General features: G+C 37.4%; 1 protein-coding gene, 1 long non-coding RNA gene and 1 other non-coding gene across 10 annotated transcripts; 1 reads left to right on the forward strand and 2 right to left on the reverse strand.

Moving 5' to 3' along the window:
* Positions 1–12699: 12699 nt before the first annotated feature.
* LOC136210204 (small nucleolar RNA Z279/snoR105/snoR108) lies at positions 12700–12803 on the reverse strand. Its single transcript, XR_010677914.1, has one exon. It is a non-coding gene; the product is annotated as a small nucleolar RNA Z279/snoR105/snoR108 (small nucleolar RNA).
* Positions 12804–27612: 14809 nt separating this feature from the next.
* Positions 27613–30497, forward strand: LOC136209053 (uncharacterized). Its single transcript, XM_066000404.1, has 5 exons — positions 27613–27867; positions 28867–29277; positions 29358–29447; positions 30162–30232; positions 30306–30497. The coding sequence occupies exons 1-5, from the start codon at positions 27658–27660 to the stop codon at positions 30427–30429; spliced, it is 906 nt and encodes a 301-aa protein (XP_065856476.1). The 5' UTR covers positions 27613–27657; the 3' UTR covers positions 30430–30497.
* A 4664-nt stretch (positions 30498–35161) lies between these two features.
* On the reverse strand, positions 35162–38102 carry LOC136209671 (uncharacterized). 8 transcript variants are annotated; one of them, XR_010677635.1, is made up of 5 exons: positions 37854–38102; positions 36440–37072; positions 36097–36225; positions 35552–35614; positions 35162–35481 (listed from the first exon to the last, which is right to left on the reverse strand). It is a non-coding gene; the product is annotated as an uncharacterized lncRNA (long non-coding RNA). The 8 variants fall into 8 exon arrangements; XR_010677634.1 differs by having other exon boundaries at positions 36097–36744; positions 36950–37067; positions 37854–38099; XR_010677633.1 differs by having other exon boundaries at positions 36097–36744; positions 36950–37072; positions 37854–38099.
* Positions 38103–72089: the final 33987 nt, after the last annotated feature.

A 72089-nucleotide genomic window follows, 5' to 3' on the forward strand; every position in this document is an offset into this window, starting at 1 on the left:
GGTCGGGTCGTTGGACCCTATCACAGTCTCTGCATGGCCCATTCCCGTTTGAATTTACTGTGAAATCAAAGAAAAATGAAATAATATTAAGGGAAAAGCCACTTGCTTTATGTAATTCTCTGTTTTTAAAACAAACTAAACTATTGAATTTTTCAATTTTAATAAAACTATTTATTTAACTGTTTTATCCATAAATTATATATAAATAATAAATTTATCCTTATATTATTTATTAATTTATAAAAATATTCTTGTTAAACTTTATATTTTTTTTAATTATATTCAAGCAAATATAAAAGTAATATTAGTAATAAAAAAATATTATTAGTTAATATATAAAATAGATAATTTATAGTTTTTATATAATACTTATTTTATACCGTGTTTATAATTTGTATACTAATACATTAAATTAATATATTAAAAAAATTAATTCTTATATGTTACATTAAAATATCAATAATTTAACATTTAACTATTTTTTACTAATCCAATTAAGATTGGTTTGAATCTATTAGTGTGAGTCAATTAAACTAGAGATGTCGAGTTCGAGTCTTAGGTGTTGTTTGATAAAACTGAAAATTAAGTGCTGAAAAAATAAGTACTGAATTTTAAGTGCTGAATATTATAAGTGCCGAAAATATTGAGTGATATAATTATTATAAAAATATTAGTTAATAATGTTGAACTTAAAATATTAAGTTAAAATATTTTAACTTACCAAAATAAGTGTTTTTTAACTTAATTTACTAATTTAAGTGGTGGCGAAATAATTGTTATCAGACGCACTTAAATTAAATAAGAGTTTAATATTTTAATTTAAGTCATTAAGTGGGTTATCAAACAAGGTCTTAGTTTACACAAAAAGTTAATTCAGAGATGATTTACCTAAAGCATGGTATGACGAGCTTTGAACTGAACAATTAGATAAATTATATAAAAAAATTATGTTTCATTTAATCGATGATCAATTAATAAATTAAAATTTTAATAACAAACACCGCATTAGCGTTTGGTTCACACGGGGTAAGGGAAAAGGAATCAAGAAAGGGAAACTAAAGGAAAGGAAAGGAATAACCATTAATTCCCCTATGTGTTTGGATATGTTTAGGAAAGGGAATGGGGTAAAGGGAATCCAATTCCCTAGAGGGCATGGAGTAATGGCTTAACCTAAAGTGGGGTAATGGCTTAACCTAAAGTGGGTAAAGGGAATGGGGTTTTTTTTTTTTGTAAACAAACAAGAACAAAGGGAATGAAACTCTCTCATTCACATTCTCATTCCCATTCCTAAAGGGAATGGGTTTTTTTTTTGTAAACAAACAATAACAAAAGGAATGAAACCCTCTCATTCCCATTCACATTCCCATTCCTAAAGTGGGTAAAGGGAATGGGTTTTTTTTTTTTAAACAAACAAGAACAAATGGTAAATTTAATTGTCCATTTTTAATTAAAAATATTATAGAAAAGATGTATTTATTATTTTAAATTAAACTAATAAGTTATTGTAAATTTAATTGTCCATTTTTAATTAAAAATATACTTAATAATAATATAATTTTATTATTATTTTTCATGTTTATAGTGATATAATAAAAAAATTTATATAAAAACTTATATATATATATATATATATTAAAATTAACTAATAATAGAAGTATAAACTTATCATTTTATATAAAATTTGTGCATGGAGAGATTAAGTCGGACTTTATAATGTACTTCTAAAAACACAGAGAATTTCTAATATAACAAGCATAAACTTATAAACTAATAAATTATTTAGCTACATATTTATTATGTTATTAACATATATAATTACAAATAACATGTTTAAATGTATGATATTGTTTCAATTTATCAATAAACTTACTTATCAATAACACCTAACCAATGTATTCAAAAAATTTCTTAGATTAGAGTAGAAGTGCTCTTACTTAGAAATGTTCGGATAAAACTTTTGATGTGGGTATCTGTGACACGAGACCCAGAGTCAGGGCAAGAGTTGGAGTGAAAGGAGATCCAGGGAGAAATTTCCCTCACACGGCGTGTCAGTCAAGTCACATGACGTATGAGACTGTTGCTGGAGTTGGTGAAAAACGGATTTCGTGTGACGACGGGCATAACACTAGCCATACGTCATGCCACTTTCTCACTCGACGTCTCACTTGACTCACACTCCGCGTGGGTTAATTGACTCGGCGTTTGAGCTGCTTTCTAGCACTCCGAATTTTGAGACAACGCGCCAATTTGCTGTCTTTTTTTCTGATTTTACTATTTTACCATTCCTGTAATTGTTGTTTTGCCATTTAGGTTTAATTAGCTAAATGACATTTATCCTCCACCTTATCTCTTTACCCTTATTACTTGTTTTATAAGTTGTAACCCTGGTTGAGATCTAGGTCTTTCTATTAAGTTAGGAGATGTATATAAACCTCGTCTTTTATATTGAAAGAAAACTATTTATGAAATTAATAAAATAACCTAGCCTCCATTGGAGGTTTTATCGAACACACCAAAATGATGAAGTTTCAGCGTGTTGGAGGCTAAAGTATTTTGCCCAATTTTAACGAGCTTAACTTTGAAAAACTACTCCCAACAGTAAATTAAAATCAGCCCCTCTCAAGTATGGATTTTCGGCTTCGCCACTCAAAGAAGATACATCTGTTATAATCTGTTATAGGGCAGAATGATAGAATTTTCAACATTAGTTAGTTGATTTAATAGCGCTGAAGTAAAACAAAATTGTCAATGGTTTACTCTATTTATAAACACAGGTGCGTGATTTAAAATTTTGTAAATAGAGGTTGGTATATTTTGCTAACAAATCACATGTTTAAATTACACTTTTAAGTATGATGATGCGTAAAATTGAATAAGAGCATATTTAAAAATAACATATACAAATCAGCAAATTTTTTTTATCCAAATACATTTTCAACCTAAACTATGTCGTCTTTATCAAGCGTGAGAATCCATACTGTGTATCCCCTCAGCAAGTCTTGAAAACCCATGTAACATTCATTTCACCTAAAACAATAGGCATTCGACTCATAAATTTAATTCCATAATAATATGAACCGGTATTCCCAATATTATAACTCTCCACAGATTTGTGTTTGCAATAAAACATATCACAGATCTCTATTTGTAAACTTTAATTCTGTTTGCGAATAATACAAACCACAAACTATTACAGTAAAACCTTCATAAATTAATACTCGATAAATTAATAACTTCTTTAAAATAATAATTTCGTATGGTCTCGATTTGGACCGGTTCACTAAATTAATACTCGATAAATTAATATCTCTATAAATTAATAAAATTTCATAGTTCTAATATTATTAATTTATAGAAATTTACTGTAAATTACCCTTTAATTAAATAGTTACAGCTTTCCCTTAAAATAAATCTTTTACAATATGTAAAAACTTAGACTAGTGAAAGAAATAGAAAATTGATTTTGGCAACTAAATGGAGAGCAACAATGCATATAATAAATAAGGTAGTACATACGGTTGCAACAGAGGAAGGATTAGAATGACAACATATTAACGGAAAATAATAATATCTTCGAATAAATGATAAAAGGTCAATTTTTATTAATTAGCTTCCACATTTGGTATGCAAGATTCATTAGATGTCGAGATTATATTTTTCCAATTTTATTATATTATTGCTTAATACATAATGAGATAACATCCAAATTTTGTTCCTATTTTTTTAGGAAAGTTCATATTAATCCACAATGTATTATATAAATTTAATTCTAAAAGGTAATATCAATTTTATATTTATACAATAAATAATTTAGATGGATTGATTTCATTGTTATCTAACTGTCATATTAGACTTTCCAAAAAAAATCAATTAATTATGTTTAAAATATTTTTTATGTTACTAATACAATAACTTTAGAGTGGAGATTAAAATGATCATACTAGTCACTAATTATATGAAAACCACTTATAAAATATCAAAATAAAATATGAAATGATTATAATTTCCGATCTAATATTGTTGGATATGGCTCATAATATCAAAGGGGCTTATCCCGGAGTGGAGCGAGAGGAGCGGAGTGCATCGAGCGGAACGGGGCACATTAAGATGAACTGCCCGATGATGAAGAATCAGGCTGATGATCAGAACATCAATTCATCTAAGTCTGTAAACATGGCAAAGAATAACAGTTCAGATGGTGACGACGGTGATATGCTTTCAATTGTGACAACTCAGATGTCAGAGGCATGGATTCTCGATTCAGGTTGTTCCTATCATATTACTCCTAACAAGGATTGGTTTACCACATACAGGTCAGTTAATTCTGGTTGTGTCTATTTGGGTGATGATAAATGTTGTAATATTGTTGGTATTGGTGATGTCAGAATTAGGATGCATGATGGTATTGTTAGGAATTTAATTGATGTTAGGCATATTCCTGATGTGAAGAAGAATCTGATTTCCGTGGGTACTTTACATAAGAATGGTTTTATTCCTAAGGCTGATGAGGATAGAGAAACCATTAAAATTGTAAAAGGGTCATTGGTTGTTATGAAGGGTAAATTGACTGCTGGAAATATATATAAACTGTTAGGGAGTACAATTGTAGGTGGAGTTCAATCTGTTGAGTCTAATGATGATGATACAAAACTATGGCATATGCGTCTTGGTCATCTTAGTGAGTCTGGTATGGTTGAGTTGCATAAAAGAAAACTGTTGCATGGTGTTAAAAGTTGTAAGTTAGATTTTTGTAAGTTTTGTGTTCTTGGGAAGTAGACAAATGTCAGTTTTAAGACATGAAAGCACACAAAAGAAGGAATTCTTGATTATGTGCATTCTGATGTATGGGGTCCTGTCAAAGAGTCTTCATTGGTCGGGTCTCTGTATTATGTTACTTTTACTGATGATTTTTCTAGGAAAGTTTGGGTATATTTCTTGAAACAGAAATCTGAAGTCTTTGCCAAGTTTAAGCTGTGGAAAGAGGAGGTGGAGAATCAAACATGAAGAAAAATCAAGTATTTGAGGACTGACAATGGCACAGAATACACAGATTCGGGTTTCATCCAGTTCTGTGAGGAGCATGGAATTCAGAGGCACTTCACAGTGCGTAAAACTCCACAGCAGAATTGTGTTGCTGAAAGGATGAATCGGACTTTGATTGAAAGGGCTCGTTGTTTGAGACTGAATGCGGGGCTTCCTAAGCGCTTCTGGGAAGAGGCAGTGAGTATGGCTTGTTATCTCATCAACGCATCACCAAGAGCATCTTTAGGAGAAAAAACTGCAGAAGATGTATGGACTAATAAAGATATTGATTTTGGTCACTTACGTATTTTTGGTTGTCCTGCTTTTGTGCATGTACCTAGAGATGAGAGGTCGAAATTGGATGCAAAATCAAAGCAATGCATCTTTTTGGGTTACAAGAAAGGTGTCAAGGGCTACAAATTTTGGGATCCAGTTGCCAAGAAGATGGTGATTAGCAGAGATGCTGTTTTTGATGAAAAATCCACGCTGTCGCAGAATAAAGAGATGGATCAGATTGAGCCAGATCAGAGTCCAACAGAAACATTTGAGATAGGTGAAAGCTCGGATTCAGCTTCAGGTGGTTCCAACACCACTGATTTGCAGGACTATAAGTTGGCGAGAGATAGGAAGAGGTGCACAAATGTTAAGGCTCCAGCCAGATTCGAGTTTGAAGACATAGTCTCTTATACACTTCATATAGGTAGTGATGATCCAGTCACTTTTCAAGAAGCAATCACTAGCCGGGAGAAAGAAGGATGGATGGGTGCAATGGTAGAGGAGATGAAGTCCTTACAGAAGAATCAGACTTGAGAGTTGGCTCGACTTCCAGAAGGAAATAAAGCTCTTTAGTGTATGTGGGTTCTCAAGAAAAAGCCACCAATATCAGAAAAAGATGGGGAGAAGTTCAAGGCTCGATTGGTAGCCAAAGGTTTTACACAGAAGAAAGGAGTGGATTATGATGAAATCTTTTCTCCTGTGGTTCGACACACTTCAATCAGGTCAGTAATTGCTCTTGTTGCCACGCAGGATTTGCATTTAGAGCAGATGGATGTCAAAACTACCTTCTTGCATGGTTATTTGGAGGAGGAGATTTATATGCATCAGCCTGAAGGTTTCGTTCAGCCCGGCCAGGAGCATTTGGTTTGCAAGTTGAAGAGATCTTTGTATGGACTCAAGCAGTCCCCAAGGCAGTGGTATAAACGGTTTGACTCCTACATGATTCAGATTGGCTATAAGCGATGTGAGTATGATTGTTGTATGTATGTTAAGAGTCTTACTGATGGTTCTTCTATTTTTCTGCTACTGTATGTTGATCATATGTTGATTGCTGCCAAGAATATGGATGATGTTGTTGGTTTGAAAGCTTTGTTGAGCCAGGACTTTGATATGAAGGACTTAGGGGCTACTAAGAAAATTCTTGGAATGGAGATTCGTAGAGATAGAAGCTCTAGGAAACTGTGGTTATCTCAGCAAGGTTATGTTGAGAAGGTGTTAGACAGATTCGCTATGAGCAATGCAAAGATTGTAAGCACTCCATTAGCAAATCACTTCCAACTTTCTGAAGAACAGTGCCCTGAGACAGATGAGGAGATTGAAGATATGGCTAAGGTTCCTTATGCTAGTGCAGTTGGGTGCTTGATGTACGCTATGGTATACACTCGTCCTGATTTAGCTCATGTTGTTAGTCAAGTTTGCAAATACATGTCTAAACCAGGAAGGCGATATTGGGAGGCAGTCAAATGGATCTTCAAGTATTTGAAAGGTACCGTTGGGTAATTAGAAAGTCTACTTTTGTACTTTACACTCTTTAAGAGTATCTTGTATCCATATTTAGAAAATTTTAAAGCAAAGGCACGCGTACAAATACGTGAAATTAGAAAGTCTACTTTTGTACTTTACACTCTTTAGTTTAATGAAAATTAAGATTTGGGAACTCTATATTGTAAATTATTTATATGTAAATTTGAATTATAGAAATTGGGATGAAAAAGGTTAAAAGACATGGAATGAACAATGGATATTATAACTAATTGTTGTTATTTATTGTCACAAAGTGCATCTGAATTAGCTTCCTTGGAGAAATGACGCTTTTGTTCCATAAGTTGGACTGTAGTAGATCTGTTCTGGTCCGTCCATACCCGTATCTCCTGACTCGGGTTTGGATATGAAAATTTATCTTTAAGTTCAGATTCGTAAAGTCCATTTCTTTTTTTTGACGGGTTTGAGATTTATAAAAATAGCACGGGCCGGTCCAGCCCGGCATGTCTATTAATATTAATTTATATATTTATATATTAACATTTATTTTTAAGTATAAATTTAATTTTTTATTATTAAAAATTATACATATATATTTAGGTGGGTTTAGGATTTGATTTTTGAGTTCGAACCTGTCTAAATTAACTGCGGGCTGAGTTTGAACTGAATATTTTTAGAAAAAAGCTCACTAAATCCGACTTTTGAACAGGTCTGGACTAAAGAGAGTTTCTCGGACTGGGATTCTTTTGATGTGTGTAAATAATTCAAGTAAGCTGATCTAGCCAAGATCCATTTTCTTTGTCCAAATACATTGGTAAACTTCAACAATGGTTCAATTGTATCATTAAACTTGTGATTTGGTTAATAAGGAGCTAAGAAGTAGAGCATTCTAAATGGCAAGAAATGGTTTGCATTTATCATGTTAAATGCTCTTTCTCCCAAAGATTGAGAGCATATGCTTGCTTACGTTTATCTCAGTTAGAGCATATTTTGCATCTCGTGAGCCAAGACATTTAAGAAGTCGCACTGAAATCCCCTCTTATGCATCAAGGTAAAGCGAGTTGACCTCAAATAAAGAAATAAAAGAAGTAGTAAAAACGATCATATATATAAAGTAGGTAATTTTATTATTACTCCTGCTTTAGAACTGACATACAGAGTAAGTTATTACTAATAAACACAAAAAGCATATAGCTGCTTCAGAATGAGTTCAATTAAGTGCACTTGTATCCAGTGGGAACCTTTTTGCCACAGGCGCCGAGCAAGGCGGATAAAGTAAGATCAGCGTCGAGGACAATGCCAAAGAGATTAAGTTTAATGGCAGTGCAAAGGCAAACAGCAGCTTCAGCATCGACAAGAGGTGCAAGAAGTTGGCAGTATAAACTGTTTAGTGAATTAAGTTTCTTGTAATCAATGCTGCAAGTTTGAGCACTCACCATGCTGAAGAACACAAGGTTCAGGCATAGGAGGAAGGCAATGCTGGCTTGGCTTCTTGATGCCATTTCTTATTTCTCTTCTCTCAGTTGTTTGTTATATGTCTGAGTGAGAATTGTGGATTGAGTTTGAAGGGTATTTATAGATGGGAATTGAGTTCAAGTTGGGGTTTGAAAATGTGCAAGTTGAGTTGAGGCATTAATTGGCGTGAACGTTGGCTCGTATTGCGCCATTGTCGACGATGGAATCTGCAGTGGCCAAAGCAAGCATTGTAATAGATTATTTCAAGTGGAAATTTCATTATGAATTTCAGAAATTGGGATAAGCATTAAGCAAGTATATCTCGTGCTTCTTTTTGAGATCTTACAAATATTAGTATAGTAATTATTTATTAATCCAGCCAGCCTCAAACGTTATCATTCTATTGGTTAACCATTCTAACTCCTGGGCTGGCCAACTTCCTCCTGTTACGGGAAAAACAACTACTTTCATGAACACTTATTGTTTAGAAGGATAATTATTTATTGCCTTATTGGCCACTATATATATATTATTCTTTACCGTTATTACAATCTGTTGTCAACATTGTCAATATTGTCACGTGTGGTTTGGATGCAGACATGTCAGAGGAGTTAATTCTCAATTAATGTGGACGGTTAATTTTATGAATTATGCACATCAAAACTTGAAATCTAATCGAAGCGATTGACAAGAGACGCAATGATTGAAAAAGTTCCTTTTGGATTTCTAGACCTGTTATAAAAACTTTACGATATTATTTAAAGTTGTTGCAGATTAAACTATTGCAAATAGGTAAAGAAAATATAAATGTAAAATTAACACGAGATTTAATGTAAATATAGTCTTTATTGATGTAAAAACGGTATGGATACAGATGATCAAACGAAGGAAAATTATTACAATTGAGTTGATTTCTATATCAACATATAACTAAACCAATTGTAAAAATAAATGTAAACAAATCAACAATATAAATAGAAAATGAATTGCATAATTACAATAAAAATAATGAAACCAAAATTGGTAATTGAAATGACAAACTTGGAACCAATAATTGGATGTCTCAAAGAGGTTTTAAGTTGCAGTCCGCTTCAAATCCACGAAGACGACGAGCGATCGGTGAAGAACGGAGTTGACCACATTTGCAAGTTTCTGATTTGAATAGATCGGGAATTGAGTGGGTAACCTAATTGGGACAGAATTGGGTCCAACTTAGATGGCTCGTAAACGAGTTTTTGGATACGGATATATGTGAAACGAAAGCTTAAAATGAAATTTAGGATGTTGGGAACGAATGTGTATCAAAATAAGGGCAAGAAATGAACTTTAAGGGTTTAGAACGTAAAAAAATATCGTTGGGCATAATGTATAATTAAATTGTGTAAACGATTTGGGGTCCGAACAAGGGCTTGTAAAATAAGTTTCAGGACATGAAATGAGGCGAAACAAAAGCCTAAAGTGAAGTTCAAGATATTAGGAACAAGTGTATGAAAAAATTGAGAACAGAAATAGGATGTAAGAAGTCAGAAATGTAAAACGAACTTGTTAGAAAGAAACTATAGTAAAGGGAAGAATGTGTAAACTGAATTGAGGCGCAAAGAATAGCTTGTAAAGTGAGTTTTCGAACACAAACTGAGGCGAAATGAAGGCCTAAAATCAAATTCAAACGTTAGAAACAATTTTGTATAACATTTGACGACAGAAATGGGATGCAAGGGATCGTAAAGGTAAAAACGAATTTGTTCGGTATAATGTATAAAACTGTACAAAAAATTGATTTTGGACTCGGGATTGATAGTCGAACAATAAAAACTTGAAACACGGGTTGCTAAAAAGTAAATTGAGTCTAAGAATGAGTTTTTGGAATAAAATTAGAGCTAAAAACTTAGGAAAATAAAGAAACATGTCTAGAGTAGTTTTAGTGTTTTTGTTTAGTTGGTTGGAGTTTGGAAATGATGTTTTGGTTATTATTTATATATTTTTCCACAATATGGTAGTTGTACATATTTCTCACTCTTCCTTAATTCACTCTCATCTTCTTCTCATAATTTGATTCATCTCACTCTTACTAATTTCACTCTCATTCTTTGCCAGTTCATTCCACTTTTAATTGGATTCTTAGGTTCATAGATTATGTGACACTGTAGCAGAATTACAAAAAAACCTAATACATAAATAACCCTCTGAACTTGTTTAAACGTTGCAATTGCCCCCTTCAACTTTCAATTGTAACAACTTACTTCTTAAACTTGTCCAATTGTAAAACATAACTCTAAATTGGGAATTTTTTTACCCCGTACTTGAAGCAACTGTAAAAACGTTTTTTCGGATTCGTATCATGTCAAAGATCTAATTATCATACTCCACAAGCGTTGCAGTTTTTGTATTTTACGTGTTTCTTCAATTGCAGTCCATGTCGGCAATTTGAGGTTACGTTTTACAATTGGACAAGTTTGAGTTATATTTTACAATTAGACAAATTTAAAGGGTAAGTTGTTACAATTGAAAATTCGGGAAGCAGTTATAATATTTGGACAAGTTTAGAGGATTATTCGTATAGTATAGTAGGCCTAAAAAAACCAAATTATATAAACAAAACTGAATTAGTTTCATTGAAATAATTGTTATTGAACCCGGTCCACCACAAGATACCTGGTTTTAAAGTTAATAGGTAATAAATTACTCATTTTAACATTATCACCATTAAACTTCAATTCTTAACAGTATGGTCATTGAACTTTACATTTTCGAATACCGATGGCCACTCAACTTTAAATAATTCATTAAAATTACCGTTAACGATCTCAAAATGAAAATATTCAAGAATTAAAGTTGTTCATAACGATATTTACCATGAAACCACATTTTTTATTTTCCAAAATCGCATTTTTTAGAGCTCTTTGTCTGTAAAAATTCACTCACTCTCATAACCAAACAACACCTAAATGACCTCAAAACGAAAATTTTTGAGAATTAAAGTTCCTTAAAATATCATTAACTATTCGAATTTTTTATTTTGGGGCGTTAACAGTCGTTGTGATGCGTTGAGCGGCTACCAGTGTTAAAAAGTATAAAATTCAGCGGCCCCATTAAAAGTCATTTTGATTTTAATGCGTTGAGTGACCACCGGTGTTAAAAAATTGTAAAATTCAGTGATAAAAAAAATTGTAATGTTCAGTGATCATACTGTTAAGAATTGAAGTTCAATGAGCATACTGTTAAGAATTGAAGTTCAATGAGTAGATTTAGTGGTCGTGGGTATAATTTACCATAGGTAATTTGAATCTAACCCGAATTTTAAAGGGTGTTGTTATATTCAGCCCTAATTTCCCACCCACAGCCCCGTGAAAGGATGAAAATGCCCTTTCATGGGTTTTGGGTGGAAAAAGCCTATTTTTTTACCTTTCCGACATGTGGACGTGTGGCTATCACGCCCCACCGTGTGGTCGGACGTGACAGCCACACGTCTCACCGTGTGGTCGGGCGTGACAGCCTAACGCCCGACCACAAGGTGAGGCGTGTGGCTATCACGCCGACCACACGGTGGGGCGTGATAGCCACACACCCGACCGCACGTTGGGGCGTGATAGCCAAACACCCGCGTGTTGGGAAGGCAAAAAAATTGGACTGTTATGCAATTAAACTCGTAAATATCTGTAAACACTACACAATTTTAATTAAAACCTGTAAATACCATACAATTTTAATTAAAACCCGTAACAATAATATAAATTCTTGAATAACAATTATTTTTTCCCAATTTTACATTTTAATTATTATTATTCTAAACAATTATAATTATTCTAAAAACAATATACAACATAAAAATTAACAAAATTAAATTAAACAAAATAAAATTTACAACAACTAAATTTAACTATAATTAACAAAGATAAAAAAATAATAATCAAATTAATAAAATAATAATAATAATAATAATAATAACTAAATTAAATTAAAAAAAAATTTAATTTTACCCACACGGGCGTGAGGCCATCACGCCCTCACATAGGTGAGGGCTGAGACTATCACGCCCTAGCACAGGAGACGGCGTATGAATATCACGCCACACCATAGGTGGAGACGTCGTCTCTTGTGGTGGGGCGTGATTCTATCACGCCTCCACCTATGGTGCGGCGTGATATTCATACGCCGCACCAGATGTGGAGGCGTGATAGCCTCACGCCCTACCTCACGAATCCGAATTCCCCAAAAATCCAAATTTGAATAAACAAAACGTCCAAAAATCAACAAAATCAAACAGAATTTCGTAACATTAATCCTTTTCCTTTGCCATCTTTCTTCCGATCCATATTTTCGTTGATAAATTAAAAAGGTATTTTCGTCCGGCTAGGATAGAAATTTGAGGCTGGATATATAGTAATTCACATTTTAAACCCTGGACCCAAATTAAAAACAAAAGAAAATACAGACAATAAGACAATTTTAGTAAAGTGGTTAATTGGGATCAGATGGTAAAAGCGAGGGTGCCCAGTTTGTCGTAACTGGCAAGGGGCGGACACCCATCTCGCATAGCTTTTGCAAGCATTGACCACTCATCACATCCCGTTTACTGCCACGAAGGATCATGCTTTCAAACCTCTTCTTTCCTCCCTTTTTATATTGACCACGTCGACCCGCTCTTTCCTTGTTTGTCGATGTGGGATGCGCTCATACAGGAAACCTAACCGCTCATAAATACCAACTTAATGAGAGTGTGCAATCACTCCTTTTTTTAATGAAAATGATTATATCAGTACCACAAAGGCTCCATATGAGCATGAATCTATGATTCTGTTATTTTTTGGGATAATAACATTTCAAGGTACCTCAAAGGTGATCAGTGTGAGATTGCAGTCGTGACTTTGAGACCTTACAAATGAAAGGTGGAGAATCAGTACAAGATTTTCTCACGAGGGTCTCAACATTCGTTAATCAAATGCGATCCTTCAGTAAGGAAGTTACTGATGAAACAAATTGTTGCAAAAATTCTTAGAAGTTTAACTTCTAAATTTGATCATGTCTTAGCTGTTAATAAGAAAACATCTCAATGTGGCATAACTATTGATAATTGAGCACCCAATCAGACTCAAATATATCCCTTTCCTTGTTGACGTAAGGGCATCCCCACAACAATCCTCGCTAGCAACACTAGCTTGTGAAAGTCAACCGAAAGGCGAGAGGTCAATATCTTTTCCGATAGAGGAATAATAAGAGGTTCATTATGTTACTTTCATGGAGTTGCAATTGGTAATGATTTGTCCCTCACTTTCATGGAGTTGCAATTGGTAATGATTTGTCCCTTAAGTTTGGGGACGGGGCTCCATATGATTTAGGCCATAAATAAATTAATAAAGCCATTATTTTTGGGTTGGATTGAAATAGGTTAAGGCAACCGCGTTGTTTGATTTTTGAACAGCCCTATCATCTTATGTGGAAAAAAGGAAGGACAATAAAAAAAGGGTAAATTACAAAATTGGGTCAAATGGGAGGCTCATTTACATTTTAAGACTCATTATCAACCAACTTACATATATAGACTATGCCCTTAAAACTTTCCGGAAATGCCCTTCATATATATATTAGAACTTTTGCATTTCATCCCTAAACCATTCGCGAAACTTGAACGACGAACACCAAAAATCTCGAACGACGAACATCTTCAACACCTCCAATCTTTACATTTCTTCTTCCAGCGACTTCCAACCGATTCCAATGGCATGTGATTTCCGATTAGGTTTTAACGCTTCTATTCCTATACTACGGTGATTTTACTTCTCATGCGATTTAGAAGTAGGGTTTGCAAATTTATTGTGTTTTTTCGTTGGTTCATAGCTTCATTTTGTTAATAATGATACTTAGAAATAGTTAAAATCAGTTGGGGGGACCAAATTTTACAGAATCGACCAGTTCGTGAATATGAGTTTACTTCACGAAGAGCAAAATCTGCGAAGTAAACTCATGTCCACGAAGCAGTCGATGCATATGCTATTGTTCCGCATATGCGAAGTCGCGAATGCGCTTGTCAGTTCGCGAATGTCATATTCGCGAAGTGAGTATTTACTTGACTAATTTGATATACTTTATGATTTGGAAGGGTGATCATTCTAAGTCTAATTCCAAAAAGAGGAAGAGGACATCAAAGACACTTAAGAAGAGTATCAAAGACACGTTTAGGTACCCCTACGCCTATGATACGAGAGCTACTATCACAGTTCGTTCTGATGCTGAGGTGATGAAGAAAGTGAAACAAAGATTATCCACAATGCAGTTGCCCATGTTCAGGAAAACATGTTTTGGGCATTTGGTGGACTTCGAAGTGTATTCATTGTCCTCTCATCTATGCCATGGGGTTCTTACAATGAAGATCAATCCGAAAGAGGGTAAATCCGGAGAAATGTGGTTCCAAATCAATGGTGTTGAAGTGAAATTCGGTCAGCGTGAATTCGCACTCGTAACCGGATTGAGACTAGGTGATCTGTTACCAATTTTTAAACGGATGAGAAATTATAAAAGGGAAAACAGATTGAGGAATCTCTATTTTGGAGGTAGAGAGAGCATAAATCACAAAGATACATTCAATACCTTCTTAGAGACTAATTGGGAAAAAAAAATAACGATGATGCGGTGGCAATGGCAATGTTGTTCGTTATACACAGGTTCCTACTCACAACTGATGCAGTGAAAAAGGTTGATGACAATATCATCAACCTAACTGATTTCCCGACTGTATTTAACTCGTTTCCATGGGGTGTGCCTGCTTGGAATGAGTTGTACAAGACGATGGGACGTGGGATCCCAGGAAGGAAGAAGGCATTTGACGCGTACAATGCGGAAGAAGGAAAGAAGAAGGCCGTCCCATATCAGCTTCATGGATTAGCACAAGCGTTCCATGTATGTTTCCTATATTCATATGATTTACTTAATGTTAGATTTCAACTGTAATGATTTTTATTTAATACTTTGTAGGCTTGGATACTAGAGATATTGCGTGCACCCCCTAAATACTATTTGAGGAGACCAAAGAACGTGTACCCTCGTATATGTCGGTGGATAAGTGCAAAGAATATAACTTTCTTAGAAGCTGAAGAAATATTTAAGGTAAGTACATATGTCTTGTGTACAGAATTAATGTGTGCTTTGGATGTAAGTAACATGTGCTTATGGAGTTGGGTTTGATTTTTCATGTTTTCAGTCAGCTGATGTGCAAGCATCTGAACTTGTTATCGAGGAAGACGAGGCAAAGTGCGATTGGTATGCTCCAATGAAGGATTATTTTGATGGGAAAGCTGTAGACCTTGACCTTGATGTGTTATTCGCACCTTATAAGGGGTCTGAGCTAAGTCAAGAAGAGGAGAACAATGAGGAAGAGAATGAGGTACATAATGAGGAAGAGAATGCTGTAGAGAGTGAGGAAGAGAATGCTGTAGGTAATCAGGGCGAAGAGGATGTTGGAAATGAGGAGGAAGAGTATGTTTATATAGATGAGGAGGACAGAATTAGAAACGAGAAGAGGTAGTATGCCAGCCACTCGTTTCCCCGCTTGCCTATGATGTGGTAACATTTGATCCCTAGAACATGTGTGGTTGTCCATTGTATCCATTCTTCGGAGCCTAAACATACTTGAATTGGATATCGCAATTCCTCTAGCACGCCATTTACATACATCCGAATGTCTACATCTAACCTCAAACATGAACTTGTTAGACTTGTACACTTTCCATTCGAACCTGTTATTCACTGCGTATTTACCTAGTGCATCCTGCAATTCTCGTTTGTTGGAGAACATGTCGTGTACCTTTAAACCGACGACCCCTTTCGATGAACTATCTTCAATAGTAAACTTGGGTGCATCATGGATCTCAGGTAGCCATCGAAATGGATCACTCCTCTTTCTTATTGTTTCTACATTCTCTGCCAATACCCTGCTTTGGGGAACAGCTTCGCAATGCGATTGTCTTGGAGGGGTAGGTTGTCCATCATTTACTGTTTTCTCTGTGTCATCATGACCCCAAATGTCATCATCGTACATCTGGTCCTCCCGATGATAAATCGGATTCGAGCTAATATCATCTAAACCAGGAGTGTGGGATGCAATATTGTACTCAGTGATTGGTTCTTTTCCTGGCCTATGAGGGGGGCGTTCAACAGTTGTGTTGTTTACTTCAGGATTTATTTCAAATACAACTGTTGCATTGGCATCACAACTTGAATGAATAACATTATCTACCTTCGTGACTCGCAGTTGGATTGTTCGTGACTCAAAATTAGCATATAGTGGGGTAACAGCGTCAATTTTCATCCGACAATAATCTAAAAAACACTCAACATCACTTGAATCAACAATCGGAACTACTGCCCCAGGTAGTTGCTTTCGTCCGATAGTTAACTGCATAGTCATAAGCAGATCAAATGACATTGGATCAACATGAGTAGTAGTGTATACTATCTCTTGCAGCCTTTCCAAGCTCAATCCCGGAGACAGCTTCAGCAATTTCTTCTCGCCCCCCTCGTATGTCATGGTCTTACCAACTATCATAAACCATTAGATCCTATTAATGAAATATGACAATTGTAAAGTTTTTTTTTGTTATATACTAATCATTTCCCAATAAATTCAATTACACCAGATCGACCATAAAACCTCTTTAAGTTAGTTGTGTTTCCATGCTTCTTCTACCAGTTTTTATTGCCCTTTCTCATTATGAATGAACCAATTCAACCAAAAGGTTAAGTGTATTTTAATTTTTTACTACTTGGTATTAGATTGTCTGATACCATATCAGGAGATCAATTGAATCAAAAAGTTTAAGTTGATAGTTAAGACATAATAATAGTTTTTACCTGCATGTAAATGTCCCCTATAGTTGAAGCATATACAACACACACTCGTCTTAAAATGTATTGAAAAGTTGTCATGTATTTCACTATCGAACAATCAGACATCTTAGAGTTCAACACAAGCTTGTCTATAATCTGATAAGGTTTTGGCTCATATGAGTTTAAGGTTTGTCTACTCTTTCCAAATATTCACGTAATGATATTCCTATGTCTATTGTTTTATGTGTCCATCTAGGTTCTGACCGTTGTTCATCTTATAGAATAATAAAAGATCTATGATTGGGCCTTAACTATCAGTTTAAGCTTTTAGTTGAAACGGTTCCATGACATGGTATCAGAGCCGCTTGGACTAAACGGTCAAGGGTTCGAGTCTTTACGGCCTCATTAATTTGTGGAATTAAAAACAAATGGCAGAATTAAAATACTATGAGCTCGAGCTTTTAGTTCAAACGGTTCCATGATAGTCGACACTTCATTCAGCTATTTGGACTGAGAACTCTAGGTTGTTCTTGCAAAATTCAAAATATTATGATATGTCATAGTAATCATGATATGCCCTGTTATGCATCGTCCAAAAGCTTTTGAAAATAGGGTAGGAGATTTACTTTTGATTTTAAGTGTTATCACTTCGTTGAAGGCGTGAGACAAAATTTTGGGTTTTTTTTTTGTTGACGCATATCTTCTGAGTTTGAGAGAGAGAAATTTTTCTTTCAATTATTTCATAATGCTGATAGGAAAAATTTGGTAGGCTTTCATCTTTCGATTTGCTGGTTTTATTTCTCCATTTTTAATTAGGATGTAGTTTAATTAGTTTTTGATAGAATTACTTATCATATGTACCTTCTTTCCCAATTAGGTGCTTGTTGGAAATATGAAGTAACAGAGCAAGAACCGATAGATATTGACAGCAGAAATATTGCAATTAATCTGATGTGTTTATTCCATAAGAAGCAATGCCATTATATAGGTTTACAATCAAAACTGAATTGCTAAAAAAGCTGAACTAAAATCAGATATTGTGAAACTATATCAATTAACTAATAATGAGAAAAATTAGGAATATCAAAAACAGATTTTTAACAGCGTACAAGACCAAGTCCAAAAGACTTTGAATCAATATTCAACATCCCCCCCTTATTTCAAAGTCGCACACACCAAGCCTTGTTCTGAAGTAAACATGTTTGTGACATGGGAGAGCTTTTGTAAATATATCCGCAAGTTGTTCATCAGTGCTACAGTACTCTAGGCTAATCTCTTCTTTGGCAACCAAGTCACGAATGAAATGAAACCTGAGGTCAATATGTTTAGTTCTTCCATGAAAGTTAGGATTTCTTGTCATTGCAATTGTGGCCTTATTATCACAGAAAATTGTAGTTTTCTCATTTTGCACCTCATTGAAATCTGCAAGTAACCTTCTCAACCATATTGCCTGACATGCCCCTGAAGTAGCAGCAATATACTCTGTCTCTGATGTTAAGAGAGCTGTTGTTGCTTGCTTTTTTGAGCTCCATGTAATATCTCTAGACCCCAAATTGAATATATTTACAGAGGTGCTCCTTTTATCGTCTAAGGAACTTGCCCAGTCGTTGTCAGTGAAGTCAACTAACTTGAAATCCTTCAATTTTGAATCTCTGTTATACCAAATTCCATATTTCAAAGTTCCAGCTATGTATCGTAGAATCCTTTTTGCTGCTCCATAGTGATGCCTTGTTGGATTGCTCATAAATCTTGAAACCATACCAATAGAGAATGAAATATTGGTCTAGTATGACTCAAATAAATCAATCCTCCAACTAAACTTCTGAAACTTTCTGCATCAGTTTTATCGGTTCCGTCTTCCGGCTGTAATTTTTCATTCATATTCATAGGTGTGGCTGCAATGTTACAATTCGACATGTTGAATATTTTGAGAAGATCAACTGCATATTTTCTTTGTGAAATAAACACTCCATCTTCTACTTGTTTCACCTTAAGACCAAGAAAAAAATACAGCAGGCCCAAATCAGACATTTCAAAGCTTGTCATCATGCTGCTTCTGAATTCATTGACAATAGAATGAGAGGAACCCATATAGATAATGTCATCAACATAAAGACAGACAACAAGAAATTCATTGTTACCTCCCTTTTTCAAGTAAATTGTAGGTTCATTCTCACTTCTTTTGAATCCATTTTCCAAAAAATATGAGTCTATCTTGTTGTACCATGCGCGTGGAGCCTGCTTTAACCCGTAGAGGGCCTTTCGCAGCTTGTACACTTTTTCTTATTTGCCTTCAACAACGAACCCTTCAGGCCGAGCAACGTACACCTCTTCCTCTAGTTCTCCATTTAGGAAGGTTGATTTGACATCAAATTGGTACACAGGCCATCCTGAATGTGCAGCTATAGCCAAGAAAAGTCACACCGTTTCAAAGTGAGCAACAGGAGAAAACATTTCGTCAAAGTCGATACCCTGTTGTTGCGAGTATCCTTTTGCCACCAATCGAGCTTTGTATTTTTAGATGCTTCCATCAGCGTGGTACTTGGTTCTAAACACCCACTTCAAGCCGATTACATTCTTATCGTCTGGTATATTCACCAGCTCCCACGTCTCATTTTTTTGAATGGCCCTGAGTTTATCTTCCATTGCATCTCTCCACTCCTCCTTTTCTACTGCTTCTTTATATGTTCTGGGATCTGCAGCAACTAAGGCAAATGCACAAGTTTCATAAATTTCATTTAAGGATATAAATTTTCTTGGAGGTGTCTCAGAGGAGGATTCACTTGATGATGATTCACTTGATGATAGTGAACTGCTGCTACTTGAAGTTCTCGAAGTGAGACTTGTGGAGCTACTGTAGTTTAAATCTGAGGATTCTTCTAGATTTGTTGGCTCCAAATTTGAACCTTCATCTCTCAAGACTTCAAGATTAATTTCATTACAGCTACTGCTACTCCATTTCCACTTCCCCTCTTCATTAAACCAGTGTTCTAAAAATCGGCCAAGGCGGCCGCCTAGGCGGGGATTTTTAGAACACCGTCCCGATTTTCACTAATCAGGTGGTATAAATTGGTTGACCGATTTTTGACCGCCTAGGCGGTCTCAGGCGGGTCTAGGCAGCTCCTAGGCGGTCCCAGGCGGCTTCCAGGCGGTCCTAGGCGACTCCCAGGCGGCCTTTTTGAAAAAATTGGTCCTTAAATTTTATGTCAACTTTTTAATTTTTTTAAAAAAAATATTAAATAACAAAAAAATAAAAAAAAAACCTTGATGTAGTAGATTCTGAGGGTGAGTGCATTTGGTCGAGGTTCGATTCGTATCTTAGTCTGCAAACACTCCTGAAAATTAGAGGAGTTAAAATTAGTAGCAAGGAGGAAGACAGAGATAGTCACTGTTGGTCTTTGACTAATAATGGGGCTTATTCGTGTAAGTCCGCTTTTGAGGCCTTCAATCAAAATTTGGAGACTCCACACCCTGAAGTTTGGAAAATTATTTGGGCCTTGAAAGTTCTGTACCGTATTAAGAGTTTCCTGTGGCTTGGGGTCAAAAATAGGTTGCTGACTAATATGGATAGAAAAAGACGTCATTTGGTGGGTTCTGGAGCTTGTAGTAGATGCAGAGGTCATGATGAAACTATTTGCCATGCTCTTAGAGATTATGCTAAGGGTAAAGAAGTGTGGAGGAAAGTTCTCCCTAACCAGCTGATGTCTGCTTTCTTGTCCCATTCTGATCTTGACTGGTTTTTAGATGGTGTTAGTGGAAAGCTGTTGGCGGGTCTTGAGCATGGTAATATCATTTTTTCGGTTGTCTGTCACCAGATTTGGAAGTGGAGGAATGAGGAGATTTTTGGAGGAGAAACTGTGGTTATGCCTAATTTATTGGATTTCTTCGCTAAAAATATTTGCTCCATTGTTGATAGCTTCAAAGGGGATTCTTTAGATAGGGCTATCCAGAAGAAGGCTATTCATCTCATTGGCTAGAGTAGGCCTATGGAAGGGGTTGTGAAGTTAAACACTAATGGCTCTTGTCTGATGGATGGTACAATTGCTGCTGGAGGGGTTCTGAGAGACGCTGGTGGCGGTTGGGTGTCTGGGTTTGCTCAGAATCTGGGTATGGGCTCTTCCTTCTCTGTTGAGCTTTGGGGGATCTTTTCCGGCCTCAAGCTTGCTAAGAATCTGGGCATGAAGAATTTAATTGTGGAATCTGATAATATCGAAGCTATCAAAATGATCTATGAGAAGAGTGCTATTTGTTTGAAAAGCCATAATTTAGTCAAAGGGATTAGAAGGGTTTGCTCTTCCTTTGATTCCATCTGCTTCTGCCACGTTTTCAGAGAGCAGAATAAGGTGGCAGACCGTCTTGCGGCTGAGGGCCATGGTAGGATCTTGGGTGTCTCAACTTTCTCTTCTCCTCCTGAGTTCCTGACTTCTCTCCTCTTGGATGATGTGGTGGGGGTTAGCTTCCCTAGGCTAATCCCGGGTTAGGTCTTTTTGTTGTTGTTTTTTTCCTTTTGTCTTTTCTTTCCTTTCCTACCAAAAATAAATAAATTTATTTTTAAGAATATTTATTTTATTTTATTTTGACACATTTTGTTATAAATATTATTTTATTGATCTATTTGTTATTTTTTTTAAGGACATTAATATAAATAATATTAAAATATGTATGTTTTTCTATCCTAAATATTTTATATTATTATTTTTACATAGTTTAATTCATATATTAATGGTATTTATATAATACTTTATTTAATAAAAAATAAATAAATATAAAAAATACAAATCCGATTAATCCCGATTAATCACCGATTAATCAGTAAGGGCCCTCTCCGCCCGACTAGCGCATAACGTCTTTTAAAACCTTGCATTAAACACAACATTCCTGCTAATTATTACCTTGCCACTAAGAGGGTTATATAGCCGATGTGTTTGGACTGAGAACAATAACCAATAAAAATGCACTTTTCTGATTTTTCATCAAATTTTTTTAGCTTTTGTGAAGGTATCAAAGTATAGGTAATACAACCGAAGATGCGTAAGTGGCTTACCAAAGGCTTCATATCTCTCCAAGCTTCAAATGGTGTCTGATTCAACACAGCCTTGGTTGGTGAAAGATTCAACAAGTAAACTGAGGTTGCAATTGCTTCTGCCCAAAGGAAATTTGGGATTTCCTTTGCTTTTAATAAGCTTCTGGCCATCTCAACCACTGTGCGATTCTTTCTTTCTGCCACCCTGTTCTGCTCTGGTGTGTACGGAGCTGTTAATTCTCTGTGAATGCCATTCTCTTCGCAAAATTGGTTGAACTCGTTTGATAATAATTCACCACCTCTGTCTGTACGGAGAGCTTTAATAGAAGACTCACTTTGCTTCTTTACAACAACTTTAAATTTCCAGAAATTCTCAAAAGCCTCTGATTTGTTTTTCAAAAAATAGACCCAACTCATACGACTGAGATCATCAGTCAAAAGAAAGAAATAACAACTCCCACCACATGATTCAGTGTTCATGGGTCCACACAAATCAGCATGAATTAATTCAAGACAATTAGAAGCCCTCCAAGCCCCATTAACAGGAAATGACTTTCTGGCTTGTTTTCCATATACACATCCCTCATATAAATCAAATGATTCAATTTTCGAAAGTCCATGAACCATACCTTTTTGATTCAGCAACTTCAACCCATTCACATTTAGATGCCCATATTGCAGATGCATAGCTTCGATTCAATTTTCTCACCAACAGCTAGAGCAAAATGTTCAACACTTGAAACATCAATTGGAAACATTTTGTTGCTAAGCATGTGAACATTGGCCATCATTCTTCCTGATGTTTTGTCTTTGATAATACATGAGCCATCATCAAATGTTATTGAATAACCACTAGCCATCAATTGCCCTACACTCAGCAGATTATGTGCTAGATTAGGAACAAATTGAACATCATGGAGAAGTTTAACTTTACCGTTGCTGGTTTTGATTGCTATTGTCCCCTTTCCTTCAACTTTGATATCTTTATTATCTCCAAGTTTGACTTGCATCTTCTTAGTTTCATCAAGCTCCTTAAATATTTCTCTTATCCCGGACATATTGATTGGAGCAGCCGTTGTCTATGAACCATACAGCTACTATAATTTTACTATTATCATCAAAATGAGCCATAAACAGCCTGCTTTCGTCATCTTCAACTTCTGCATAATTAGCTTCAGCATCCTTGTACCAGTAATCAGATTGAAAATGCCCATATTTGTCGCACTTATAGCATTTGATATCACTTCTTCTACCTCTACCACAACTTCTTCCACCACGATATGAACCTCTGCCAAATCCATTCCATGTTGATCATTTCTGATTGGAGCTTTCCCCTTTGATTACTTGAAATGCCTTTGGTTCATCTGTCTCAATGGATTTGTTCAATCTTGCCTCATGAGCTTGCAAGGAACCCATTAATTCATCAAATGAAAAAATTGACAGGTCCTTAGACTCCTCAATTGCAGCTACAACATGATCAAACCTAGAAGTTAAATTTCTCAATACTTTTGCAACAACGGTTTCATCGGTAACTTCTTTACCGAAGGATCGCATTTGATTAACGATTGTTGCGACCCTTATGAAAAAATCTTGCACTGATTCTCCACTTTTCATTTGTAACGTCTCAAAGTCACATCGAAGAGATTGCAATCTCACTGTGATCACCCTTGAGGTACCTTGAAATGTTGTCTGCAGTGTTACCCAATCGTCTTTAGAAGTGGTTGCTGCTGAGATTTTGGAGAAAATGGACTCATGAATAGCTTGTTGAATGAAGAATAGTGCTTTTGAATCCCTTTTTCTGTTCTCCCTCAAACGATTGTTGTCTTCATCAGGATCAGCATAGTCATTCTCTACCAAGTCCCAAATATCTTGAGACTTGAATAAAGTCTTCATCTTGATGCTCTAGAATTTGTAACACTCTCCTTTGAAGACTGGCATTGACGGTTGTGCTACATTAACTGAACTCCCATTAGCAGCCATGATTCTATTCTCTCTTTCACTCTAAAGAACCAGGCTCTGATACCAAAAATGTTGGAAATATGAAATAACAGAGCAAGAACCGATAGATATTGACAGCAGAAATATTGCAATTAATCTGATGTGTTTATTCCATAAGAATCAATGCCATTATATAGGCTTACAATAAAAAATGAATTGCTAAAAAAGATGAACTAAAATTAGATATTGTTAAACTAAATCAATTAACTAATAATGAGAAAAATTAGGAATATCAAAAACAGATTTTTAACAGCGTACAAGACCAAGTCCAAAAGACTTTGAATCAATATTCAACAGTGCTGACCTAATGTGAATATAAGGATGTGAATTTAAGTAAGTGTACATGTGTTATCATTTGAAGCAAGCAAGCTCATGTAGAGGAAATACCCATCATAGCACGTGGACTAATTAGACGCATTCCAAATCTATCTTGGAATAGGATCATTCATTCAAGATTAGATTTCGGGATTACAGTCTAGGCATATTACAAACTGCCTAAATTACATTGGTCATTCAAGATTTGACATCGTTCCCAAAAAGAGGCTAGGATGCACACCTTGAACCGACTACAAAATTTTCCTTTGGGATCCTATAAATGGAACTCAATGCCACAATCAAGTCATACACACATCTATTGCAATACGTACTCAATAATTTAGTGCTCACCTTTCTAAACTCTGCTAACTTAAGCATCGGAATGGGGTCACAAGCCCTGCCTTGATCCTTTGTCTTACCTTAAAAGTAGAAAGGATTCTAATTATCATTAGAGCACTATCACCCAGATTCAATCGTATCAAATTGGTGCGATGGGTGTAGATCGAATAAATTTATATCCATGTCTTATATTGAGAATACAATCAACCCATCATCCCCATGACAAATCTAGGAGCCCATAACATCTTTAGACGCTGGCGAAAATGCACTAGGGCTCCTTCAAATCACTTATGAGCTCGATAGACGTATCAAGGAACGCATAGGTTCACTTGATCCTTCAAATATAGAATTTACGATCGTATAACCAAACAGCTCCTCTACAATGTCCATATGGTATATGAGGTTACTAATATGAATGCAATCGCAATGGCATAATTGCAAGAGAAGTTAGACATCACGGAGTAGGTCATCAAAATGGCAAAATGGCAGGATTTTATCACATGTTATACCAGACATCATATTAGCTGATGTCCTTGTAAGGTGGATAAATTGATGGATGACTCAATGAGGAGATTTAGAGAGAAACATCAAACCCTCTACCCTACAAGCGTCGAATCAACTGCTCTCGATCAATCTCCTCATCCTAGAATGAGAGCAGTGGAAAAGATTTCTATAGAGAAGACCACTCTCCTCATGCCTTTCATGGAAGGACACAGCCAGATCTAACTCCCATCGTACCAAAGAGAGCATGGAAAAGATTTTGAATCCCCTCCGGATTATCGCAAGCCACCAAGTGTTCGAGAATGCCAACGTCTCTAACAAATAAACGCAAGATCTACATATATTCTAATGAGTCAGAATCTCCGTAAGGCGTGAGAAAGTACAAAAGAGCTTTATGGGATCTAAATATCGAGATAGGGATTATCGAGAAGAAAGACAATTATACCAAGACCTTCCAAAGATCGACAAACAACTCACTAGAGTAGGGCATCCTCGCCTTGGTAGAAATTCACTAGCTAGCTATCTACATCCTCGAGATTATAATCTAGACTTCTTCAAGCAAACAACTGGATCCTTAGTACAACGTTATGAAATTTTACAACCACTCAATTAGGCAAAAAGCATCATTAAGCACCTGATCTTTCAATTGTTGGTTCATTAAGCTCTTGATCTTTTATTTGGATACATTAAATCTCTAATCTTTTATTTTTTATCTCGTTAAGCCATTAATGACCAAATTAGTAAGAAGTGAATATGTAATTCTGTTAAAAAAGGTATTAACTTCATATGTATTTGAAATTATTAAAAAAATATTTTTTACAATTTAAATTAAGGTTTTTACAGTTTTCTTATAGTCAAATTACACATCCAAAACTGCTTTTAAACAGTGAAAAATATAAATTTCGAATGTATGATGCAATGAATAACAGTCTATTAACCGAATTTTATGTGCAAAATTATTATTTTTTTGCTCATTGAAGATTTATTGAGACCAAAAATAATTGATCAGGAGGCTTAATACATTTAAATAAAATATCATTGATTTAATGAACCAAAAAAATAAAATATCATGCCTAACAATGGCTGTTGCTACTCAATTATATGAGACCGCCAATTAATATAACAATATACTATATTTCTTTTAAAATTTAAAAAAAATGAAAATAAAAAAAGTATGTCAAAGCCTTTGGTGAGCATCTCCAATAGGGTGACATGACTTTCTAAATTGTCAAATTAAGCTAGCCATTTAGAGAGTAACCAGTCCAACAATGTGACATGACTCTCTAAAATAAATAGCTAGCTATTTTCACTAGTTAAATTTGGCTAGTCTTTTTGGCTAGCTATTTTTATTTTTTATTCATTCTTTCTCTTTCCTGTTTGTATCTTCTTTCTACTTTTTTTTTTTTCTTTCTTTAAATTTAATCAGTTTTAATGATAAAATAATCAAATAGATAGTCAAAAAACTAGCATGGTTGGAACAAAACATAAATTTGGCTAAACTAATATTTTATATTATTTTAGAGAGTCAAATACAGGGGCGGAACCAAGGGGGGGTTGGGGTGGGCTCGAGCCCCGGCTGGCCGTCGGACAATTGAAAAAAAAAATAGTAATGGTGTCCGGTAATATTTTGGAGAGAATTAGATTGACTCTATGTAGTATTTTTTTCAATGTTTAAAGGTAGATGTGGTGGTTAAGGATGCTTACTTCTATTTGATAGGTCTTATGTTCAACTTCCTTCAACCTCATTTTCTTTTAAAAAGTTTTTATTTATTTTAATTTTATTTTTCAATAATTATAAAAACATGTTACCATTATTAATTAATTTAAATGGACTTTTTATTTTGATAACACTTTTGAATTCATTTTTAATATGCGTTTACCATTAAAAAAAATAAACATATTCAATATTCATTTTTAACGCGTTGGAGGCTAAAAAAAATTTGCCCAGGGCTGGACTTTGAAAAATTACTGTCAACCGCACAGTTAATTTTGAATTTTTTTTTACTGACATATTTGAACCCCGAGTCATCTGGGGTCCTGGTTCCGTCACTGGTCAAGTAGCTAGTTAGTGTTGAAAATGCTCTAACCTTTTTGGGTTATGAAAGCGTTTGAGATGATTATTAGGTGGATTTAAATTGGTGTAAAACATATATAGTGTTTGAATTTGGTAGTATCCATTAATCAGACTACTTTCCATTCAATCTCTACTGTTTGTAACTAAGACTTTCCAATTAATCAGATAAAACGTCGATTCCACCATTAATTATAGTCGGTTGGTTACATAATTATACGTTGATTGAAGTTAATATAAAACAACAAAAATAATTGAACTTAAAGATAATAATAATAATTCATTTAAAGTTTGATGACAAGTGAAAATTAAAACTATATAAATCACAACATAAGGTTCTTCAGGATCAGCGAAGATGGTGAACATCTTGGAAACATACATGTCGGTGTTACATGGATTTCTAAGGCTGAGAGGGATGAAACCTCAACAAGTGGAGATTGAGGCAGGAACACACATGCATTTCTGGGTCCCTACCCGAACCCAAACCAAAACCACCTCCGATAAACCTGCTCTTGTGTTTCTCCATTGTTTTGGCCTTACTGGGATTCTCACTTGGCAATACCAGGTAACTATCTCTACTTTTCCAATTATTCTCCTATTCATCTCCTATCAAGCGTCAAATAAGTTTATTTTAACCTTACTCAAGAAATTCAGTATTATAATCATGCCAACTTATAATCGGGTTATTGTCGATTAATTCGTATTGTGTTTTTGGATCGCTAGTAATTCTATATATATTTATGTTAATGAATCTATTAATTTTATATCAATTTTGGATTACCAAGCTCGTGAGTTTAAAAGTTTACTAATATTATATTGGGACAAGTCGGATTTATATCCTCTCAATTTAAAATATCTTAATATATGAACCATTAATTGCAAAATTAATCTCAGGTTCAGATTACAATTTGATACCCCAAATTCTCAAAAAAAAAAAAAAACTTGTAGTTTTACTATCAAAATAGGCAAAATAAAAATATATAATTAAGTTCTAAGCTTGTGATCAATTATTTTTCCACTTTAAACTCTTGCTCATTGATTTCGTTATGGATCCGATCTTTATTTAGTTTTTTCGACGAATTTGAACGGCACACACCATGCGGCAATTCAGCATATTGAAGTGGATAAATAAAAATAAGAATTCTTTTACTAAGAGATTAGAGAGTAAAAAAAAATAGAGAAATAAATTTCCATTAAGTTGTGACAAGCTCAATCTTCTCCTCTCTCATTTCGCGATTTGCAGTATTAGAATCGCTAATTGATCTTCACACCTAACACCAAAATCTATTTCTAGTAGATTTTTCTATGCTCGATTTCCAATTCCGAAGGACTTAATAATTTTTGTAAAAAAAAAGTTTACTTTTTACTCCATCCTAATTAAGAAATTTATTTTTTATTTGTCCATGTGGTAGTGAAAATGTTACTCAGTAGGTCGAATCCCTTGAAGGCACGTGCGGTTCAAACTTAACGAAAAATGTAAATAAGAGCCGTGTCTATAACCAAATCAATAATCTAAGAGTTTAAGAGTTTAATGCGGAGGCCTGTCCTGTGTCTTTATTTTCAGGCGCTTTCTTTGGCTGGAAGTTATGAAGTTTACGTGCCGGACTTTCTCTTCTTTGGGCGATCGACCACGGACAAAACGGACCGGTCACCGGAGTTCCAGGCAGAATGTGTAGCCAAAAGTCTGAAGAAACTTGGGGTGGAGAAGTGTATAGTGATTGGTTTGAGCTATGGCGGAATAGTTGGACTCAAAATGGCAGAGAAGTATCCCGATTTGGTAAAGTCAGTGGTAGTAAGTTGCTCTATTATGGCGTTGACTGAGAGTTTTATTTCAGATGGGTTAAAGAGGATAGGCTTCTCTTCTTTGTCGGAACTTTTGATTCCTCGTACAGTTAAAGATGTTCGGAAAACATTTGAGGTTACTACTTACAACCTGCCATGGTATTCTCACTTTATTGGTAAAGGTCTTTTGAAGGTAATTAAGGACTAATTAATTAATACTAATTTGATTTATTATGAGGTTGATTATTTATAGTCCGTAAAAATGATTTGCAGATGATGTCCGATAATAGGAAGGAGAGAGAACAACTTCTTCAGGCATTGATCATCAAGGACAAAGAACTTACCATTCCACATTTTTCGCAGGTTAGAATTTTTCTTCTCATTTTTATTTTTAGAATTTGGTTAGGTTTATATAACCGCAGCATTTAGAATTTTCTCTTAATATAAGCAGTTGTCTGTAGTTATTTGTTATTGACAAAAGTATCTTTCTTATTTCCATATGATATGTTTTTCTTTAACATTATTTATATTTCTACAACATAATTACAGTAAGAACAAGGTTTTGTTGCGTTCAATAAATTTTTTATTTTTTATATAGATTATTTTTATTAATTTATGTAACATATTTTTTAATTTATAATAGGACAATAGGTAAAAAATACCTCTAACGTTTATAGCTAGAAGCAATTTTACCCTTAACGTTTAAAATGGTACAATTATACCCCCAACATTGGCAACCAAGAACAATTTTACACTTAGTTAGGTCAATTTAAGAAATAATTCATGAAACTGTCTTCTTGTTCATAAATATTATCATTTATACTTCACATGTGTATCATTTTATCATTATTAGTAACAGATCATAAACATAATAAAAAATTTGTTGATTAATTTAAAACATGTCCATATTAGACATTTTAAATCCGAACAGTAACGATTTCAATATAATTTTACCAAACACTAATAATTAAATAGCTAATAACAAATAGCTTATAGCTTTCTGCAACAGCAACAGCTATTAACTAACAACTGAGCCAAACAGTGGGAATGAATATAATTTGTTGTTGTATACTGCAGAAGAAGATGTATCTGTTATGGGGGGAGAATGATAGAATATTCAACATGGAAAGTGCGGAAAAATTGAAAGAGTAAGTTCATTTAATTAAATTAAATAGCTATTATTTTTTCAATAATAAAAATGGAAAATTGATTGCATTGCAGGCAACTAAATGGAAGAGCAACGATGCATATCATAAAGAAGGCTGGACATATGGTTGTAATAGAGCGACCATTTTCCTATAATACCCTTCTCAAGAAGATGCTTTCCTCTATTTGTCAGGATTAGATTATACGGACATTTATGGAAATTAATATTTTATAATAAAGGACCAAAAAATGTCAATTTAGCTTCCATTTTTTACTTGTATCATTAATTAGACATCAATATCATGAATTATGAAATCAATTATTTTTCCAATTTTTTTATTTTGGGATCAAAATTAATAATAGTATTTAATTTATTCCTAGAAAATAACAGTAATATATAAAGTTCAATACAATAATGAAGTACTATAATATAAAATAATACAATAATGGACATTTTTATTATAACTATAATAAAAAAAATATATCTATCCAAGTAAGCCTTTCTCTCTTTTTTTTTTTTGATAAAAACAATTAACATAATTATTTAAATATTGCTATGAAATAATAAATAATACTATAAATATAAATATGACTGAAAAGTTAAATTGTCAAATTTCAAAATTTCAAAGCTGATATAACTCATTTTGATTTTCAAACGAAAGGGAAAAAATTTCAAAATTACTCGATTAAAGAATCAATAAGATCTATTGAAGATACTATAAGTCCTCAACTACAATGGTCATGTATCTTTCGTGCATTCATTCTTGATTGAAGAGGAAAAATATTTTTCTCTAAAATTATTCAATCAAGGAATAAATACAGATTCAAAACAAAAGTCTACCGAAAGATGTGACATAACTAGAATATAGTTGTTTACATGAAGTAGCACATCATTTAACGACTACGACAATCGGTAAACGCGAATGTACAATGACAAGAAGGTCATTGTCTACAAGAAGTAGCAGATCATTAATGCAACATGGTTGACGGTTTCCCTGCACATGTGAAGATGTTGATTTTTTCCCTCCTGTCTTAGCGGTTTTTTAAGAAGTAGCATGTCGCAACGATAGATAGCACGGATGATAGAGAGACGTGTGAAGGTAGTTATGGCTGTCTGTAACCCTGCTCATACAAAAATCAGAGAATAGTGAGTTGTTTCTTTAGTTTCGAAAGAATAGTACCTCAACAAGATAGCACAGATTTCGGTACTCTCGCACGTGTGATAAGAGATGAACTATCGACAAGAATGTGGCTATCTACATGAAGTAACACATTGATGGTTAAAAAACTACATGGTTGTCGGCAACCCCGCACATGTAGGAAGTAATTATCAAAAGTGAAATGCATAAAATTTCACACCAAGGCAAGAATTATATTTCAATTGTCGGCGACCTCTGGGTCATTCAGACAAGTCCTCTAACACTTACCGTGCTACTTAATACTTAATCGGTTCTGTTTATTTAAGGTCACGAAGCCCGAGCCATCTCAAAATCGGCTAACCAGTGGGCAGCCTATGGGCATGGATTTTTTTGACCTCGGTGATGTATAAACTGTTAACCTTGAGCTGTGGATTTAATCCGGTGTGAACATGCCTCGAAACGGCAGGTCAAAAGTTCTAAGAAAATGAAAAAATGGCAAAAATTAGGAAAATTTGCTAACTAAGACCAATCACCTTTCGCTAAGGCAATTTAGGTTCACTGAGCTTTGGTTACGAGTTTTAGGAAAGGGAGATCACCTCATCAAATTCATTGATACTCTCGAGACACGATACAAAAATAAAAAAAACTGAGAGGCCTAAAGATCATTTCAATTCGTATGTAAATCTTATTTGTTCTTTTTTTTAAAATCCTCTTTTTGGAAACTAAAGCCGATCGGCTTTTTTATGTTCAAGAACAAGGCCGTTGATCATTGTTTACTGACTAAAGGACCAATATTAACAAATAAAGACGAATTGGCCTTAGCAAGGGTCACACTAAGCTCGGCTAGCCTTAGTTTCCAGATATTGGTATTTTCTTCGTTTTTAACGTTTTGTCGGATAAAGTGAAGCCGGTCTACTGGAATCTTTTATTATAAAGTACATTAATGTCATTGTGCCCCCTTTACTTCGAATCTTGTGGATTCCACTATTTTCCTCTAAAAAAATATCATTTTTGCTCAAATCTCTCCATTAAAAGGAGTTGTTTCACGTAAACATATAAATAGTTTTCTATTTCATTCTTTTTATACGAATAAAGTATGTCGTTAGTGATCCCATTATCAAAGTTATCACATTGCACGTCTAAATTATGTAAAAATGTAAAACAAAAAAACTTAAAACGAGTCGTTTCGTGTCTTTCGATAAAAAAAAAAAAAAAAGTTTTCTTTTTTATCAAAAAGAGTTGTTGTATCTGTCAAAAGTATGTTTTATTTTTGGATTTCAATATGAGAAATGACTTTTGAACACATGATTTCGGTGTTGAAGGACACGGCCGATCGGTCTTGTCTCGATCAAGAATAAGGCGGATCTGCCATGATGTCTAGAAAAGGTTGTAGTTCGGCTTAAGTAGTTTAAATCAATTTTAATATTTGTTTATATATACTTTCATGTGTATTTAAGCTAATAAAAAGTTAAAATCAACTCTGAAATTAGCCAAATTTTCCTATAAAATAATTATCAAACAATGTTTCCCATAAATTAAACTATATCTTAGTTGTATGGTAAATTACATCTATGACCATTAAATTTTACTCATTTTTACGGTATCGTTATTAACTTCAAAACATAACATAAAAGCAACTTAACTTTATATTTTTTAATATTATGACTATTAAACTTCAATTAACGTCTCGAAATGACCGTTGACGATCTTAAAATAGAAAATTTCAAGAATTGATGATATTTTAAGAAACTTTAGAGGGTGTTTGGTTGCTTCTTTTCATACTCCTAATTGGCTTTTCACTTCAAAAGTGAAAGTTTTAGGTGTTTGGTTAGTGGCCTCATATTTGCTTTTTACATAGGGGTGGCAATTTCTGATACGAAAACACAATTCACATAGACAACCTGATTGCACTACAAAAATAATGGCCTATTACGACGCTAAAATTTAAAGTTTAACGACGCTTTTCAGTGTCCCAAAATGCTTACCGACGCTTTTCAAAGCGTCGTCGCAAGCGTCATTAAATCGCGTGTCGTTAATTTTAACGACACATAAAGCGTTGTGTGGGTAAATTTAGTCTGACGACATACTGCATACAAGCGTCGTCATGTTTCTAATGCTTACATTTTTTATGTCGTGATTTTTTTTTATATTAATTATTATTAATTTCAGAAATTACCACTACATTTTAATAAAGCGTCGTTAGCTGAACGGGTAAATTTCATTAATGGTGTACAACATTTACCATATTTCACACTTTGGTGTACAACCTTCAATTTGTCTCAGTAATATGTATGAACTTGGGGGTGACCTCCCACTGTGGTGTATAGCCGGTAAAAATAACCAGTCAACCTAAAGTCAACGCGCCAACTCATCATTTTTTTTGTTTTACTCATTTATAGAAAGGGACCCACATAGTGTAATTACAAAAATACCCTAATTCCTAAATAAAAAACACAATCTCTTCATCTTTCCCTTTCTCTCTATTTCTCATCTTTTTCCTGCAAATCCTTTCTCTCTCTAACTCCTCTCTCTCTCTCTAAATAATCTCACTTACCTTCCTAACTTAATCTCATTCTTTCTGGTTTAGCATTCAGTGTCACTTTTATCTTCATAATTTGATTGGCAATATAAAATGAAACATCATAATAGAAGAACCCAGAAACAGCCATATCGCAACACCCAAATTGAAAAAATAAAATTCACTGAAAAACAACTACATTTTTTTTGTATTGATGGTAAAATACACGTCAATCTTACACGGATACACCATATCCTTATTTAACAATGGAAAAATATCTTCACAGGACAGAGCCATCGCCATCTCCATCAGAGAGACAAAGCCATCGCCATTGCGATAGTATAGAAATAAAAAATAAACATTGAAGCTTTTCAGTAAAAGTAAAACATTAGAATTGAAACAACCAATACTCCAACAGATCTTATAAGCAGCAATTCGTGCTTTTGAGGCCATACCTCGAGCCTGTTGAATAATTTTTATTTGGTATTCCAAAAATTGGTATTCTTTTTCTTTTCCTTCTCAATTTCATATTACTTGGTTTCCTGAAGACCTTAGTGTTAACAAATTTAATTTGATAGATTAGTGGTTTGGGAGGGATTTTTGGGTGAAAGAGATGGTCCATGAATTGAAGGGTACAACATTATTAGAATTCTTGTTGATGCTTGTTTGCTGGAACATGAAGAAAAAGTTGTAAGGAATGCTTCAGAGAGAGAGAGGGGTTAGAAAGAGAGATGAGCTAGAGAGAGAAATAGAGGTATGAAGATGAAGAGAGGGAGGGTTAAGGGTAAAAGAAAGAAATAAATGAGGGTATTTTAGTAATTATACATATGGATGGTCATTTTTTGACTTTTTTACCGGTCAAACTGCTGACTTGGCACATTGACCGGTCATTTTGACCGACTATACACCACAATGGGAGGTTACTCCTAAGTTCGTACATATTAGTGAGACAAATTGAAGGTTGTATACGAAAGTGTGAAATGGGACAAAAGTTTGTACACCAATGATGAAATTTACCCTTAGCTGAACGACACATAATATTTGTTATGTCGTCACTTCGTTTTAGAAAATATTAATAGCATTTGATATTTAATTTAATAGCGTCTCCATATTAACGACATTTACAAACGACTATATTTAGGTACATAAAAATCTCGCAACTAAAATATCGCCTCTAAATTGCAAATGATTCGTTTTTGGCAAATTTTTTGTCGGTGGTAAATTATTTAAAATAATTAAAAAAAAAAGAGAGAATTGAATAAGGCTCTGTAATCAGTATAAACAAAAACTAAAATATTATTAATAATTACAAATCCAAAACTATATCAATAGTTACAAAAATAACTTAATTAACATTATCATGTAGCTCATTACACAGTACAAAAATAATATGTGATTATCACCTTCTTTGCTTAACTGAATTGCAAGCTCCAGCTACTTGCTTCTCGTCCTTGCTGATTCAAATTCTTCTTCCGTCACTTCTCTTTCATTCTCTTGCAAAGCTCGTACTAATCCAGAGCCTTCAAGTTTGGAGCACTTTATCAATTTCTAATAGTATAACATCAATTTTTGCTTATTCCGTCCCAATCATTTCCTGTCAAAAGGCCTTTTTATCAAAATAGGAAATTATCAAAATGACCATTCGGAGATTCAAATAATTTTACCTCTTCAATTATTTTAATTCACACACCGCCTATTGTATTCAGAGTCTCACAGTTCACAAGAGTCTGGAAAAAAACAAGAGTGAAATGTATATATTAATTAACAAGTTAGAACCAGAGACATGAAACACAAGTCAATAGGAAATAAACACTAAACTGACCATCTCTCTTATTAAAACAATAGTAGACACAAATCAGACATTATCTTTAGCCAAAATCGTCTTCTTAGGGAAAAGAAATTCATCAATATTTGCTCTTAATGAGAAGTTCAGCAGAGGAAACACCACCATTAGATGAAATGCATAACCTAGTTTAACAATGTCATTCATCAATGCACCACTTTTTGTGTCAGAACTCTGATCACAATTCACTAATATGTCCAGCATAATTGATTCTCCGAACATAAGATACCCAAAAATGCCGATGAACAAGATTACTACTGAAATTCTCACTGTTGATATCATATCTGAAGGTTTTTCTATCTCGAAACTGCACACATATATACATGTTTGAGAAAAAAAAAACACTGCAAATAAGTGAAAACTTACCCCAAAAATACAGATTGACGTAGTCTTCCATGATATAAGCCTATAGTAGTTGACAAAAGGCATCAACTAAATGTCTCCATATGTTTGTAGCTCATCTCGGAGCTGCTCATTGACCATCTGTTTCTTATGCTACCAAACATGATTTCGTTAAAACTTATGCTTTATCTGGGTTAACCATAAGACTCAGACTACAGCTTTTTAGGATAAAACAAAACAGATATTATAATCAATCCAGGAATATTGCACATGATGTATAGAAGGAAGCTCAAAGATATCAACAATGAAAACAACTTGAACATCTTGTCTAGCATGATGAAATTACATGAACCATAACATCACTAACCAGACCAACAAAAAAGCGCACTGCAACGTCTCATGTCTTTACTGCTGGGTATTGCATCCATGTTCTACGAACAGCCATCCTGCGCTCAAAATTATTAGCAGAAGAAAAGACACCAACGAAGAGATCCTGTGGCCAGTGGGGTACCAGTTGAGCTGATTTCAGTGACTCCAAATCAACAATGTGTTCTGATTCCTCAAATGAGGGTAATCCACTCGCCAGTACCGATGTTAATTTCAAGTCTCCAGATATCCTTAGTTCAAGTCTCCAGATATCCTTAGTTCACTAAGGAGCAATGGCTCCAAACTCTATAGACATCACATGAAAAGAATGACCAAAAGCAAGTATACATTCTAATAAAATGTTAGAAATGCTAACTAAGAGGGAAACAATAGAAATAATTCAGGATAAGCTAAAGAGTTATGTGCTTTCCATCAACTGTCATCTGAATCCCTTCCTCTCCTACACTATAGTGTCATAACAGAAAAATACCCTTGCCTAAATGGAAAATACCTCCTAACTCTAGATCTGTTCTTAGACATCGATCACGATACAGAAATGTTTGAGGATCCACTTGCTTCAAACTTATAATCTTTACCCACCAAGTCATTGCAATGGTTCAACTCACCAACTGCTCTACATGAGAAAAAGGAAGCTCTGAATTAAGAAATATAAGAATAGTGCATACCTCTTTACATTCATAGCTCATAATAGAGAAATATCCAATAATATGCCTTGATTATTTATAGTTTATCATATATGGATCAAAACTAGGAGCAGGCTACAAATGTAAGATAAATTTATATCAATTAATTGCTTCTTAATCTCCTATTTTCTTTTAGAAGATTAAAATGAAAAGTTTCAGTTCATTTGCTATTCATTACCAGATATGTCATTTCAAATATTAAAGCTTGAATATTTTCCCATGTATTAGTAGTATTTCACTGAAAGAATAAGAAAGAGACTAGGAAAAAAGCAAGAAAATTACAAAAATAAAAACAAAATGAAAATATATCTAGAGCTGATTTTACAAACTTTGAAGCAGCATGTTCAACAATCCTGGTAAGATCAATATTCTCCAAATAGGGGAAAATTATAGATCTCATTTAAGTCAATAACCAAACATTTCTTGGTGGACAAAAGTAAAAAATTCCTATATGCCCAAAGACATTATGTATTAGATTTTCCTTGAAATCAATCACCTGTATCACATTTACTTTTACTCGTCCAATTCCTGAAACCATTACTCTGCAAATTATTGCTAACTAAGAAGAAAATAAAGAAAACAATTGCAGAAAAGAAGGAAAATTCTAATCAAAATAAAAGAGTAACAATTAACAAATTACAAAATTCTAATCAAAATCGAAATCGAAAAAAATGAAAAATAAATCACATGTAGAGAAACAAAATGAAATACCACAAGCGAAATTTCGAGACGAACAACAAGAGCAGAAACAGATTGCGCTGGTGGGGTGATTCAAATCGCATCCTAGAGAGAGATTGTTGAGCATTGAGGGATTGCTGCTAGGATTTGAGAAATCGCAACTTCTATCTATTCTGTTTCAAGGAGGAGAGAAAGGGCCATTCTAGGTTAACTCTAAGTTAGTTATTAATTTAGATAAGGTTTTTCGTGCTTTTTGAAATGAAACAGCATCGTGTTATCCTTAATTTTAAAAAATATAGATATTTTTTTTTTAAAATGTGTAGTTAGATTATTAAATATTCCATCACAACAATTAAAATGTCATTAAATGATTATACAAAGCGACACAAATTAAAAAATGTGGTTCAATATTAAATACGAGATAAAAAATAAAATTATTTTCAAAATAAAAAAAAAGTACTAAGACACTTTTTTCATGACGTAAATTTTAAACATCTTTAATTTTAAAAAAATCCCGATGTATTTTTTAAAAGTGTAGTTATTTTTTTTGAAAATGCCACATATAATAAAAAGTGTCGTTAATTGGTAATACAAACCGACACAAATATAAAAGTGTGGCTAAATTTTAAAATATGGAGACACATGTCATAAAACGTCGTTAAACAAATGTCGTAATAGACCTTTTTTTTTTGTAGTGTTGACACGACACGATTGACACGAAAATCACTTTTGTAGCATTTATAACATATAAAATCATTTGGGACATATATATGAGATAATACAATTTTGACACGAAACACGAATTTGCCACCTCTACTTTTACACCTGAAAAGTAGCCTATTACAAAAGCTGAGAATCCCTACCTTTTGAAAAAACAGTTTTTTTCAATAGCAAACATCAGACAGTAGGTAAAACAAACGAGCCCTTAATTCTTCAAAATTTTCATTTTAAAATCACTTAGATATTGTTTGGTTAGAAAAGAAAAAAAAAAGCCAAAACTAGTGATTTTAAAAATAAAAATGTGATTCCATGATAAATGTAATTCTAAACAAGTTTAATTCTTTAATATTTCCATTCTCACGAGTGATCATAATGTTAGAAAATCTAAAATTGAGTGAATTTTATAATACGTTTTAAAGTATAATGATTATACTGTGAAAATGAGTAAGTTTTATGAGCAAGAGTGTAATTTACCATTATATTTATTTCCTAGAAGGTTGACTAATCTGAGAACCACATATATCTCAATTAATTGTTAAAGTTGCAAGCAGTGAAGGTACAGTAAAATTGATAAATGCAAGTATAAGTGATGTTGCTGCAACTGCAATGCAAGTACATTCAATTTTACAACTAACAACTAATTCCGTCCTCGTCCTCATCTTTAAAATTAATTTGCACTCTCAGAGTCGCCACTTGTTAGACGAGGTGCCGCGGCCTAATCTCCTGGGCGGACCGGGGGGTGGACACCTCATGACGACGTAAGCGGTGATTGGCGCCGAAAGCAACCAATCGTGGAATCAAGCTGCTCGGCAGGACCGGAGCTCGGAGATATGGAAGAGTCGCCACCCACGAATGGGAAAATGAACACCGATCCCTTGCGGGAGACCGGTGTGGGTTCGGGAAACTTAGGTACGAGCCGAGAAGGCTAGCTCCTTTCCGGAGAAATGCTACTAGGCACCCTGACATCGCCCGGTTATGAACCACCGGCCTCCTACTCAGCATGTTAGGCGATAACGGACTAATCGTATATTTCTTTAAGTTTAAAATTCATTTGAAACCTTTTCTTTCTCGTTTTGAAAACCGTTTTGAGCATACATTATTGAAAAGCCATTTTAGTAAAGAATCACCCATTTACATCAGTTCAATATACATAGGAAAGAGAGGGGGAGAAGGAAGAATTGATTTATTTGTAACGTGATTTATGCTTCGTGTCACATACTAATTCTATACTAATTCACTTCCCCAAAACGAGTTTATTTACATGGTTCGTACCTTAACCGCCGTTGGAACGATTTAGGTACGTTTCAAAACCCCGTTTGATGAAGTTCACCCGAATCGCCGTTGGAACGACTCAAGCGTTTGAAAACATTAAGAGAAAAACCTTTAATCAGAAAACGTGGTTAAGCATACAAGTCAATTTATTTTGTATAAATCATTTAAAAAAAACTAAAAAAACTCCATTATTTACAATGAAAACGATTTTAATTACAAGGTTCGCTTAATCCGTCATTGGAACGGACTAAGGTTTTAAAACGTGGCGTTTTAAGAAACGATTTGAAATGTCAAGAAAGCCCTATTTACTTACATTAGGAATCTCTAAAAATCCTTTAGTTTAAATAATTAATTTGAAAACTCTTTTTGTGATTTATTTTCCCCTTTTGACTCAATAGACTCTTTATTTGTCCTAATTACAACAATGAACATATTAAATCAAAATTCACTCCCAAATAAAGCCCATTTGAAACATAGACCCATAAATGTCCAAAGAATAAAGAAAATAATATAGGTATATATATACATTTTAGCCAAAAAAAAGAAACATGAAATAAGGATAAGTGAAAAGATACTATATAATACATATATGAGAAATGATAATGAAAATATAATACCTTTTGATTTTCAACATATGAAAATAATAGATGAAAACTTCTAAATAAAAAAATAACATTTATCCCCAAAATAGTTTCACCTAATAATAGCTAATGTAACCTAAATAACCCAAATAACCCAAAAACTATATATATATATATATACATAATGTAATTTAAATATCAAAATAACACCGATTTATCCACAAAATATCTACTAATTAATTACTTCCAAAACACCCAAGTAAATAACATTCTAAAATAAAATCCATTATCATTTAAAGGAAGGAAAAAGAAAATATATATATATACACATACTTATATTAGATTAAATCCAAAAAACGATATATAAATATTCTAAATAACTATATGTACCAACTACCCAAAAATAGTTTGAAAGTATTTATTACATAAATATACATATATGTACAAAGGATCAAAAGCTTAAAAGTTGAGAAAGAGGGACCAAAACAGCATTTTTTACATTCCAGCAGATTTACGACGGAAAATCCGTCGGTAATCAGTAATTAGTGACAGAAAACGCAAATTACAGTAGCACTCCAATTATTTCCAGATTTATTCAAAAGCTTTAAATTAAGTCTAATTCAATCGTTTTGGATTTCCGAACTACCAAAAATGGATCATAGTCAATAACGAAAATTCCTAAAACGACGTTTTTATTTTAAAACATTATTCGGAAATTTCTTTAAATTAAAACTTATAATTACAACGTTTTTAATACCCGAACTACCTTTTTATCGGATCACGGTTCGTATTGGGATATCAAAACGAGGTTTTTTTTATTTTAAAACAAAACCGAATCTTATTCAAAATGAAATGAAAATTAAATAAATACACAAAATTAAATAGAAAGTGATAAAATAAATGAATAACTAAATAAATAAAAACTATGACATAAAAATAAATAAAGGAAAGAAATAAATTAAATAAAATAAAACGAGTCTAGTCCTCGGATAATACCTTAAGTTCGGTATTGACGATTGAAGTCGGTTCATTCCACGAATCGTGTTTTCCCGGTATTTTTTTGTGTTTTTAGTAAAATCTTAACTTTTAGGAAATTCGGAATTTTTAGGGAAAAAAAAAGTTTTTCCCAAAAAAGTCACTTCTCTCTCTAAAATGTTAGAGTGAGAAATTCCTCTCCCAAAAATCCTCCTCCAAAATGCATGGGGATCTGTGCCTTTTATAGGCATTGGATCCCCGGAAGGAATGGGCGACGCCCGAGCAAGATCGGGCGTCGCCCAAAAGGGTTGGGCGGCCGCCCAACCTCTGTTGGGCTATCGCCCAACATTGTTGGGCGGCCGCCCAACAATAGTTGGGCGATCGCCCAACAGAGTTGGGCGAGCGCTCAACAATCGTTGGGCGCGCGCCCAACCGACGTCGGGTGCTCGCCCAACTGTCGTTGGGCGTTCGCCCAACGTCGTTGGGCGCTTGCCCAACGGCTGCCGGGCGCGCTCGCCCGACGCCTGCCGGGGCGCGTCTCGCGCCGTCGGGCGCACACGCCCCGTGGCTGTCGAGCGCGCGCTCCGCGCCGCCGGGCTCGTGCGTCCAACGGACGTCGAGCGCGCGCCACTCGCAGTCGGACGTGTGCGTCCAGCGGACATCGAGCGCGCGCCCCGTGCTGCCGGGCGGGCGTCCGACCATCGTTGGACGCACGTCGGCTGCCGCTAGGCGCTTGCACCGCGCCGCTGAGCACTCCTGAGCCGCCCAATCGACGACCGCGACCCATTGCAACTTCTCCTTCCTTATTATATATTATATATTTTTTTGTTTTTAAAACTTCCGGAATCAACCGTTTCAACCGTCTTGTTTACAGGTTTTCGTCACAGGTCCTCCGACTCGGTGTCTACAGTTGCCCCTACTTTCCTATTTTGACAGTGATGTGTGTGTTTTGAAAACATTTTTTGCTAACGCAACACATGCAATGTAAAACATATAAAAGTAAAAGACACGTAAAGAGTAGGAGGAAGAATACCTGACCTTCGCGCTGCGCGTTCCGGTGTCGTTCTCCGATTCTTTCCAGCCTCGCCTCTGAATCGGCCGTCGGTGGATGTTCTTCTCTCGGAATCTAGCGTACGTTGACTGTGGGTAGAACGGCTCAAAAGCAACTTGGTCTATGACCGCGGGAATGATGGCTCAAAAGCGACCCTAGTCTACGACTGTGGGTAAAATGGCTCAAAAGCAACCCTGGTCCACGACCGCGGGTAAAATGGCTCAAAAGCAGAGGTTCTGAATTAACACACTGTTGTCTGTATTTCCTTACTGGAGCTAGTGTCTTGGATGTTTGAATGGTTCAATAGGAACGTATTTTAGTCTGGAATGATATAGACTAATGATAATTTTTCTGTTGACTGTCGTTTGTATTTTGACTGGTACCACTGTTCTGTAAAAATTGGCTGTCGTCTAGAGTTCTTATCTTGACAGTATTGGCCACTGTCTGGGAGAAGCGCAGGCTGAAACGGACTGCAAATCGGAGGTCTGTGCACCTGGTAATTAATTATTTACCTTTTACCTTTATGTCACATCGTACCTTTTTCAGTATTTACGGGAATGTCATTCCCTCTTCCTGTATAAGGTGGTGGGGTTTCATTTCAACCCCACACCTTCTCTCTCTTCTCTCTCTCTAGATTTTGATTTGGATTATTCTCGGGATGGATTTGGATGAATGCGATGGCACGAAAGGCATGGAGGAGGTTAATGTTAACCTTGCTAGAGTGGACCATTTCCACGACCCTACGACGCATCTGAGCCGGACACGCTGCAACGAGGTAAGTACTTTCTCACTTTTTCGTTATTTGATTCAAATTCTAGGCTTTAGTATCCCTATCCGAACATGATTTGCATGCTAATCTTTAGATCGCCTTAGAGGACTTTAGTTAGAAAACGTGAACTTCTTTACTTACGAGTAACACTTGTTTATTTTTGTGTAAGAATGTGCGCTATATGCATGTGAATAGTAAAACTACGAATTTATGCATGCTAACAGTAAAAATAACGTGAATAGTAAAAACGTGAATAGTGAAAATGTGAATAGTGCACGTGAATAGTGCACGTGAATAGTAAAAACTTAACTAATGCACGTGAATGGTAAAAACTTAACTAATGCACGTGAATAGTAAAAACTTTAACTAATGCACGTGAATAGTAAAAACTTAACTAATGCACGTGATAGTAAAAACTTTAACTAGTGCCCGTGAATAGTAAAAACTTTAGCTAATGCACGTGAATAGTAAAAGCCTAACTAATGCACGTGAATAGTAAAAACTTAACTAATGCACCTTGTCAATGAGGACGAGAGTGGATTAAAGAATAAAGAATTAACTAAATCCTATATAAACGACCCTAAAGGAGAGATTTTACAGAAAATTGGTTCAAATTGACCAGATGTCTCTAGGTTAGATTCTGACCGGAAGAATAACTAGTCTTAACGTGTTTTTATCAAATGCAAGCTTAGGGACCATATTTAAACTTTCCTGTCTTGTTCTTTCTAGTTCCTCGAGATTTTCGGGACCACGGCCGAGATCCACGTGTGGTATTCTATGTTAGGCGCCGCGGCGAGAGCCCGTGTGCGTGAGTTGGGCTTTGAGCCCTTTATTTCAGCGCTGCCCCGCACCAATGGGGTGTGCGATCGTTTTGGCCTGCGGGCCCTATGCGAGAGGTGGGTTGATTCGACCCATACCTTCCACCTTTCTTTCGGGGAGATGACCATCTCGCCCCGAGATTTCTCTTTGCTGACAGGGCTGCGGGGGAGTAGCACTCCAGTTCCCTTCTGCTTTGACATGATACGTCCGCGGGTCGACCGCGCTAGGCTAGCCGCTTTGATTGGGCCAGGAGTTTACCCAGGTGCCAAATCCTCTCCAGCAAAGTTCATTTCTACCGCGAGCCTCTTGAGTCGCAGAGATTTTTGTGAGACGGATGACGCTGACTTGGCTGTCCGTAGCTTCCTAGTGTACACTTTGAGTGAGACGATTTTCCGCACCAAGAGCGGGAAGGTACATGCTGGTCTTATTCAGGCTTTTAGCGATTTAGATGCGGCGGTATCTTATGATTGGGCGGGGGCGGGCCTAGCCTTCCTATATAAGTTTTTGGATTTGACTTGCCGGAAGCGCAAGGACTTCGGTGGTTACACTTTCGTTCTTCTGGTATGTGTGCACCCTGGACTCGTCCTTTCTATCTTAACCTTTGTTTTTTACAAGCAGGTTTGGGCGTACGAGAGGCGGATTCTTCCTAGCCAGTCTCGGCATCGGTCACGAGTACCGAGGCTCCCTCTCATGACTCGGTGGAGAGAGTTCGATTTAGGCGCAGAGAAGAGACGGACGGTGGCGCGGCTCCTAGACTGGATTGACTCGTGGACCTTGGGACAGGTAGATATCTTCTAGTCGTGCTAGATTCTTGTTTGATTGGATCTGACTTTTTCTTTGTGTTTTTAGATCAAGTTTAGGTGGGATGACCTTGACTTCGGTCCCCACTATGCGTACGTGACTTTGATCCAGGAGCAGCAGTGCGTGCTCACCGGCCCTTGTGTGCGGGCCTGGTACTTAGGCGACCGGGGCATCATCGGGATTAGAGCGTCGCACTGGTCCCCGGGCGAGATCCCTGTTTCCATGTTCGCGGTGCGGACCATGCCTTTGTCGGTTATCCGTCAGGACTTGACCCGTCGGTTCATGGGTAGAGAGGTGTGGGTTCACGCCGGGGGCCGTGATCTTTACCTATCGACTTTGTTGAGCGCGAGGGATGCCCCAACGGTGGCGATGGATGTGGATCCCGTGGCAGATGTGTTTTCGCGGGAGGCTGTCGCGGCAGTCTTCGGTCAGGAGGAGGTCCCGGTGAGTGGTTCAGCCTATTTACCTTTATTCACGAGATAGCTAGCGGTATTTATTGTGTTTTCATTTGCAGGAGGGGTCCTGGAGGAGTCCTCATTTGTCAGACTTCTTCAATGGCGCTCGGGCTCAGACATCTGCGAGCGAGCCCCCCTATTATGTCGGCGAGTCCTCCAGCGCTGCCCGACCGGAGAGATCCTCTTTGGGTGTGCCCATTCCGGACTACGGGAGAGATTTCGCGACCCTTTGTTATGATGAGTCCGGGGTAGCCTACGTGGGTGTCGAGATGGCTCCTCCCGTCTTCACATCGAGGGTACCATTTGACCCTTCCGACGCTTCTCAGACTATGAGAGAGACTTGTACTGAGTACGTGGGGCTGTCCGGTTACCTCAGAGACCGCCTCAGCTTGCGCTGTACCGACCACCTGGTATGTATCCTTGCCTTATTTTAGTGTAGTAGAATGCATGCATGTATGTATGATTTCTGTTCTTGCCTATGCTGCTTTTTTTTTTTTTCACCTCTGTTTTTCTTTTTTTTGTTCCCTTTTTAGAGCGATCTTCACGCCCATGAGCGGAGACGGAGTGAGTCGGTGCGGGAGGCCGATGCCAGGGTTGGCCAGGTGTACCAAGAGCGGAACGACCACTGGTCGGAGTTGATGCGGAGGGAGACTGAGGGTCGCCTTGTTGTCGAGGAGAGAGCACGAGTCGCCGAGGAGAGACTCCGAGTTGCCGAGGAGGCCTTATCTGCAGAGCGGGCGTCACGCTTGAGGGATTTTGAGGACTACTGGGATATCCCTCCTTATTAGGCTTTATGACTTTGTAGTAGTTTTTTATTAGGATTACCCCGATGTATATCTGATGTATAGGGAGCGGGGTGGATAGCATGTAGGCTTTTTATTGTGAAAAGTAAGGTAGGAAATGTATAACTCATGATTCATATTACCATGCATTCAGTAGATTATGATGATTCCAATCATTCTCGTCAAATATATTCATGCCTTTATTTATTTACAAACAACAGAAATACTTAGCCTCTTATACACTGTTTTTGTAATTGCTCAAGTTATAACTATTGTTACCAGGACCCGCCTTTCGGTTTTCGGATCCCAATGATTTTTCTCCTCTCCTTTTACTATCCCGGAATTTTCAAATGAGTGCCCTTTCGGGTTTTCACCCACTGGGATGTCCCTTATTGTTGCATAGGCCGCCCTTTATGGGTTTTCAACCTATCGGGAATTTTTCTTTCTTTTTTTTTTTTTTTTTTACGAAAAGTATTTCTTAAGCCTATCCAGGTTGGTAGGTTCGGAGAATTCCATGCCGTCCATAGTAGTTAACTTCACCGCTCCTTTGCTTAGTATCTTCTTCACGAAGAATGGCCCTTCCCAGTTAGGCTTAAACTTGCCCCTAGGGTCGGTGTGCGTCACACGGATCTGTTTCAGCACCATGTCCCCCTCTTTGATAGGGCTGGCCTTGACCTTTTTGTTGAAGGCTCGGGCCACCCTTCTCTGATATAGCTGCACATGGTAAAGGGCTTCCATCCTTTTCTCGTCAACCAAAGCCAACTGCTCATATCGCTTCTTCACCCATTCCGTCTCGAGAATCTCTGCTTCCACTGCGATTCTCAACGATCGCTTTTCGATCTCAATCGGGAGGACTGCTTCTGTTCCGTATACCAAGGAGAATGGCGTTGCCCCAGTTGAGGTTCTAACTGTCGTGCGATAAGCCCATAACGCAAGTGGGAGCTGCTCGTGCCAATTCCGATGTGATTCCACCGTTTTTACGAGAATTCTTTTAAGGTTCTTATTAGCTGCTTCTACTGCCCCATTAGCTTGTGGTCGATAAGGAGAAGACCTGTGATGTTCAATGCCATATTCTCGGAAGAGACTTCTTACTTCCCCCTAAAATTGGACCCCGTTATCCGTAATTATGTGATGAGGTACTCCAAACCTGGTGATCAAGTGTTTCTCAATGAACTTCCTCATCTGCTTGGATCCCAATTTGCTAAACGACTCTGCCTCTACCCATTTGGTGAAGTAATCGATGGCGACTGCAATAAACTTGTGCCCATTTGAAGCATTAGCCTTACCTCCCCAATGATGTCAATGCCCCAAGCAGCGAATGGCCAAATAGGTGCTAACACATGTAATTCCTTGGCTGGAAGATGACTACAATCGCCGTGGATCTGACAATCGTGGCATTTCTTCACATACTCGTTACAATCTCTTCCCATGGTGAGCCAATAGAAGCCTTGTCTGACGATTTTCTTGGCTAACACTGCTCCTCCCATATGGGCCCCACAAATTCCCGAGTGTACTGATTCCATTGCTTCGCGGGCTTCTTCCGCATCCAAGCACCTCAGTTGTAATCCATCGATGTGCCTTTTGTAAAGCAAGTCATTATGGATGACGAACTGCTGAGCTAACCTCCTAATCACGGCCTGATCCCTAAGTTCCGATTCCGCCGAGTATGTTCCACTCTTCATGAAGCTTACGATATCGAAATACCACGGCTTTTCATCTGCCCCTAATAGCATCACGTCTTCGTAGCATGGTTTGTGAGATCTCCTCAATACCAACGGCTTCGAGGCAAGGTTTCGGGGATTATCCCAAACTGACACCAAAGTGGCCAAAGCATCCGCTGCCTGGTTCTATGCTCGAGGGATATGATGAAAACGACATTCCTGGAATCTTTGTGCCAACCCATCTAGCTGGTCTAGGTATGGACGTAGCCTTTCTTCCCTCACTTCCCAGTTTCCTTGTGCTTGTTCGATGATCAGCTTTGAGTCGCCCCAAATTTCAACATATGATGCCCCTAGTGCTGCTAGTGATTCCAACCCATAGATGCATGCTTCGTATTCGGCCATATTGTTGGTGAGAGGGAAGGATAAATTCTTTGCCATCGGGATTTTTTCTCCTTCTGGTGAGGTAAGTAGTACTCCTACTCCGGCTCCATTCGAATTAACTGCTCCATCGAAGAACATTTTCCACGGTATAACTTCTATTGCGTTCAAGTGTTCATCGGGGAAATCATAGCTTATCTCTTCCTCTTCTGTATTCAGAGGTTGGTTGGCCAGAAACTCTGCCACGGCCCTCCCTTTGATAACCTTCTTCGTTACATATTCAATGTCAAACTCGGATAAAAGTAGTAACCATCGGGCTAGTTTCCCTGTCAAAGACGGAGTTCGGTACAGATACTTCACGAGGTCCATCCGAGAAATAATGATCACTTTATATGATTGAAAATAGTGTCGTAGTTTCTTTGTTAGCCATACTACTGCCACGCACGTCTTTTCGATCATGTTGTACCTGAGCTCGTACTCCAAGAACTTCTTACTCAGATAATACACCGCGTGCTCCACACCGGTGTCTCCCTCTTGGGCCAGCATTGCCCCAATAGATCGCTCTTCGATCGCTTTGTAGAGGAGAAGCGGTTTTCCTAGTTTAGGCGGTCTCAGCACTGGCGGATTAGACAAGTAATTCCGGACGCTCTCCAAAGCTTGCTGACACTTATCATTCCAGATTGTGGGTTGGTCCTTCCTTAATAACTTAAAGATTGGCTCGCAGATAGCGGTGAGTCTCGCTATGAACCGACTGATATACTGAACCTGCCCCAGAAACCCTCTCACTTCTTTCTCATTCTTTGGTGCCGGCATTTCTCGTATAGCCTTCACTTTGTCGGGATCTACCTCAATTCCCTTGTTTCCGATTATATAGCCTAAGATTTTCCCCGATGAAACGCCGAAGAAGCACTTCTTCGGGTTTAACCTTAGTTTGAATTCTGCAATTCGGGCCAAAAACTTCTCGAGTGCAGCAAAATGCCCCTCTCTCGTCTCTGATTTGACCATCATGTCATCCACATAAACTTCTACCTCCTTGTGTATCATATCATGGAACAGTGCTGTAGCCATTCGCTGGTAAGTTGCCCCGGCATTTTTCAAACCAAACGACATCACCCTGTAACAGTATGTTCCCCACTCAGTTGTGAACGAGGTTTTTGCTTTGTGCTTTTTGGCCATCTGAACTTGCATGTAGCCCATGAAACCATCTACATTCGTGTGTAAGACACTTGATGCTGCGCTGTCGATCAACACGTCAATATGAGGTAATGTGAATTCATCCTTGGGGCACGCCTTGTTAAGATCTCTATAATCGACGCACATTCTTACTTTGTCGTCCTTCTTTGCGATGGGCACCACATTTGCGACCCAAGGGGGATAGTCGATTACTTCGATGAACCTTGCTTCTAACTGCTTATTCACTTCCTCTCTGATCTTATCTGCCCATTCTGGTCTCATGCGTCGGAGCTTCTGTTTTACGGGCCTCGCCTCGGGATATGTTGGAATGCGGTGAGTTACGATTGATTGATCAATTCCTGGCATGTCTTCGTATGTCCAAGCAAACACTATTTCGTATTTTTTTATTATTCTCTCAAATTATTTCCTCTCTTCAATAGTTAATTCTTGAGCAATTTGTATGAGTTTAGGATTTTCATCCGTGCCAAGATTGAAAGTTGACATTTCTATTGCATTGATTTCAAATGTAGGCATGTTATATGAATGAGAATGCATGGAATGATCACGATCAACATCAAGTAAGTAAGCAAAATCAGAATTCATTTCATTGATAGTATTGGCGAGTACATCATCTGATTCAAATAAAGCTGTAATACAATTTTCATCATCGAGGTCCTCGGGTTTCTCATGAACTTTGGAGGTACTAGGCTCATTCACCGCTCCTGCAGTTGCTTCAATAGTGATGACTTGCTCCTCGGCATTCAAGTCTAACATCATAATCTCCTCGACAAAGCAGCTCGCTTTTCCACTGCCCCAGTCAGTCACATCATTGAAGATCTCGAACCCCGGCAGAATCTTCCCTTCGGTGCTAGTCCATGGCTCAGGGGTCCCTGAATAAACCTTTCTATGTCCTTCATTCACGAAATACTTCCTTAGGCCCACTTTTCCTTCACTACTTGCGTTGGACGGACCTCCCTGTTCATATCCTAAACCCCTCCGGGTTTTCTGACTCTTGAAGTTCGGAAATTCTGGCAACCCTTGATGGTGTGCTCCCAAACCCATACCAGGGATGAAGCCTCCCTTCATCATTTTCACCACATCGGTGGTCATGCTAGACTCGTAGATCCCAGAAACTTGGAATTCGGAGAACAGTTGAGGCTCAATTCCCAATGCTGCCACCGAGCTCAATTTCTCAGCTCTAATTGTCACTATCTCCTCCCCGAAGGGGAACTTGATCATCTGATGGAGCGTGGAGGGCACACCTCCCAACTTGTGGAACCATGGACGTCCCAATAATACAACAAAGGTTACCGGGATATCCAGCACCGTGAACTTAGTTTCTTCTTCATGCGGCCCCACTTTCAACTTGGCCTTAAAGACTCCTTCAATATGCCTACGGCTATCATCATAAGCCCTAATCACAGTTTCCGAGGCTGTCAAGTCTCCTCTTTCCACTCCCAACTTAGACAAGAGTTTCAACGGGCAGACATTAATAGTCGATCCATCATCGACCATCACACAGCTAGTCTTCTTCCTGTTGATTTCCCCTTGGATGTACAAAGGCTTATTGTGAGCCTTCCCCTCTTCTGGGAGATCCTCGTCGGTAAACGTGATTTCAGTTTTCTTTCGAGCCATGATTGCCCCTACTAGTGCTGCCGGTTCGGTATCGGTACTAATAACCAAATTCTGCAGCTCTTTCATCAGGTTCTCACGATGGTACTTGGAATGGCATAAAACTTCCCACATCGTGGACTTAGCTTGTGTCTTCTTCAATTGCTCAAGAACTTGGTCATCGGGCTTAGGAGCCGACCCTTCCCCTATCTCAGTCTCAACCATAGGTGCCTTTCCCTCGGCCACTCGTCCTGACCTTGTCATGACGGCGATTTCTGGCTCATCATCCGATTCATCCTAAATATTGATAGGAATCCTCTGATTAGCATCTTCCTCGTCCGAGGAACTTTCCCAAATGTCTACAATCATTAGATCCATAACGTGAGGAACGTTCGGATTCAAATAAAAAAGATCTGCCGATCCATACAATGCCCAGCCTATCAGATCATCATAATCCCAGAGGGACACTCTACTCATTCTCCTTGCTGCCAGTGGAATAGCTCCTCTCTATATGCACATAAGCTGCAGCTTATCACTCATTGTTTCGTGACACTGCTCATACCGGTGCCTCCACCTCCTAGCATAATCCACAAATGGTTCCTCGGGGAATTGCCTGATCCTATCCAAATCTTCCAGGGATCCCGTCCATGGAACATACATCTCATATCTCGCCACAAAAGCACTCCTAAACGGTATCCAATGACCCATTTCCTCCTCTGATAGACCTTAGTGCCACAACAAGGCTTCTCCCATTAAAGTTTCCTTGAAATGTTCATGTAATTCACATCGTGGGAATCCGGCATCGTACATATGGTTGCGGAATAACCTCGCATGCTCAACAGGATCCTGGTATCCACCATACCTAGGCATTGCCAACACTGCATCGGGCGTTTCATAAGAGGGGGAGTCCGGGGTTTGATCCGCCAACATCCATACCGTATACTCTTTGATAAACCTCTTCGTCATTGCTGCCCAATCGCTCTTAACATACATCGGAAGTGACATATACCACATCAACGGCTCACCCATCAATGAATTACAGAACAAGCCAGTGATCTCTTCTTCCTTAAAACCCAAGGGCGCCATGGCCGACAAGTAGAAATGAAGGTGTTCCATCGGATCTTTATTGCCATTATACTTACTGACCCTCGGTAGCGGACGCTTGATAGGTCCGATCTGCATCGCAAAGCGCTCTGCAGTCATGTCCTCAGCTCTTTGATACTTTTCTAGAAATAGATCTGACAATTGATCCCAATCATACTTGCAAGAGTCGGGTAATGAGTGAAACCACCCCAAAGGCTCGCCTATCAACGAATGGTGGAACCACTGAGCAATCTCATCCACCCCGAAGGATTCAACAAACATATCGCGCATATATTCACGCAAGTGCACCTCGGGATTTCCCCCTCCACTAAACAGACCCAAATTAGGCATAATAGTTCGAGACGACCCTTCTCCGGTCTCTTCGGCACTATCTTCATCATATGGTGCTCCACCATCCAATCCCTCTCCCATCGGTTCATCCTCTTGTTCCTCGCCAAGGAAGGACACATATAGACCATTTCCTACATTGTTCCTTTCATCGGAATCCAGCAACTCCTCTACGTTCTCCTCGAAGGATTCCATCACTACGCATTCTGTCAAACCAACTCCGATCATGCTCACCCTATGATTAGGCAATGGATTACGCCTAGTGGAAGGGTTCGCTGATGAAGGATCAGCTATCTTTTTCTCCTCGATTAAATCTTGGATTTCGTGTTTCAGCCTCTCACAATTCTCAATTGTATGCCCATAACTGCTGTGGAAATCACAATACCCTCTAGCCTGTATCTGCGGAGTAGGTGGAGCTTTATTATAAGGGGTAAGGGCTTTCAACAATCCCTTTTTCTGCAAACGTTCAAAAACTTTTGCGTAAGTCTGATCAAACTTGGCGAACCGCCTCTTTTCGATAGCATTAAGATCAAGCACTTTTACTGCAGCAGAGTCTGTACTCGCACTTGGCCCTCCGGCACTATATCCAGACTTCGTCCACTTGGTATATGCTTTCTTCGACTCTCCATCCCCCTCAACGGTCAAGACACAGCTATACATCTGATTGAAGTCGGTAAAAGGCATATACCGCAACTCATTCTTAATATACGCTAATGTGTTACCGACTACCATTCGGATCTGATCCTGCTCAAGCGGCTTTTGTTTCATAACCGCAGCCTTGGCCCTCCATCTCCTTACAAAATCGGAAAATGACTCCCCAGTCTGCTGCTTAGTGCTCTCTAGCTCTTTCAAAGTGACCTCAAGCATGGTATTGAAGCTATACTGAGCGATGAATGACTTCGCTAATTCCTTCCAATCCCTCTTCGTTACCATCGGCAATGCATGAAACCATGTGAGGGCAGCCCCCTCTAGGTAAGTGTTAAACAATCCCAGGACTTGATCCTCAGTCAGGATCGTGTGCTTCATTACAGCGACATACTGATTCATGTGGGCAGTGGGATCCCCAGTTCCATCGAACTTTTTCATGTCAGGGAGCCAGAATTTCAAAGGCAAAGCCGTTGCCGATAAACAATTCTTCAAGTTATAAAAGTCCTGACTCCCAGAACTTCCCCCACGTAGATCCTGCACCTCCTGCGTGATGTGTTGTTTCCACTCCTCTTCCTTAGCTTTCTCTTTCTCAAGCTGTTTTCGAATATAATCCGGATAATCATCCTCGTTCCCAAAGCGAGGGCCATCGTTCACCTCATTCTCAGCGTGTTTACTGCCACTTTTGTCATCTCTCATGGCCAGCTTAGCTAACTGGGCCGCTATCACCGCTAATTGCTCATTGATGTTGTTCACAGAGTTTTCCAATCCGGCCACTTTTTCGTCGGTCGCAGACATACTGGCTGAAAACTGAGTATACTCGGACGAAGATGATTCCGAAGCCACAACTGTCGATTCAGAACTGTCAATCTGTAACTGGTCAAACTGCTAACTAGCCGACTGCTCTCTCGGTACCACAATCGCTTAATGATGACGTCTGCGCGAACGGTATCCATTAGTATGTATGCATGATTTTATATGCATGATTCGTGGTGTGTGCGTTTATTTATTTACGGATATATAAGATAAGAAGAACAAACGTTAGTCTAATTACACGTATCACAACATCTCTCTTCCACCCTTATTCCTCCACACACTCGATGGTCCAAGTCTCTTTCCTAGGATTTTGGTTTGGGGCTCACATTGCGGTCCAGGGGACGCGTGATGCCGTCGATTATTGCGGAAAAATAAATCATTCACCATACAACACAGTTCGTTTTTGACGCATCAGCGTTCAGTGACTAAGAAATCGACCAAGTTGGATTGTCCTTTCAGAATAACTCGTCTTTCGTTCTTTCGTGAGACGCATTAGTTCGGGTTTTGACTCCCTTTGAGCGCATCTCAGTTTTTAGACGTGGTACGAGTTATTCTTCTAGTCCAATCGTTCGTTATTGTCAATGACTCGTTCCCTTTTGTTCGCGCGGGTTCGTGTCTCGATTTTTGGATTACAACGGGACCTTTTGGATCTATCGAGAGACGTAACCACGTGTTTATTTAGTGATGGAATCACTTTTGGATTTTATTTTAGGGAACGGACTCATCGCGTAACGCGTTTGTTCTTAGCGTCGAGGATCCGTTTGCTCATTTTAGCTACGTGAAAAGACGGCGAGTCTTATTTTGAGCGCACGGTAACCTTTCGGCTAGCAACAGTTCGTTGTTCTTCCCAATCCACGGGATATATCATCTTAGTGTGGTTATAGAAAATCAACGTTTCGTTGAATCGCATGCTTATTCAAAGCGAGGATATCACCGTTCTCTTTCCTTTAGGCACGAATTAAGCAAACACGTACATCGGGCCATATTTCTTGCAGTTTTGGTAACGGTCGAAATGATCGAGTCGTTAGTCAAAACCCGCAGTCTCGTCCATATGGCGCAATTATATGGTTTGGCTTAATTCGGCTTCGTGATTTTAAACGGAGTATACACTCGTTCGAGGCACGTATTCAACGGCATTGGTTTATTTTCTTTAACTACTCTCGGTATTGACATATCATAGATTCGGAATGATTCGTTTAGTTCATTTTTTGCTTTTCTTTTCTTAGTCACTTCTGCGGACACGTCCATTTCTCTTAAGAACGACACGGGGCATAACGTAAAAGCTCGTCTTTTATTCGGAAGGGACGGGCTACGTGCGTGAAACTTTTCACGTTATGACAGGGTCGTTCGAAACAGAAATGTTCTTCGTTTTCGTTTCGTTATGATCTCGTTTTATCCCAATTTATTTAAAGAATGTGAATAACGGCTACTGTTAATATAGTCTTTTGTATCGAAATGTAACTATCCTTAACACCAAACCGACGCATACTAATACGTGCTTACGTCGTAACGCATTTCCTGAACATGTGCCTTCGTCGGGACACAGAAAGGGACAAGGCGGGCCGCACATGTTCATTCATACGAGATGACTAAGTCGTCTTTATCTTAAATCGTTTCGATGTTTTAGGGTAATTAGTATGTCGACTCAAGAGTATATATTAATGCATCATTTCATTTTCTTTACATACTTTAGGATTTAGACACGTATCATGGCGATTTGAAAACACGAACTGATTCATTTATCACGCCAAAAATAGTAACGGGTAATCCTATGGCAACTTCTAAGGCTACTATATGCTGACACGGCTGAGCGCGGGACCTCACAGGACCGCATAAATTCGCCCCTAACGAATGGATGGGGACCCTTTGGTGCCTTACTGTAAGGGGGAACTTACACTAGCCTCTTTCGAGCGACGAATGGACTCTCGCTAGAGGTTTCGCGGAAATTACCCAAAAAGGTTTGCAATAATGCACATGAATGCATACGAAAATAAATAATACGATCCGTCCCCGTTAAGGGCTTAATACACGCCTTCCGGAATCAAATTTCTCGCTTCCCTAGCAGAGTCGCCACTTGTTAGACAAGGTGTCGCGGCCTAATCTCCCGGGCGGACCGGGGGGTGGACACCTCATGGCGACGTAAGCGGTGATTGGCGCCGAAAGCAACCAACCGTGGAATCAAGCTGCTCGGCAGGACCGGAGCTCGGAGATATGGAAGAGTCGCCACCCACGAATGGGAAAATGAACACCGATCCCTTGCGGGAGACCGGTGTGGGTTCGGAAAACTTAGGTACGAGCCGAGAAGGCTAGCTCCTTTCCGGAGAAAGGCTACTAGGCACCCCGACATCGCCCGGTTATGAACCACCGGCCTCCTACTCAGCATGTTAGGCGATAACGGACTAATCGTATATTTCTTTAAGTTTAAAATTCATTTGAAACCTTTTCTTTCTCGTTTTGAAAACCGTTTTGAGCATACATTATTGAAAAGCCATTTTAGTAAAGAATCACCCATTTACATCAGTTCAATATACATAGGAAAGAGAGGGGGAGAATGAAGAATTGATTTATTTGTAACGTGATTTATGCTTCGTGTCACATACTAATTCACTTCCCCAAAACGAGTTTATTTACATGGTTCGTACCTTAACCGCCGTTGGAACGATTTAGGTACGTTTCAAAACCCCGTTTGATGAAGTTCACCCAAATCGCCGTTGGAACGACTCAAGCGTTTGAAAACATTAAGAGAAAAAGCTTTAATCAGAAAACGTGGTTAAGCATACAAGTCAATTTATTTTGTATAAATCATTTAAGAAAAACGAAAAAAACTCCATTATTTACAATGAAAACGATTTTAATTACAAGGTTCGCTTAATCCGTCATTGGAACGGACTAAGGTTTTAAAACGTGGCGTTTTAAGAAACGATTTGAAATGTCAAGAAAGCCCTATTTACTTATATTAGGAATCTCTAAAAATCCTTTAGTTTAAATAATTAATTTGAAAACTCTTTTTGTGATTTATTTTCCCCTTTTGACTCAATACTCTTTACTTGTCCTAATTACAACAATGAACATATTAAATCAAAATTCACTTCCAAATAAAGCAATTTGAAACATAGACCCATAAATGTCCAAAGAATAAAGAAAATAATATAGGTATATATATACATTTTAGCCAAAAAAAAAGAAACATGAAATAAGGATAAGTGAAAAGATACTATATAATACATATATGAGAAATGATAATGAAAATATAATACCTTTTGATTTTGAACATATGAAAATAATAGATGAAAACTTCTAAATAAGAAAATAACATTTATCCCCAAAATAGTTTCACCTAATAATAGCTAATGTAACCCAAATAGCCCAAAAACTATATATATATATATATATATATATATATATATATATATATATATATAATGTAATTTAAATATCAAAATAACACCGATTTATCCACAAAATATCTACTAATTAATTACTTCCAAAACACCCAAGTAAATAACATTCTAAAATAAAATCCATTATCATTTAAAGGAAGGAAAAAGAAAATATATATATACACATACTTATATTAGATTAAATCCAAAAAACGATATATAAATATTCTAAATAACTATATGTACCAACTACCCAAAAATAGTTTGAAAGTATTTATTGCATAAATATACATATATGTACAAAGGATCAAAAGCTTAAAAGTTGAGAAAGAGGGACCAAAACAGCATTTTTTACATTCCAGCAGATTTACCGATGGAAAATCCGTCGGTAATCAGCAATTAGTGACAGAAAACGCAAATTACAGCAGCACTCCAATTATTTCCAGATTTATTCAAAAGCTTTAAATTAAGTCTAATTCAATCGTTTTGGATTTCCGAACTACCAAAAATGGATCATAGTCAATAACGGAAGTTCCTAAAACGACGTTTTTATTTTAAAACATTATTCGGAAATTTCTTTAAATTAAAACTTATAATTACAACGTTTTTAATACCCGAACTACCTTTTTATCGGATCACGGTTCGTATTGGGATATCAAAACGAGGTTTTTTTTATTTTAAAACAAAACCGAATCTTATTCAAAACGAAATGAAAATTAAATAAATACACAAAATTAAATAGGAAGTGATAAAATAAATGAATAACTAAATAAATAAAAACTATGACATAAAAATAAATAAAGGAAAGAAATAAATTAAATAAAATAAAACGAGTCTAGTCCTCGGATAATACCTTAAGTTCGGTATTGACGATTGAAGTCGGTTTGATTCCACGAATCGTGTTTTCTCGGTATTTTTTTGTGTTTTTAGTAAAATCTTAACTTTTAGGAAATTCGGAATTTTTAGGAAAAAAAATATTTTTTCCCAAAAAAGACACTTCTCTCTCTAAAATGTTAGAGTGAGAAATTCCTCTCCCAAAAATCCTCCTCCAAAATGCATAGGGATCCGTGCCTTTTATAGGCATTGGATCCCCGGAAGGAATGGGCGACGCCCGAGCAAGATCGAGCGTCGCCCAAAAGGGTTGGGCGATCGCCCAACAATAGTTGGGCGGCCGCCCAACATTTGTTGGGCGGCCGCCCAACAATTGTTGGGCGATCGCCCAACAGAGTTGGGTGAGCGCCCAACAATCGTTGGGCGCGCGCCCAACCGACGTCGGGCGCTCGCCCAACGTCGTTGGGCGCTTGCCCAACGGCTGCCGGGCGCGCTCGCCCGACGCCTGTCGGGGCGCGTCGGGCGCACACGCCCCGTGGCTGTCGAGCGCGCGCTCCGCGCCGCCGGGCTCGTGCGTCCAACGGACATCGAGCGCGCGCCACTCGCAGTCGGACGTGTGCGTTCAGCGGACGTCGAGCGCGCACCCCGTGCTGCCGGGCGGGCGTCCGACCATCGTTGGACGCGCGTCGGCTGCCGCTAGGCGCTCGCACCGCGCCGCTGAGCACTCGTGAGCCGCCCAATCGACGACCGCGACCCATTGCAACTTCTCCTTCCTTATTATATGTTATATATTTTTTTGTTTTTAAAACTTCCGGAATCAACCGTTTCAACCGTCTTGTTTACAGGTTTTCGTCACAGGTCCTCCGACTCGGTGTCTAGAACGGGATGAAATAAAATTAAACCAATCTCTTTAATGTCGTTGGGATGCATGAAATTAAGGACTGGAACTTCGAAAAATCGGCTTGGTGGCTGTTGCGTTGTCCGGGTAATTCTGGGTGAATTCGGAGTAGTTCGGAGAGTTCAAGGACTTGAAGAAATTTACCACCAAGCTAATAAATCATCAGCACTTTGTGGAATAAAAATAGTGATTTCGTGGGACTTTCGGGCTCAATTTCGGGAGCTGTAGAGGTCGGATTATAGCTAAACGAAGGCTAGTATGTAAAGTTGGTGTGCGAATGAAAGGTTTAGAACTGGAATTTCAGAAAAAGATCGACTAAATGAGTCGGAATAAATTATTGAAAATTGGGTGACAGAATAATTGTTTGATGGTTGAAAAACCAAAAGCTTGATTCTGTTTCGTGGATGGTACTTTAGGGGCGATTAAGAAGGCTATAGGATATCGTTTTTTACGAAATAAAAAATTGAGAATTCGAGAACTGATGTCAATAAAGAGATTAAAATTAATTTGGGCTAAAATGATGAGATAACGAACTCTAAATAAAATTTGGAAAACGGCTCACGAGAAAAATTGTTTGATGAATTTTTCAATGATGAAAAACTCAAAAGCTTGTTTCTGGGTATTTTTAATTGATTGAGATCAATAAAAAGTTTCTAAACATGATTTGGAATAGGTGTGTAAACTAAGAATGACTCGAAAATGGGGTTTCGGTGATCTTAGTTTCACGAAAAATGTTTGAAGCTTTGAAGAACATGACAATGGTGAAATTTGATTTAGACTAAGAAAGATTGAACCGAGGATTGGGTGATGATTTTAATGACTTAACTAAGAGATTGCAAGAAACGATTTGAAGATTGGTTGATTAAACTAAGAGAATTTCGGATTTGAAGTTTCTGAAAATTGGAAGCTTTTCTAATGAACGGAAGATTAAAGAACTAATTTTGGGAATTGAGACCTTGTTTAGACTAATTAGATGCTAAAGAACGATTTCTACGAATCTAAGGATTGATAAAAAGGCCAATTTTGGCAGAGAATTTGAGAGAAAATTTGAGTTGTCGTTTGATTGATTTTTGAGTGGGGATTGGAATGAAAGAGTTTCTATTTATAGGATTTTGAGTAACAAATCTCATGTTAGTGGCCCTTAAACTTCTCACCCATGATCCCATTACCTTCCCATAAGTTCAAGAAAGAAAATGGCTGAGTTGGGAGTTGAAAAAATGGAGGTAATGCCGTGAAATACGTTCCTCAAATAGGTAGACATATTCAAACCCGTTTTTCAGCACTGCTTCTCTTTGAAAAATTCTACCGGCTTCGTTTTAGCTCCGTTTTGCTCCGTTTTTGACATTCCGGAAAGCTAACATCCCGAACTTTCTGAAAAAAATAATAATTATCTGATATCTTGTTGTTTCGTGGTCCATTTTTGTTGTCGAAGTTGCTGGACGGGTTACTGAAAAATGGTGCAAATTTGCCCCTGGTTTTTATTATTTCTTTTTCTTTTCTTTTTATTTCTGTTTTCTTTTTTTATAAGTTTATTTTGTTGAGAGATAAATTGAATTAAATAAAAATAACTATAGAGTAAAATTATAACATATACTAAAAATATAAAAAATTAAATTACCCCCAACAATTGCCCCCCTATTTTATGTGTAAAAGATTTGAAAATGAATTTTGCACATAAAATAAGACTTTTTTTTTACCCGTCAGTACCGATTTTGTTGAAGCTGAAATTGTGTTCTTTGCAGCTTCCTCGCCATTTTCACACATGATTTCTGCTGGTTCATGGCTCAGAAAGAAAGTAAAGATCATCGATGTAAATTTTGTATGAAAATTGACGGTGTGTGATGGAATTGCTGGATGACTTGTTGAATTTTTCTTTGAATTACGAGACATGCTCATCTGCTGCTGCATTTTCTGATATTGCAATCTCGATTTTTGCTTGCTTCGGCTTTGACTGATATGCTTCGCTGCTGCTGAAATTTTCATCAATCACGCCATGTTTGTTGATGCTGAATAAGCTCGTGTCTGCCTCTATTTTCCTTCGTAACTAGGCTCAATTTGCAATCAGTTTTTCCTGCTCATTTAAACAAAATAGCTTCTGCCATTTTATTTAAATTGTATAAAAATTGATCTTGAGTTGAGCTTATTCCTGAAAAATGTTAAAGTTGAATCCGATTTATATCCATATAGATCTGTTGCTTGCTGAAATTGGTTTAACTCCGTCTATGAATTCGCGACTTCACTTCCGTTGTTAATAAACTTCTTTGAGCTACTAATTGGCGGAAATAAATTGAATTGTCACTTCTTTTTCTCAAGAATCAGGATTGGCTAATATCCATCTTGAACCTCTTGAGCTTGGAGTTGAGAATCCATTTGATGATATGGATATATCGTACATGACGGAACCTGCCCCCCGACGTCTTCGAGCTTAGATGCCATCAGTGCTGCACATGTTGTTGTCTCGTATTTGATGGGGACAAAACTGAGCGAGTGGACGATGGATCGGGTGGAAAAGGCTACACTGAGCTTCTTTGTCTCGATTGCTTTTATATATATATATATATATATATATATATATATATATATATATATATATATATATATCTCGCAGCTCTTTTATTCTTTTTTAAATTTTTGGGACATGTAGACGGACTTTTATTGTTTTTCTTCATTTTTATTTTTCTTTTCATTTATGTCTTTTATTATTTCGTTTTTTACACTTTTTTTTTTTGAAATGGATGATTTATTACCTCTAAGCGCGTAAAAATATCAATGATGCTAATTAACAACTTAAAAGAAAAACTAAAATGTAAAATGATGCAAAAACGGAACAAAACAAAAAATAAAAGGCACCTCGTACCTTATCGCATCTTTATTTTTTCTATAGCGGCTGATGCTACCGCTTTGTCCTTCGGCTGTGACAAAATCATTAAACCTCTTCGATGAGAGGTTCATTGCTAACTGGCCTATGGTAAGACATAATGGTGCTCGTCTTGAAGATGCTCTTCACTTGATTGGCGCATGACTTGCTTTTTCCTTTAGTCTTGATCTTGATTGGACCAATATTATCTTCGCATAATCGAGACTCCACCATATCCGAATGTGTCTCAATAGGTTTTACATTTGCCCGAATCACCTCAATGTCATCCCTTTTCCAAAGTAGTAAAAGTTGGTGCAAAGATGACGGAATGCATGAGTTAGAGTGAATCCAATCTCGACCGAGCAAAGCTTGATAACTTGCTGTAGAGCTCACCACAAAAAATTCCACCGTAGTGGTTTGGGTACTAATGGTAAGTTGCACAGGTAAAACTCCATAGGTTTTAGCAATTTCATCGGTAAAAGCTGAGACGGAAATTTCTGACGTCATTATGTCGCATACGGATTTCCCGAGAGCTAGTGTCATCTTTAATGGCATAATGTTAACGGCTGAACCATTATCAACTAGAACTCTCGATAAGGGTTTGCCATCAACGTGTGCTTTGACATATAATGGCTTAATATGGTATGTCATCTGCGGAGTGGGTTTGTCAAAATAAACCCGCTTCATGCGATCTTCTAACGAAGATTTTATTGTAACACCACCTCGTCGTTCTTCTTGGACTTTGTTTCTTTCCTCCTTTGTATCTTCACTTCTGAAATTTATTGGTAAAATTAGAGAAGTAGCAGCACATCCAACTTGGATCAAAAGGTCTCTCACATGAATTTCCACTTTTTTCTTTTCTTTTATTTTTTCTTTCGAAACGTTGCTAGAATCGACACTACACAACTCCATTTCATTTTTCCTTATTTTTTCTGCCTCTCTCTTTCTTATTCTTCTTTTTGCATTTTTTGAGAGAGGTTGTGGAAATTTTTTATGTCGGTTGATGAACCATTTTTCGAGGGGAACTTGCATCGGTGGAGTAACAAAGCGTGATCGGCCTTGGTTTGCGCCACTTTTATTTTTATTTATTGGCTTTCGTTTTCTCCGTGGCTTTTCTTTCTCCTTGGCGGTTGGCAAAGTGCCCTTTGGTACCCAAATTTGTTTTGTCTTTGGATGGTCAAGGTGCCCTTTTCTCTGACTCGAGGTGTTGCTATGGACATTACGCTCAAGAGGTGGCATCTCGATGGAAGTTGCAGTTATCATTGTAGCGGCTGGAAATGGATCATCATCAATCAACATGCTCTCTTTCTTTTCAGGAAATTTAAGCACGCCTTTGTTTATTCTATCCTGCACCGCATTCTTAAAAACAAAGCAAGATTGTATGTCGTGGCTCCAACTATCATGATATTTATAATAAGTTTTTCCACTAGTGTCATCTCTCGATGGAATAATGTGTCCATGTGGTAAGGTGATAAAACCCTCTTTTAGCAAATAATCAAACAATTCTCCAGTTTTAGAAACATCAAATGTGTATTGCACATTTGTATTCCGCTTAACCACTTCAGGGGTTTTTGGACTTTTTGCGAACATTGGACAAACGCGGGATCCTGTTCTAGTTAGTTCGGCTATAGCTACCTCATGTGCCTCATTGGTTTCTATATCCTGATGGTAACTACCTACAGAGTTTTTCTTCCTACGATTATCCTCGCGCATTAATGCTTCATATTCTGACACTTTAGCAACAAGTTCATAATAATCACAAAAATCAATGCCCTGGAATTTCTTCCTATTTTCAAACTCTAAGCCACGTTGAGCAATTTTAACAAACTCTATTTCAGGAATATTAACTCGACATCTATGCCTCATTTTCTTGAAACGATTAATAAAACTTTCAACGGACTTACCTGAGCGCTGAACCATACGAGATAGTTCAGCGACACATACCTCCGGCTCAGTTCGATAGAACTGAGCATGAAATAATTGTTCCATGCGACCCCAGCTTCTGATAGATTCAGGTTGTAATGTCGTATACCATGTGAAAGCAGATCCAGTTAGTGATCCAGGGAATAAACGTAAACGAAGCATATTGAAGTCTTGCTCTGCACTAATCCCGCTACATTGGAATGAAAATCGGGCAACGTGCTCGATGGTAGATTATCCACTTTCACCTGAAAATAAAGAAAAATCGGGAATCCTAAAATTGTGAGGAAATGGATAACGTTGGTCGTATTCCCTAGGATAGGCTTTCTGAAACTCCAGGCGGTACACTTCACGGATCGTAGGTCCATAAATTTCTTGCACAATGTTTTGAATACGTTGCTTATCCTCTGTTTCATTGCATATTTCGCTTCTCACACCTGAAACACGAGACACGTTATTATTATCACGAGTATTTTCATGAGTATGATCACGGTCTTGATTTCTCCACGTGCCCCACAAACCACGGGTGTTGTTATCACCATAGTGCTCCGAGTGGATATTTGGTCCAGTGTTAGACCTGAAATGAGGTGCATTTGGGGGTATTGAAAATTGCTCTGAGGTTCTTCGATCTCCTCGTTTAGTGAATCTCATGTTTTCTTCACGACTAGGCGGTGGCCTATATCGGTCGCTTTGGGGAGTGTCTTCCCTCGTGTTATCTGAAGCATTGTGAGAATTCAAATTTTTAGTATAAATTTCAGCACACCTATCTGAGATTCTATTAATCTCATAAGTGAGATTAATAATCTTGTTTTCCAAATTGGGTTGTCTACAAGCTTGCACCATCTTGGCCACAAGCCTTTCTAGGTTGCGCATATGGGCCTCTTGTCGCGCTAAAAATGTATTGAAGTCCGGTTGTGGCGTTGATGTCTGATGAACATCTTCTAAATGCCTCACGGTTTCGGCAACGTAACCTTCGGGTACATTTGCGCCAACGTTTTCATCTTGGCTCCTATTCTGATTTTCATCAGACTCCGAAATGGGTAATTCCCGACCTGTGTTTTTCTTTGGTGGCATCTTGAACAACAAATAATATTTAGCAATGTCTGGAAATAAAACACTAAAATAGAATATAACAGCAATAAAATACCACATAAAAGCACTGGTTAAATAATTTAGTAATGGAACAAAATTTGAGACTAAAAATAGGAAAAAATTTGGTAAAAAATTTTCGGTACTAATAAAAAAAATTGTTTCGAGTCCCACTGGGCATGCCAAAAATTGTTAGTGTTAACTAGCAAAATTTGGTAAAGTGGAAATGGGATAATGAGTGTAAAAAAAATTATGGACGTGAAAAACAAGCCTAAATGAAATTTTTGGTAGCCTAAAGAAAATGTTTTTGGTCCCACTGGGCGTGCCAAAAATTGTTGGCGATATTTTCAAAATATCCCAATTTTCAACCTTGATACGCGTGTGCGGAGATTAAAAATGGTAAAGATAATGCGGGCGTGCCAGAGAAGCTAGTTCTCAAAGGGTAAAATGGTAATTGAATAAAGTAAATAAATAAAATGCGCCTAAATTACTTGAATTCTAAACGAAAAGCGATTGACGACCATTACAAGGACTGAAAATAAAAACAACGGTCTTGGGCCCCGACGTTACTTGACAGGTCGGTCGGAAAACAATTTTTAAATATAAGTACCAAAAATGAAGTAACAAAACGACACAAAAATATAACTTTTTTAATTTTCTTTTATATTTTTATTGATTTTGTAAACATTTTTCAATGTTTTTTGTGTTACAAATAATAATAAAGCATGAAAATTACAACTTAAAAAGAAATAATAACTTTAAAGCTAGAAATGTAAATAAGTTATGAAAAACAAATATGTACGGGATGAAATAAAATTAAACCAATCTCTTTGATGTCGTTGGGATGCGTGAAATTAAGGACTGGAACTTCAGAAAATCAGCTCGGGGGCTGTTGCGTTGTCCGGGTAATTCTGAGTGAATTCGGAGCAGTTCGGAGAGTTCAAGGACTTGAGCAGAAATTTACCACCAAGCTAATAAATCATCAGCACTTTGTGGAACAAAAACAGTGATTTCGTGGAACTTTCGGGCTCAATTTCGGGAGCTGTAGAGGTCGGATTATAGCTAAACGAAGGCTAGTATGTAAAGTTAGTGTGCGAAGGAAGGGTTTAGAACTGGAATTTCAGAAAAAGATCGACTAAATGAGTCGGAATAAATTATTGAAAATTGGGTGACAGAATAATTGTTTGATGGTTGAAAAACCAAAAGCTTGATTCTGTTTCGTGGAGGGTACTTTAGGGGCGATTAAGAAGGCTATAGGATGTCGTTTTTTACGAAATAAAAATTGAGAATTCGAGAATTGATGTCAATAAAGAGATTAAAATTAATTTGGGCTAAAATGATCAGCTAACGAACTCTAAATAAAATTTGGAAAATGGCTCACCAGAAAAATTGTTTGATGAATTTTTCAATGATGAAAAACTCAAAAGCTTGTTTCTGGGTCTTTTTAATTGATTGAGATCAATAAAAAGTTTCTAAACATGATTTGAAATAGGTGTGTAAACTAAGAATGACTCGAAAATGGGGTTTCGGTGATCTTGGTTTCACGGAAAATGTTTTAAGCTTTGAAGAACATGACAATGGTGAAATTTGATTTAGACTAAGAAAGATTGAACCGAGGATTGGGTGATGATTTTACTGACTTAACTAAGAGAATGCAAGAAACGATTTGAAGATTAGTTGATTAAACTAAGAGAATTTCGGATTTGAAGTTTCTAAAAATTGGAAGCTTTTCTGATGAATGGAAGATTAAAGAACTAATTCTGGGGATTGAGACCTTGTTTAGACTAATTAGATGCTAAAGAACGATTTTTACGAATCTAAGGATTGATAAAAAGGCCGATTTTGGCAGAGAATTTGAGAGAAAATTTGAGTTGCCTGTGTTTGATTGATTTTTGAGTGGGAATTTGAATGAAAGAGTTGAGCTCTATTTATAGGATTTTGAGTAACAAATCTCATGTTAGTGGCCCTTAAACTTCTCACCCATGATCCCATTACCTTCCCATAAGTTGAAGAAAGAAAATGGCTGAGTTGGGAGTTGAAAAAATGGAGGTAATGCCGTGAAATACGTTCCTCAAATAGGTAGCCATATTCAAACCCGTTTTTCAGCACTGCTTCTCTTTGAAAAATTCTACCGGCTTCGTTTTTGCTCCGTTTTTGACATTCCGGAAAGCTAACATCCCGAACTTTTTGAAAAAGATAATAACTGTCTGATATCTTGTTGTTTCGTGGTCCATTTTCGTTATCGAAGTTGCTGGACGGGTTACTGAAAAATGGTGCAAATTTGCCCCTGGTTTTTTTTTTGGTAAGAAGGGAAGAAAAAAAACAAACAAACAAAAACCTAACTCGGGATCAGTCTAGGAAATTTGCCCCTGGTTTTTATTATTTCTTTTTCTTTTCTTTTTATTTCTTTTTTCTTCTTTTATAATTTTATTTTGTTGAGAGATAAATTGAATTAAATAAAAATAACTATAGAGTAAAATTATAACCTATACTAAAAATATAAAAAATTAAATTACCCCCAACAACTTCCTAAAAATAAATTATTAGATTCTTAATGTGTCCAAATGAAATATCACAATCTTAATGAACGTACAACGAAAGATCGGGGCCTCAGCTATCATGATGCCTTTTGCCTTAATTTAATTAGGTATTAATTGATGCATAACAGAATATTATTATGATTGTCTAAGGTTAAAAGTGCTGCTACTAGGAGTTAAATTCAATTTAAAGAAATAACCAAATTACAGGGCTAACGTATTAAAATGATTTTTAAAAACCCGGAAAATGCTAATTTAGCTCGAACGTATAAAAATAGCATAATTTTAACCTTAATATTTGTAAAATTGTAACAATTTAACCCTAATTAATGGAAATTTTGATTAAATTGGTACCATTTCACAAATGTTGAGGCATTAAATTCTATTACACGTGGCTAAATTTATACCATTTCCAAACATTGAGATTAAAATGGTGTTATCTTATACGTCGAATTAAATTGATACTTTTCTAAAAATACTAAAATGGTTTTGATACTTTATCTGTAAATTATAATTAAATCATATAAAAATTATATTTTTCAGAAATGCAATTTTTAAATTAATAATTAGTGTAAAAAATATTGAAAGCCCACAACTTCGGTTTCTTTCTCTTTCTAATTTATGGAAGACCTGAAAGTGTCTCATTTGTTAGAGATATTCTCCTAATTTATCTATCCATAGGACTTCTAATCAATTTCTTTTTTTTCCATCTAAGGAGATTATAATTTCAGCTAGATTTTAATAATAGATTATAATTTCAGCTAGATTTTAATAATGAAATGAAGTCTAATAACCAAAAAAAAAAAAAAATGAAGTCTAATAAAGAAGCTAATTCTAATATGATGAATTTTTTTTTTTTTTTGATAAATGGGACGAGTTACAACCCGAAAGATAAGGGAAAAAGAAACACTAAAGTAGCATATAGTATACTTGGATCATCCTAGAGCTGATCAACAGGAGGCTCCACACACTTGTGAAAACCTAAAGAAACCCGTCCTGCGTAGTTTGGCATCCAGTCAGGTGCTCGGTTATCCTCACGGTACACATACTCAATCTGAATCTCCCATTCCCAAGATATGAGCTCTTTACATTTTTTTAATAAATATGCCTTGTGCCGACTAACCACAAACTTAGTCACTGAACGTACCACCACCATCGAATCTAACTCAAAACTAACTTTCCTAAAACCTCTATCCCAAGCAACCTTACGGCCAAAAAAAGAAACCCCAAATCTCTGCCAATACTGCAGTGCAAACCTAAAGATTCATAGCAAACCCTCCCTGCCAGTCACCATACTCGTCACGGATTACGCCACCTATAGATGCTAAACTCGGGTTCCTTTTGCTAGTCCCGTCGCAGTTGCATTTTACCCAACCTGAACTCGGTTTGCTCCAGCCTATCTGATAACATTGAGATATTATCCGAGGGATCAAAAGAGATATTTACCCAAACGACTGCGTATTGAACCGGACAAAGAAGGCCATGGCGTATCAAGCAACGACATCCGATGGACGGATCACCGAAGCTCCGCCACACGAGACCCGTAGTCAAACCTACGTTAGATTCGCCATCACCCTTCGATCCGCCAACTGAACAGCTGAGCCGATTCCTCAATAAAAGCTATTAATGAGCTATTAATGAGCTAACGGACATACTTAAAGGGAACCAATAACCGCCATTAATGAAGCATTAATGGAGACTTTCTAGTTACTAAAGGTTACAACTTCATGACTATATATAGCTTGCATCTCAAGCTATCAAGGTACACGTTCTCACAATCCTAGCAACCCTACTTTGTCAATTCAGTTTATCTTTCCATATTCTATATTGACTTTGGCATCGGAGCTTCCCCCCGTCGAACCCAACGACGCCCCCACAGGGACGGAAGCTAATCGGAAATTCTCCACTAGTCATCAATTGGTGCGGTGAACGTGGAGCCCTAACCAAATAAGGGTTTCGTTCACATTATAAGACATGACGAGTGGAGGGTCTGATCCCTCCTCAGGGATTGAAACGCCCTTAGTAACCCCATCAGCCAATCCTGTTACGAACGCTGGTCGCGTTGATCCCTCCTCAGGGATTGAAGCTCATACGGTACATGGTGAGGGAAGTATGTCACCTGACACATTTCTTGAAATATGTGCGGGATCTATAGGAAAAGAGTTGGGCCCTGAAATGGAAAGCCGCTTAAGGTCGTACATGTTAATTCCCCCGCTTCGACGTACAGCACCAACTTCTACGGCATCCCAATGGCAAAATATCACCATAGGACCAAACGCTCGTGATTCCTCATTTTTTCACTCTCAACCTGCGGATTCCATGGTAATTACTTCTGTGGCAGCCGGTAATCCGCCATTAAATCGGCAACTGTTTTCTGACGGAGCGGAAGGGAGTTGGAGAAATGATCAAGCTTTTCCTGAGGGACCTGCAAACCCAAGGCTTAATATTGGCGGGACTCGAGCTCTCAATAGTGCAAGGACTAATCCCCTAGAGGGTGGACCAGAGGGTTGAAAGCACAAAAAGCGTAGGAAGACGACATGAAGAGGACGATCTAAATCTCCATCTCGCCCAAAGCATAGATCCTCCCGGAGAGGTAGATCTCCTCCACCCCCAGAACGCAGAAGGTCTCCTCCAACCACAGAGCGTAGAAGGAGTAAGCGGCCAATTGAGGAACCTCGTCAAGATAGACAGCATCCGCCTCCTAATCCAGGAGCTAATGGAAAAGCTCCGCCAAGAGGACGAGGAGGAAGTGGTCCGCCAGGAGGGCGAGGAGGAAGTGGTGTGTCAGGAGGGCGAGGAGGAAGTAGCTCGCCATCGGATCCTTCATCTAATTCCAGTTCATCATCATCTCCGAGTAAATCCCCACGTAGAGGACGTTCCAGGGAGAATCAGAGGAATATTAAGGATCTAATCTGAGATGAGGTGCGCCTCCAAAATGAAGAGAATGTGAGACATAACCCATTCGCTAATCGGGATTCGCCCTTTACAGCATGGATCGAAGCTGAAGAAACGGATAGGCACTTTAAAATTCCTAATATCCCAGTCTACAGGGGCGTGGAAAACCCTGAGGCCCATGCCAGGAAGTACCGCATGTTACTCAGCCTTAACCGGGCCAGTGAAGCAGTGTTATGTCGGATGTTTATCACCACGCTTGGTGGTCCCGCCTATGATTGGTTCCAGTCTTTGCCTCCAGGATCAATAGACGGCTGGGATCAGTTGAGTAGAGAGTTTTGTGCAAAATTTGCAGGGTGCATCCCTCCAGTGGTCAAATCACGGAAGCTTTTTGAATTGAAACAGAAAGCAAATGAGCCCCTTCGAGAATATGTAGACAATTTCAACAAATTGTGTATACGAATTGTTGATGTGGATGTCTCCATGGCAGTGGAAGCTCTAGTGAAAAACACCACATGCAAAAGCTTGCAGGAAGATCTAATCAGAAAGAAGCCCAGAGATATGGCAGAATTGATAGAAAGATGCAAGGATTTCATGGAGGTGGACGACATTCGCAGGGAGTCAGTATCTCCGCCTAAGAGGGACAAGGGCGAATCTCGTAGACGGGATAAGGAAAAGGACAAACATCCTGACTCGTCATCCAGAGGCAGGCGCAGAGGCTCTAAGAACAAATCGGCATACTTACTGAAGGGGGGCCAACAAACGCATTCCCACACACATAGGATAATGCTTTCTCCTCAAAGATAGGAGAACAATCTCAACGGCGGATCTATCTACCTCAAAGATACGAAACAAATTGATCCCCGTCAGAGATAGAGTTAAAACATTTCTCAGACGTGAGATCTTTACACTCTCGTACACTCTTTCCAAAAACGAGTCCAAAGTCCTAGTGGCGGATCGATTCACCTCAAGGATAGGAAGCCAATCGATCGCCTAAGGCAGCTTAACTTCCTCTAAAGGAATAACAGCTCCAAGCCTTTACAAAAGCTCACACTCTGAGGTATCGTTGGCCACCTACTTCAACTCAATCCTAAAACCTATAGATTTACTTGTTGAAAAACATAAAGCGTAAAGTAAATGGTTATAGTAAGGATTAAAAATTGTACTTAGTTTTACAAAAAAAACTAAACATCTAAAGGAGCATCCTCCTTAGCATCTTTTACACCAGATGCGCCCTCCAGTGGGGCTTCCTTCTCTACAGAAACATTACCCTCCTGAGGAATGGTACAATCAGTTATCAGCTCCTCACTCTTATCACCCGCCTTCTGAGACACTTTAGCAAGGTCCTCTGGTTCAAGGTCGACAAGGGGTTTACTCTTTTCGGCGGATCCATTCATCACTTTGCGAATGTGATCACGGATGTAATCCTTGACGTTTGGAATTTTGCGATACTTAAGGCAAACCTCCACGTCAGGAACCACGTACTCCGGATCAGTAAAATCAATCTCAGGATGAGCAAGTTGAACATACGCCATGATCCACTCGCCATAATAGTAAGCTCGTTCCCCTGCCAGGATCTCCGTGTCGAGTAAGGCAGCCTTATGCGCTTCAGCATCCGCATCTATCTTCTCCTTCAATCTAAGGATCTCAGCATCCTTACTCTCATTCAGGGCAACAGCAGAAGCAGCGTTCGCATTGGCAACATCGACCTCTTTCTCCAACCTTTCTATGGTTGCCTTATCCGCTACTCCTTGAAGCAGATCCGCTTCCATAGCACGCATACGGGTGTATACCTATCAAGGCAAAAGCCAATTCAAGCAAAGGAATAACCGCAAACTCTTCCTCAAGAAGATCACTCTTTCATCCAAAAATGCAAAAAGAGATAGAAGAAACTTACCGTAAGAAGCTCTGTTTTTCCCATCTGG

The sequence above is a fragment of the Euphorbia lathyris genome, chromosome 10 (assembly GCF_963576675.1).
Source record: "Euphorbia lathyris chromosome 10, ddEupLath1.1, whole genome shotgun sequence".
NCBI classification, from domain to species: domain Eukaryota; kingdom Viridiplantae; phylum Streptophyta; class Magnoliopsida; order Malpighiales; family Euphorbiaceae; genus Euphorbia; species Euphorbia lathyris.

Bases quoted from the DNA above. Each gene is read 5' to 3' on its own strand.
- LOC136209053 (XM_066000404.1), top strand. From the start codon at position 27,658: ATGGTGAACATCTTGGAAACATACATGTCGGTGTTACATGGATTTCTA. The intron at 27,868-28,866 runs GTAACTATCTCT...CTTTATTTTCAG, and splicing joins TTCTCACTTGGCAATACCAG to GCGCTTTCTTTGGCTGGAAG. The intron at 29,448-30,161 runs GTTAGAATTTTT...TGTATACTGCAG, and splicing joins CCATTCCACATTTTTCGCAG to AAGAAGATGTATCTGTTATG.